The sequence below is a fragment of the Ornithodoros turicata genome, unplaced genomic scaffold (genome assembly GCF_037126465.1).
Source record: "Ornithodoros turicata isolate Travis unplaced genomic scaffold, ASM3712646v1 Chromosome140, whole genome shotgun sequence".
Lineage (NCBI taxonomy): Eukaryota > Metazoa > Arthropoda > Arachnida > Ixodida > Argasidae > Ornithodoros > Ornithodoros turicata.
In genome coordinates, this window is record NW_026999315.1 from 284,233 (window position 1) to 353,711 (window position 69,479).

The 69,479-nt window shown below is 46.2% G+C and overlaps 4 protein-coding genes and 1 pseudogene across 4 annotated transcripts; 1 reads left to right on the top strand and 4 right to left on the bottom strand.

Moving 5' to 3' along the window:
* Positions 1-11,872: 11,872 nt before the first annotated feature.
* Positions 11,873-15,889, bottom strand: LOC135372396 (uncharacterized protein K02A2.6-like). Its single transcript, XM_064606012.1, has 3 exons — positions 15,664-15,889; positions 12,316-12,525; positions 11,873-12,261 (listed from the first exon to the last, which is right to left on the bottom strand). The coding sequence occupies exons 1-3, from the start codon at positions 15,887-15,889 to the stop codon at positions 11,873-11,875; spliced, it is 825 nt and encodes a 274-aa protein (XP_064462082.1).
* A 21-nt stretch (positions 15,890-15,910) lies between these two features.
* On the bottom strand, positions 15,911-17,076 carry LOC135372397 (uncharacterized protein K02A2.6-like). The gene is made up of 2 exons (XM_064606013.1): positions 16,756-17,076; positions 15,911-16,597 (listed from the first exon to the last, which is right to left on the bottom strand). Exons 1-2 carry the CDS (start codon positions 17,074-17,076, stop codon positions 15,911-15,913), a joined length of 1,008 nt encoding a protein of 335 aa, XP_064462083.1.
* Positions 17,077-27,048: 9,972 nt separating this feature from the next.
* LOC135372398 (uncharacterized) lies at positions 27,049-27,943 on the top strand (annotated as a pseudogene).
* Positions 27,944-38,870: 10,927 nt separating this feature from the next.
* On the bottom strand, positions 38,871-39,422 carry LOC135372399 (uncharacterized). Its single transcript, XM_064606014.1, has one exon. The coding sequence runs from the start codon at positions 39,420-39,422 to the stop codon at positions 38,871-38,873; it is 552 nt and encodes a 183-aa protein (XP_064462084.1).
* Positions 39,423-41,207: 1,785 nt separating this feature from the next.
* On the bottom strand, positions 41,208-41,711 carry LOC135372400 (uncharacterized protein K02A2.6-like). The gene has a single exon (XM_064606015.1). It carries the CDS (start codon positions 41,709-41,711, stop codon positions 41,208-41,210), a length of 504 nt encoding a protein of 167 aa, XP_064462085.1.
* Positions 41,712-69,479: the final 27,768 nt, after the last annotated feature.

The following is a 69,479-nucleotide window of genomic DNA, read 5'->3' on the forward strand; positions in this document are numbered from 1 at the left end:
GCGTCCACACTTGTGCACCGATGCCTGCCCTGTCACTACGAACACGCCCGAGCATTCGCGTTACGGTTACAGTTCAAGTCAAACACAAGGCGCCCAACCGCAGCCGTTCGAGAAACGTATCCGGATTTTTCACAGTGTACGGGATATTCCCAGCGCCCGAGACGCAAGCGCGACGCGGGCGTCGCGTGACCGCTTCGGCGCGTAGCTAGCATCGCGGAGCGCGGCACGTCCGGAGGGAAGTCGGAGGAGGGGAGAGGGAGGAAGTCGCGGCGGAAAGCGTCGTGGATAGGGAGTGTCCCGAGCACTGGGAATTTACTGTACGCCGTATAGTACGTGTATGCGTTTTCTGGAGAGGATTGGTTGGGGGCGATTGTTTCCTTTCACTTTACGTTGAATTAATGCAACTGTAACTGCCACGCGAACTCTCGCGCACGCTTCTTAGAGATAACGAGGGCAGCCATTTGTGTAACGGTAGTATCTTCGCGTGCTATAATTGACAAAAAATTCGGGGATAGGTAGTAGTCAGGCTACTACCGCTAAGATTTTTCATTACGTCTGAGAACGGCGTGCGCTGCACTTACTTAAAGCTCTTACACACTAGCTTGTGTAAGATTGGACGATGATAACCAAAGTAACTTATGTGATCATGCTGCTCACATTGAAATGCAAGTGTCAAATATATTTCGATGTAATGTAATTTCGATAATATGTATTTCGAAGCGTCGTTGGCAGGGACTCTGCGTGTCTCAAACCGTACTCTGCTTCAGCTACACCAACAGCGATGTACACTTGGATACATCGACGCTGAACTCAAGGATGAGCATGATGGCCATCGTGGTGTTGCGAATTGTGTTCGGTGTCAGCTTATGTACGAACTGGTACTACCCATAGAACGATGGGAAGACAAAGGTTTCCATATTCATCTTGTAGACTCCGGGATGGATTTAGACAGAGGCTAAAGAAAGGTAAACGGTCCAACGGAGAACTCAGCGAAGCTTATGTCGCCGATGTCGCATAGCTCGATCTGGTTGAGCGTGTGAACAATGAGCACGCATTAGATGGCGCTCTTGAAACTGCTGTAGATCGCTACAGCTCCAGCTCCGGAGGAGATAGACGGCTTGTTAGAGGAGATAGCGTTTCTCGACACTTGCAACTCGAAAACATCAAGCTCAATCGGGTAGTCGTGGAACATCCAATAATCGTTGCACATGAAGTACTCTGGTTTTCGGTGTATCACATATGTGCAGATGTACTACTAGACTCTGCACATTCATGCTTGGAACTATTATTCCCATTGTTGTTTCGTCGACCAGAGCGGCGTCACACAGGGACTCGTGTGTACTGGTTTGCATGGCCAACTTGTGATTCAGTAAACAGCATCTCATCGCGCGCCTGTTGTCGCGAGTCGTACTGCCGAGCCCGTGGTGGAATCTGAAGTCGCCCTTCTGGTTGGTGAGATACAGCCCGCCTATGCATGTCACTGGGGTTCAGGGGCACGTACAAGACTTGATTCCACTGAGGCTTGTGGTAACGTGCATGCACGATCTCATCAGAAGTGCCATCCTGCAACTTGTGTATCGTAATGGCATAAGCGGGACCAGATGAACTGTATTGGTCTGCACATGGCGTTACCGACCAACGGAGCCTTCGCAGTTCGCCTGTCGTTGGGCACGTTCTCTGGGAAGCACTGACTGGATCGGAAGCGCGACTCGATCGCACACATCTCCTATGGGGTTAAGCGATGCTCGGTGTCTATCATGGTGGAGTAGGTCGGAGAAGACTGTCTGTCTCATCACTTGACCGCTTGTTGGCAGTTCTCATGAGCTCAGTGTACTCTGGCTTGCATTAGCTGCTATTCCTGCGCACAAGTGATATGCTGCTCCTATCATCTGCCCTTCCTACTCATCCTATGCTCTGATTTAGAAGCCACCATTGTTTTAAGTCTTCCAGGACGGCATGATGACACGACAAGTCACCTCGGCACGTTTAGCGCAGGTGAACGAATGCTTGTGAACCTGATTTTTGAACAACTCGCTGAGCAGGTCGTCGCGGCTGACAGAGCACAGATCGTTGACTAAGCGCACAGTCGCAGGCCTGGTGTCTTGTCACCTTCTTGGGGTCTCCCTGGAGTGACAGCAGTATGTGAGCGTGCAGGCTACCGCGATGTTGGAACTCTATGCGTTGGGAGTAATCGACGACACTATGGCTCCCGCACGTGTTGTGTTTCGCCTTGCTCTGCAGCATATAGATGATCACATTGACCAGTTCGTTGAAGCACACGCAGGAAGTAAGCAGGGCCTCCTTGACCAAATGGTACCACATACTGCGCATCAGACCTCCCACCGCAGAAATTCCCTTTACTATATCACCCAACATGTGCGTATTGTGAGCACCTTGGTCCATCGTGTCCCCACTGGCGTTCAGCGTGAGCAACATTGTTGGTTTTCCCAACTACCGGATCACTGCGAAGAGGTATCGTTTCCTATCAGCACGGTAGTTGACTGAGTTGGTGAGGCATACATGGGAGGGTGTTGTAAATGCCGTCTACGACGCGCAGGCTAAGCATTTTCGTATCCATGTACAAATCATCCTGATGGTCACGCTTTCTACCATCACCGCTACACCGTGTGTTGCCGGTAGCCACCAGGAACAGCTAACTGTGACGTCCAGAGAGAAGCGTCTCGGCACACCATAGTAGGTGACCTGTAAGGAGAGCTCCGCGTGCACGTCGTTAATATGGGCCCATTATGTTTACCCGCATATGTCCAGACACTGCTCCTTGTCCCACAGCATGGTATGGCGGCGCACGTCCATCTCTTCCGGCTCGTATTCGCTCATCGCCTCCACGATACACGCGACGTCGTCTACATCCATCGGCTGCGCTCCGCTCCAACTTGCTCTCTCAAAAACACCACCGAATGCCGTAAAGTCCATATTTATGTATACCGTACTGGCTATACAGATGCTGATATATAAGGTACCTGAACTACTCATTGACAAAGGCCATCCTAAGCAATCCGCTCAGGTATGTGGACATCTTGATTCTTCTTGATATTAAAACTGTAGCAATAATGATCTTCAAGAATTAACGTTGATGGCACAATCACCTCCAAGCCTGCAGGGCAACTGCATGACCATCATCGCGCGGCCATGTTGTTCACATCGAGGTGCACGTGACGACTATAGCCTCACGATCGCATAGTTGACCTCGTGCTTCAGTCTCCGTATTTGAACGAACGGTAGCCGCGGTGTTATAAGTCATTCCGCGATCCAACCCAACGGTGGTAAGTGATCCGGCTTTGGTGGGTACTTGAACCAATTTGCCACCGACATAGCCGGTATCTTGCCACCTTCCAGTGACATCTTACAAGTTGCACACACTCTGAAGTATCCGTCACGTCATCCCCGGTGCGGGAAAACCCCTCAACACGTCGAACTGGCTTCGAACTGGCTTCATGTCGAATTGGAACCCGATGCCATCACACTCTACAAGCGTGCCAGAAGTCGTTGTGATTTAGAGTCCTCTCGAAGTACATGCATGCAGCTTGTCAACCGTCGATAGGTGTGGAACGGACAACGATGCTCGTTGGCGGAGCTTCTAGTTCCTTGGCAACGGCGCGTTCGTTGCATTATGTACGCATTGACTCCAAAATGGAAGCAGTCTGCAGTCGAGTTGTTTACTGGGCTTCTGCCTTGGCTCTTCTTTCTCGCGCAATAGAAACGAGAGCGCTCCGCATTCGTCATATGGACCGAACCATTCTATTTACTAAGGCGCGATGCCTTCCATTAGCCACGAACTAAGGAATTGCGAGCTGATTACCTTGACATCGCCAGAGATGAGTCTTGCACTTCACTACAGATCTCCTGAAATGTAGCCTATAGTGTTGTGGAGTTCTAGCGACGCAAAGAAGGCATCTGCGCTCAGGATGACGACCGAGCGAATCACCCTTTGAACAAAAACATCGAGGTCGAGGCCGGTCTTGTTAAGGATTTCAACCTTCCAGATTTTACAGATTAAAAGGTCAAGGGGAACTCAGGGGCCCTCTTCTCGTGAGCTCCTGTCCAGGTTGCCACTCCTTTGCCACTTCTTTTTCGTCTTCCTCCACTTTGGGATTTCCTCGCCGTTGTCAATGCTACGAGGGGCGGGGTCCGGTTTAGTGCCGTGTCCGTGGCTTGATTGACAGGTTGAGTCACAAAAATACCACCTTTCGAGTTGTTCGACATTCCAAGATGACACACTATTCCCGATTTTCAAGACGTATTCATGTCAAACGTCCTGTGTGTTGCAGATGTGATTTCTTTCTGTCCGCGGTGGGGTGCACTTAAAACATGAAGTTACTGTTTACATCTACGCGTTCTCACTGTTTCGGATACCACAACACTCTACAAACTGAAGTTCACCGCATAGCATGCTCTCCGTCAACCATTGCCAAGAATGATAGGGTTATTGCTTCTGATTCGAAGGCGCACGCCCCCCTCTCTCTCTTGGAATCAGAAGCGATAACCCTATCATACGCCAATGCTTGGCACAGAGCGCGCTATGCGGTGAAGTTCAGTTTTTAGATTGTACATGTGCATCATTTTTCGGGGGGTTGCGATAGCCGGAATCCTCGAATTGTGTTATCTACACTCTAAAATTAGAACTTCACCATATTGCACGCTGTGCTCCAACCATTGGCAAGAATGATAGGGTTATCGCTTCTGATTCGAAGAGACAGGGGCGTACGCTCTTTTGTGTCAATTTGGATATATGAGAATTGACACAAAAAGGTGTACGCACCTCACTCTCTCTTCGAATCAGAAACGATAAGACTATCATTCGTTGCAATGGTTGGCACAGAGCGCGCTGTGCGGGGAAGTTCAGTTTTTAGATTGTACATGTGCGTGGCTTCGCGGGGGGACCTCCCCACTCCTCCTCTCAAAATAAAGTTGTTGTTGTTGTCGGGGAGTTCCGATAGCCGGTATTCTCGAATTGTGTTATCTACACTCTAAAAACAGAACTTCACCGCATAGCACGCTGTGCTCCAGCCATTGCCAAGAATGATAGGGTTATCGCTTGTGATTCGAATAGAGAGAGGGGCGTACGTCTTTTTCTGTCAATTTGGATATATGATAATTGACACAAAAGGGTGTACGCCCCTCTCTCTGCGAATCAGAAACAATAAGCCTATTATTCCTTGCAACGGTTGGCACACAGTGCCCTATGCGGTGAAGTTCAGTTTTTAGAGTGTACATCTGCGTGATTTCTCGGGTGGTTGCGAGAGCCGTTGCGTTACCAACACTGTAAAAACAGAACTTCACCGCATAGCAAGCTGTGCTCCAACAGTTGCCAAGAGTGATAGGGCTATCGCTTCTGATTCGAAGAGAGAGAGGGGCATACTTTTTTGTGTCAATCAATTTGGATATATGATAATTGACACAAAAAGGCGTACGCCCCCTCTCTGCGAATCAGAAGCGGCAAACCTATCATTCGTTGCAATGGTTGGCGCAGAGCGCCCTATGCGGTGAAGTTCAGTTTTTAGATTATTCATGCGCATTATTGCATTGTGATGGCCGGTATTCTCGAATTGTGTTACCTACACTCTAAAGAGAGAGCTTCACCGCATAGCACGCTTTGCTCTAACTATTGTCAGGAATGATAGGGTTCCCGCTTCTGATTGGAAGAGAGAGAGAGAGTGGGGCGTAACCCTTTTGTGTCAATTTGGATATATTATAATTGACACAAAAGGGCGTACGCCCCTCTCTCTCTTTCTTCGAATCAGAAGCGATAACCCTATCATTCGTTGCAATGGTTGGCACAGAGCGTGCTATGCTGTGAAGTTCAGTTTTTAGAATGTACATGTGCGTGATTTCTCGGGAGTGTACGATAGCAGATCTTCTGGAATTGCGTTACCTACACTCTAAAAAGAGCGCTTCACAGCATAGCACGCTGTGCTCCAAACATTGCCAAAAATGATAGGGTTCTCGCTTCTGATTCCAAGAGAGAGAGAGAGAGAGAGGCGTACGCCTTTTTGTGTCAATTTGGATATATGATAATTTACATAAAAAGGCGTACGCCCCTCTCTCTCTTCGAATTAGAAGCGATAATCCTATAATTCGTTGCAATGGTTGGCACAGAGCGCGTTACGCGCTGAAGTTCAGGTTTTATAGTGTACATGTGCGTGATTTCTCGGGAGGTTACGATAGCCGGTATTCTGGAATTGTGTTAGCTACACTCTAAAGACAGAACTTCACCGCATAGCACGTTGTGCTCAACCATTGCCAAGAACGATAGGGTTATCGTTTGTGAATGATACATGGTATGCATGAAGTTCTGTTTTTAGGGTGTACGCGATCGGCGTAGATTGGCGGTGGTAATTTCCTGACTTATGCCACGGGCTGCCACGTGTTGATCACGTTACCGAGCGTGCTCGCAGGGGCGCGCTATAATTTCTTTGCGTGTTGGCATCCACAATGGAATCCTGTTTTTCTTCGTTCATGAAGGCGGCAATGGGTGTGCGCTAAAAAGTTGATAATGTCCGTGAAATCTTCGCGCAGCGTGTTTGCAATGTAACAAGCTTTGTGCATGTTGAGTCAGCGTATACAAGAATCCGCTGAATATTTACAGGTCGCTGCAGGCGTGATTGCAGTGACAGTATCCCTCGTTGCAACGGGTGGCTGTTGCAAAAGCGCCATATGTGAATAGAAGCGACGTTGGGGACATCGGCGACGTCTTTTCATTCAGGAATCACACACATAGAATTATTCGTCGAGTCCGATAGCAGGTTCCCCCCTACGAAACAAGTTCCCGCTTGTGTAAATAGATTTATATCATGGAGAAGAATGAACGCTGTAAACATCCGACGAGATTTACAATGCCGAAAACCAGAAGCTCAATAAAAGTTACGGCAGAAATCGCTGTAGAGGTAGTCATTGAAATGTAACAGTGTTTGAGAGTTTAGCGCCGGCATTCCCCGACGATGAGCAGTAGAGGCCTGTGGAGACCGATGTATCTGATGTACTTAGCAACCACTAGCTCGTCTTTTCCCTGACGAAGACACAATGAATAACTCTTCCCGCGCGGGTTATTGGAATTTTATCGTGACTGACTAGATGCTAATCATCTTTCATGAAGCCCTCGAACCAGTTGTTCTGGGGCTTATTTGTGTCTGTAGTGAAGTCTTCTCGTGCCAATCACGGACATGTTGTGTTCCTTCACGGTTTTTCCGAAGATGATGCTGGTAGAGTAATTGAACGGCTTGGCGAAAAGGGACCTCTTCATCGTGTCTTTAGAGGGCTCGAGTGCAACGTACTAGCACGGTGAGGATAGCGCCATAATTGCAGTCTACTTTAACAACGGATAGGTGGGGTAACTTCGCCAATCATCCTGGTGCTTACAATGGTACAGAGAAGATCCCAATGGAGGCTACTGAGGGATGCTCGTCTGTTTTCTGTGGTAGGCAATTCGCCACGTCTACCCGATTCCCAGAACACGATGGACTGTACACTCGTTCCTCTCCTGTGCCACAATCTTTCACCCTTCCATCTTCCCCCTCCCCTGGGTGCACTAAGCGCCATCTCCGAACAGGCTGACCGCACTTTTCCCAAACACCACTCTACCCCTCTATACGACGCATACATCGCTATCTTAGTCTGCAGGGGCAGAGGCGTGTTCTCCCTTGTCTATACTTTGACGGTGACTGTAGCGATCGCTGAGATAGTTGGCACTAGTGCGCACAAAGTACACTTGCACACACACACTCGTACGCAGATCGCATATAGTAGATGTTGGCACCGGCGCTTCGGCTGTCTTCTCTCTTCGTTGGCGACGAATCTCGAGAACTTAGCGGGTCCAGACCCTTACGTTACGTGGTTGTGGTGGGGGAGGGGGGCAGTTTCTGAAGAAGACGCAGATGATTCGTTCATAAATGCTGGCGCATGTCTGCATTCCTTTCAGTAAGCATCCCAGAACCATGAGCTGAGCACTCAGCGACTCACTCGCATTTGATCAGTAATTGAATTAAACTTTTAGATTTTCCCACTGCTAGTTCCTTTTCTTCAATGGCCGTTCTAGATTTCACTTCAGACACGTTCGGAACTCGACGATCGTTCGAACAGACACGTTCCAGACTCCTGAGCTAAAAATATTTCAGAAGAAAAAACGCGTCGTCGCGTGATGTTTTCGAGAAGGAATTGGTTTCGGCTTGGTTTCGGAGCAGCGCACCAATACTACCCTTCGCTCAGCTATCCGACTTCTACTTACGTGTTCAGCCCCCACTAGTACACAGCGTTCGCGGTACATTCGTTGTCATCAGGATGAAGGCACACTGTCTCATCCACTGAACGACAGCACGACGGGCGCTGTGTACCCATCGAGTAACGAAGGAGAAGGAATACCGAAGCTTCTCTTTCGGCTGTACCTTACCTTCCGTTACACCCGCGTATGAACCAGGGGCATGAAGACGTTACTGACAGCCAAGGAGGAAGAGTGCACTGGCACGCCGCTCCGCACGAGAAATATGCTAACCGAAACCAACTAATCACTCGAAAGGACTGAAGTATCGACGCGGTGTTTTGCTGAAATGTCGCTGAAACAAAGGATATGAAAACGTCTCACGTAAAATTTAAACGTTAGGAGTTCAATTAAGCGTGTGCCAATGAACGAATGAGTGGTCACTTTATGGCCAGCGCCCCAAGGATGCTAACTGAAAAGAAAGTTTCCCGACGAACTCGACCGTCTCCGAATAGACCATTTTAGAAAAGCAAGCGCCACCTGTGGTACGCAAGGGCTCATGGGAACTTAGAGCATTACGATACGGCCAGAGGCGGAGGCAGAAGAAGAACAAGAACATTCCCGGTGTGCGCAGCAACAGTGTCAGCCGATATGAAGCATATCCGAAGCAGACGACGGAGCAGTGTCCCTCAAAGTTCCCATGCTGCCTTGCGCCACGCGCTTGATGGCGCGCGCATCTTTTTAAAATCGTCCATTATCCTGCCGAAGGATTTTCATGAGGCACGCCGCACTACCTTATATGTTCAACAAGGTCCGATAGGGGTTATCCAGTCATTCTGGATTTAAAGCAGGTCATTAGGATCACATAGAAGAGGGTTCGAAATAAATATAACACCAAACGTTGTTGTTGCTGGAAAGCGCAATGCACAGCAATATTGTTCGCGAAGCGCGTCTAGATACCCTTGCATTCTGAGGTAGCTACAATGTCACAGTAACCAACATCAGTAAAAGTTTATCCAAATGTCCAGGAATGGCAACTAACGTGGAAAATCGGGGAGAGCAGTAGTCCTCTCCTGTGTGCTTTTCTGTGTCCGTGTTTTGTCTTCCTGGTTTTCCATATATCACCGTGTTAGTTAGCATAGGTGCCGACTGCTGGGAGAGTGGGCTTGGGGTCCTGAGCGCCCCAGAACTTTCCTGGGGGGTGGGGGGTGGCGCCCTCTCGTGGGTAGGAAAGTCTACTCAGCTGACACTTAAGGCGAACGTTTCGAGGGGTATCTTAAGAGCCGCGTTTCTAATGCTTGAAATCATGAACATCCAGTAAAAAAATTGCCTTACAACGCCACAACAAGGAATTCTCGAACTCTATGTATGAAGGGAAGGGGGGGGGGGGACGTTGTGGCGCGGCACTCTACGACGGATTGAAAACTCGCCTCTTCACTCTCAGCAGTCAGTTAGGGCCACCTTTCCACGTATACCAGTATTGGCCACAGGTGCAACCCACCGTTGTTTGACGCTGCCCCAGTACCACAGTCCAAAGTACCGCTGAGAAAGAATTGATACACTGCTTACCCAAACTTCTACGCGTAGCTCGATGACGTAGACACACGTAGCACAACACAGCACTATACACACGACACCAGATGTGTTCACTTATCCCTGGTGCACTTTGACCACATGCATTAAAGCAGGACAGCCAAAGATGTCCTATGGAAGTTTTAATGCCGAGGCTCATCTGAGGCTGAAAAAAAAAAACAAAGGAAACGCACGCTAAACCTCTCCGCAGCTTCTTGCTCATTTCTAGACGTCTAACCCAATCCTCTACCGCTGATTGTTTGCTGATGTCCGATACCCTTCGCTCATTGCACAGCTTATGCAACACTAATATGTATTTTCTGTGTCCCTTTGCACTATATTTGACCGCAGAAACACAATTTCCGCAACTTCCGCAACGTCATAGCAAACACAGCTTCTTGATTGACGAAACAAAAAAACAGAGCTAGAAATAGCGCTGAAAAGGTGACAGGAGCTCAACATTGGTAAGCATTGTCTTCCATCACTTCTTAGTAGTGCGAGGAAGAAAAAACAGCACTGTTTACCAGCGCTACAAAGCAAAGTGTTGCGAAAGTGCCACTCCCTGAACAGAAGTGGTGATGGGGACGTCGGTAACGCCTGCTCATTCGGGAATTTCACTCATAAAACTAGTCCTCAAGTCCGATCGCAGTTTCCCCACTTTGAAACAAGTCACCGGGAACTGAGCTTTACCATGTAGTATCAAAGGGATCAGTCGTAGAGACAGCTGTGGGTTTTCTCCAACATGTGCTTGCTTAATAAACGTTTCGATCCATCTCTCGTGCTTTATATTTCATTGGCAGGCGTCAAAGGGAAGGGAGCGTACCTTCTCGCTGAAAGCCTAGTACCAAAGAAGGTAAAATCCCCCACGGAAGATAGAAACCGAAGCAGGCAAACGTGGAATCGCCTAGGATAAAAAGGATACCCATGAAGTTCAATGTTGACGTGGTATTATCAATCCCGGAAAAACAGTCTAGGCTGTGGGCAAAAATTGGTAAAGCAAAAACCAGTTGGTCTAGGAATGGCGGATATGGGAAAAAGAACGTCACCAGCTTCGTTTCCTCGTTGCCACGGTAGTAGTGTTCCGAGCGCAGCTAAGCTGTGGTCGTGTATACATTGGCCAAGCGAGATGTTTCCTTAACGATTGGCTCAGAGAGCATGCTGCCTTTCTGAAATCTATGCATCGCGGGCACAGTAGCAGTTCACTGCAGGGGCTGCAGGTAGCGCCCTATGCTAGAGAAAACAGTTGTTGTGGGGAGAAGCTTTGACTTGAAGGTACGTGAGATTTGGGACGTGCCTGGTATTATGATAATAATAATGATTGGGGTTTATGTCGCGAGACAACTGAGATCATGAGCGACGCCACCGCGGTTGGTCTGTGGATTGCTTTTGCCCATCTCGGGGTTCTTTAACGTGCGATGAAACTCGCCCCACGGCACCCCGTATTTAACGTCCCTCGTGGAAGACTGGGTGTTCAAGCAACTTGTGCCCTGCCACCAAATTACTGGCGTCCTTGGGTGGGTTCGAACCCACAATCTCGGCATCAGAAGGCGAACACGGTACCGACTGCCTATATTATGAGTCCAGAGTAGACACCTGTGTAAAGATACTACGGTCTTATCTGTAGTAGTCTATACCTAGACTCGTGAGAGCTAAAGCCACAGAGAACATGAACGTTTATTTCTCGTCCCACGTTCGTCTTCACCATCTTCATCAGCTTCATTATCTTGCTCGTGCTCAGTCCACTACGTTCCTCCCTTCAAGATGGGACGCATCCCGACAGAGGTTTGCGGTTTCTTTTAGGGTACCGCGGCGGTCTGGGAAGGTCCTGTTCTTGGGCTGGCTTCTCTGACATCGTTGTCGTTGTGTCCGTTTCTGACCAGTGCAATGGTTGAATCGACTTAGAGGATGCTGAGGTTAATCTGAGTTTCAGGTGGTCAGCATGTACTCTGCGTTGCCTGCCATCGGTTAGCTGTACTTCGTACATGGGTCATTGTGGTAACTGTTGCTTTTGTCCAGTGGCGTTTGTCCGACGGAGCGGCAGTCCAGACAGCATCCCTAACACTGAAATCTCGTGCTTGTGATTTACGGTCATAATTTCCCTTCTGTCGGTTTCTTGCTCCCAGGAAACGTTGTTCCAAGCCAGACCGGATGAGGTCGAGGGCGGAGCGTAGTTGTCTTCCCATGAGGAGCATGGATGGTGTTTGCCCTGTAGTTGGCGTGCGGTGTAATGCCATACTGCACGACAAACGACTGGATGGCCTCTTCCTTAGTTCCTCCTCTCCGTAAAGCAGTCTTGAATGTCCGCACGAAATTTTCCGCTTGACCATTAGATTTAGGATGGTACGGCGCAGTCAAGGTATGCTGAATACCATGCTGCTCTATAAATTCTTTGAGTGTTGAACTCATGAACGTGGGCCCGTTATCGATGACGATTTGCTCGGGAAATCCTTGCTGAACAAATATTTCTTGCAGCGTTGCTATCGTTGCAGAGGCAGATGTTAACGGCATATACGCAACCTCTGGTCATTTACTGTAGGCGTCAATGGCAATGAGGAAGTGGTGGCCTTGGACTCTGCAAAATCGCAGTGAAAATGCAGTGAAAATCGGCATGGGCAGCTTCTGCTCGCTGAATTCTGCACACTGTTCACAGCCACGGGAGAGTGTCTCGATGTCCTTATCTACTTTAGGCCACGACACGTAGGATCTAGCCAGCATGTTCATCTTGGTTTGTCCTGTGTGACCTGAATGTAAGACATCAAGATGATGGGCCGAAATTTGTGAGGAACTAACGTTCGCAAGTCCCAAACGATACAGCCGTTCAGCACCGTAAGTTATGTTTGGTGGGCTGCGAAAGGTTCAGCATCCGATGGAACACGTGGGGGTCATACTTCCACAATGTAGCGGTATACCCGTGAAGACAGGGGGTTTCTGGCTGTCTCTTTTGCAATGTCATCGGCGGAAACTGGGAAACTGATGGTGTTAAGATGTACCGCCACGATATCAACCAGATTGACGTCATCTTGTATGGACTTTTCAAACTGAAGGTCTAGTCGCATTGGTAGACGTGACAAACCATCAGCATTTCCAATTGCAGTCGAAGACTTGTACACAATGTTGTAGGAATAGTTTATTTATTTATTTATTGTATGTACGTCAAAGGTCGGAAGAGCGGGTACAACATAACGGAGTGGAGCATAGCAGAACAAATGAACATAGAGAAAGTCAAGCACGTGATACATCCCATAGGATACAATGGGCAAGAATGTATGTACAAGGTCACACGGCACAAACAGAGAAGCACCAAAAGTTAGATGACACGCTGAGTAAGGAGCGGATTAACTAGCGCGAGCAGAATAAATCGTGGATTGCTTGCTTAAAAGTCAAATGATCACTAATTGTAGCAATGTGATGAGGAAGATCGTTCCATCAGACTCGGAAAAACGCCCGAGTATTACTTCGGTATTCTCTAACCTTAACGCATGATCCACACGGTGAGATATATGTTCGATCCACCCGCTGTGGTTGGGATCATCGAGGGGCTTAAGCTACGCTTCAGCTCTGGGGTCGCCAATATTAACAGCAAATTTGTCAAAAGCACAAAGTTCTACTCATCCGTGAAACTGACAAAATTGTTCGTGCAGTCCCTGGAGTTTGGAACGTTGCCCCATGCCTGGAAGACCGGAATTGTTATACCAGTCCACAAATCGGGTAGCGTGATCCAAGCAGCCAACTTTCGCCCCATATCACTAACCAGTGTACCATGCAAGATCATGGAACACGTTTATATACTCCCATCTAATCAGTCTCCTTGAGTCGAACGCCGTTTTTCACCCATATCAGCACGGTTTTCGCAAGCAGTTTTCCTGCGAAACGCAGTTAGCAGCCTTCTCTCATGACATCATCCGCTATATTTGAGATAGCCGTGGGTGTGTAACCGTTTAATGACGGTGACATGAGATGCAGGGAATAAACTTGCTGTGATCAGTACGCAGCCAAGTCCAGAATGAGAACATGAAGTACGCCCTCTCGCGCTTCTTCGTTAGCCACCAGTGGCGCCACCACAATACCTCCCCCTTTAGATCGAGCCGTAGCGGTCGACAGGATGACGATTCCGTAAGGGGTAGCCGCGTACACTGCTTTCCGGTCCCGTTGCTTCGTTTCCTGGTGCGACATTGGCCTGCGAACGGGCATTGCGAACGGGAGACGGTTCAGTTGATGTCTGGTTGTCGCCAGAGGAGGTGAAGGTGTCATCGACTTCTTGGAATGGCAAGAGGCAGTTTGGTGAGAGACAAGAGGCAGGCGATGCCCTAGGAAGTTCGTCCTCCCAGGATTGAAGACTCCCCCTTTCAGATAATCTTTATGTACGCGATGCATCTTACCATCAGGGTAATATAATAATCAGGGCACTCGGAATATAACCTCCCCTCCTGGCCCACAATGGTCGCACTACTCCAGTGTCCCTTTTTGTGTGGGTCATGCATCCAGACACACGTGTTGGACCCAAAAGATCTGTCTCGTGCTCGTTTGTCGTGACATCGCTTCTGACGTTCCTTAGCGGCGACATCTCTTGCAGGAGGAGATTAAGATGGAGCAGCGGGCAGTACAAGATCCAGCACGGACCGATAATGCCGATTGTTGAGTAACTCACATGGTGGACGGCCGGTCGACGCATGTGGGGTTACCCGGTATTTGAAAACGAAACTTCTCAAAAACCTCCCTGTCCTCCACGCTTGAACGGGACAGCGCAGCTTTTAGAGTTCGGACAAAGTTCTCTGCTTGTCCATTCGACTTGGGATGATATGGAGGTGTCCGAACATGATGAATCCCTTGTTCCGACAAGAAACGTTCGAAAAGTTGACGGGTGAAAGGAGGGCCATTGTCCGACACCAGTACCTCGGGAAAACCATTGTGAAGAAAGATGTCTTTCAACACCCTCAATAGTCTTGATTGCTGTGGTAGACACCATGCGCACAACTTCTGGCCACTTGCTGAAAGCGTCTACTAAGACAAAATAATGATTCCCTTGCAGCTCTGCAAAATCAGCATGTAGTCGACACCAGGGCTTCTCTGGTGACTCCCACTGATGAAGTGGCACCGGAGATTCTTGTGCCGCGACGGATGCACATTGATCGCAACGTCGCACCCTTGCTTCAATATCTCTGTCAAGACCTGGCCACCACAAGTATAAGCGGGCGAGCATTTTCATTTTGGTCTGTCCAACATGACAATCATGTAGAGTGTCCAGCAAATTCGCTCGATACTTCTCCGGAATCACGGTGCGTAGTCCCCAAAGGACACATCCTCTGTGAGATGTCAGCTCAGTTCGCTTCTGAAAATATATGGCAAACTGTGGCTCCGGATTCTTTGGCCAGCCATTGACAATAAACCCCAAGACTTGCGCCAAGCAGTGATCTCTCTGAGTGGCGTCTGCGATATGCTTAGCGGTGACTGGCAGAGTAGACATATGAAAGTCGTGTACCGCGTTAATCTCTTCGTCCTCGACGTTGAAAATTCATCGCTGCATTTGCTCATCAAACGTCAAATCGGGGCCCTTTGGAAGCCTGGATAGTCCATCAGCATTGGCGATGTTGTTCGTAGACTTGAATTGTATATCAAACGAATAGCTCATGAGGATGATTGCCCACCGCTGTAGACGACTTGCTGTAGTAACGGGAATGCCATTTTTAGACCGAAAATCACTGTTAAAGGCTTGTGGTCTGCCAAAAAGCGTAAACCCTTCGCCCCCACAAATATTGGTGAAACTTCTTGTCCCCAAAGATAATGGCGAGTCGCTTCCCGCTCTATCTGAGCGTTTTTGGTCTCAGCTGGTGTCGATGTCTTTGATGCATGTGCAATCGGTAGATCTTGGCCGTTCATACGATGGTAGATGACTGCACCAAGCCCCTTCGAAGAAGCATCCACGGCCAGGAAGATCTCCTTGCGCGGATCGTAGTGTGTGAGAATTTGAGCAGAAGTGAGCATCTTCTTGATTGCCTCAAACGCATCCACGGAAGACGCCGACCACATACTTTGCAAATACTTTGCGTAGTGCTGAATCATGCCGAGAAACGCCCGTAACTCTGACACTTGCGTGGGAGGAGGCATGTTCAAAATTGCCGACACCTTTTAGGCAGATGGTCGAAATCCCTCCGCTGTAACACCATGTCCCAAGTATTCCACCTGGTGCTGCATGAAGGCACACTTCTCCTTCTTTAGTGTGAAACCAAACTGTCGAAGGGGCTCTAAGACTTGCTCCAAGTTCTTGAGATGCTCCGTGCCGTTCTTGCCAGTGACAATTATGTCGTCCAGATAGCAAGCGACAGACGGCATCACTTGCTCCATTGTGCGCGGAAACACCGCAGGGGCAGATGCGATGCCAAACGGCAATCGATTAAACCGATATAAGCCTTTGTGCGTCTTGACTACCAATATCCTCTTGGCTTCGTCATCCAGCTCCATCTGGAGGTACGCCTCAGACAAGTCCAATTTGGTGAACTTCTGGCCTCCACTTAGCACTGCCAACAGCTCTTCCGTTCGAGGCAAAGGATACTGCGCGATCTCAATCTGGGGATTCACTGTGACGCTGAAATCACCGCAGACTCGAACAGCTCCATTCGGCTTCGGAACAACCACAATGGGGGTAGCCCATTCCGACACCTCGACTGGTTCCAGCACGCCATTCTTTACCTGACGTTGAAGGTCAGCTTGTACTGCCTCACGAGCCGCAAAAGGATTCGGTCGTGGCTTGAAAAACTTTGGCTGAGCGTCGTTTTCGAGATGGAGATGAACCAAGGTCTTGGTACATCTACCGAGCTGATTGCGAAAAATATCTTCGTACGCTCCCAGAATCTCGTCCAACGCAGAGACTTAGCTAATGGAACCAACAAACAGCTCGTTGAGATTGATGCCTATAGCTTGCGTATCCACTTTCGCCCAAGGAGATTAGTGTGCTCCATCTTGGTGAAGATAACTGGTAGGGTTTCTTCTCTTCCATCGATGAAGACATGAAGGTCTGCCGCCCCACGAAGCGGAATTTCATTCTTGTTGAAGGCGCGTAGACGGACTGGAGAGGGATGTAGCCTTGGCTCGCCCAGTGTCTTGTACGTACGATCATCCAGAAGCGTAGTACGGGAACCAGTATCCACTTGTAAAACGACCTGTTTGTCCTGGATCTTGCAAGTAAGGAACTTCCCGTCCTCTTCATCGGCAATGAACACGTCCGTCACAAGCTTCACCTTGCGGACCCTCTTGCCTTTCTTGTGTTTTGCCTGTGCCTGAGATGTACGGCACATCTTTGCAATATGGCCAATCTTCCCACAAGCGTGACACTCTTCGTTACGAAATCTGCAAGATTCCTGGAGGTGGTTGGAATTTCCACACCTGCAACAAGATTCCTTGCTGGCATTACTGGATGTCACCTTGTGCACGTACGTCCCCGCATGCAACTGCTTCGATTCAGCCTCTGCGGCCAAAGAGCTTTCAGCCAGCCGAATCGCTGTGTCCAAAGACTCTTCTCGAGGATGAGCCGGGCGCGAATGCGTTGATCACGGAGACCCACGATAAAGGCAGTTAGTAAGGAACAGGCTCTGACATCTGTTTCAGTTTCGTATTCGCAACGGGAAATTATTGCAGACAAGCGCCTGAACGAAGTCTTTGACGGGTTCGCCTTCTTGCTGACGTGCGGAGAAGAGCTTGGACCTCTCAAATTCCCTGAAGCACTTTGGCGTGAAATGTTCAGATAACACGGCCGTAATGTCTTTGAAAGGTACCTCTGTGACGGTCCGAGGCTGCAGCAAGTTGTAGAGTCGTTTAAAAAGGTCCGGACTGAGTGACGAAGTCAAAAGTCCACATTTGTCCGCGTCGTTGATGACCCTTGCTACTTGAAGCCCTGCCTGGAACCGAATCTCATAGAGCTTCCAGTCCTCCTTCTCCGGATCGAACGTGCCGGGACTTCGAAACCGTCGTACTGCATCATCAGAGGCTGCTCCCGACGTTGGCGTCGTTGCCCATTCGTCCCCTTGCATTTCAGTCAGAGACCCGCTCGTCGCCAGTTGAGATAACCGTGGGTGTGTAACCGTTTAATGACGGTGACATGAGATGCAGGGAATAAACATGCTGTGATCAGTACGCAGCCAAGTCCAGAATGAGAACATGCAGTACGCGCTCTCGCGCTTCTTCGTTAGCCACCAGTGGAGCCACCATAATATTGACATTGGATTAGAAGTCGGCTGTATATATCTCGACTTCAGTAAAGCTTTCGACAAGGTACCCCATAGCCATTTACTTGCGAAACTTTCCCACCTTAATATCGACACTCAAATCATGGCCTGCATACAGGTGTTTCTGATTGATCGCTCGCAATTTGTGCACGTGAACAATGCCAATTCTTCATTCGCACCTGTAGTATCAGGAGTTCCCCACGGCTCCGTCCTAGGTCCACTACTTTTCCTTATCTTCGTCAATGACTTGCCGACCCTCGTTTCCTCCACTATGCGACTCTATGCGATGACAGTGTCATATACACTCCTACTGCCAACAATCTCGATACTAACCTGCTACAGTCCAACCTGGCCTCTATTGCGACCTGGTGTTCCACTTGGTCCATGGAGTTGAACATCAGTAAGTGCAAGCATCTGGGAATCTCTCGATCCGCAACCCCCCTAGTCGATTACAACATTAGTGGTGTGATCCTTGAAAGAGTGTCCACGGACAAGTACCTAGGTCTCCACACATCGTATAACCTGTCATAGAAAACCCACATAGCCCATATATGCGGGCATGCAAACACAGCTTGATTCTGGGTTCAGCTGGGTTTCATTCGCCGCTCGTTTCATCAAGCTCCTACCAATGTGAAGCTTCATCTGTATAAATCACTCGTTCGACCCAAACTCGAATATGCGGCGTCGGTGAGGACCCGATTACTGATAACCTAGTGAAAATGATCGAATCAGTACAAAATCGAGCTGCGCGTTTTATCCTATCAAATTACAACCGCACATCTAGCGTAACACACATGAAACAGCTTTTACATTTATCACCTCTCACGCAAAATGGAAAAAACGCCGTAAAATGGCCCGTCTCATCCTATTCCAAAAAGTATACTACCACGATGACCACGTTCTTTCGTCTTACCTATCGGCTCCACTATACATTTCAAAACGCATCGATCACGAACGGAAGGTCTTCGTGCACCCTTGCAACACCAATTCTTTCTCTGACTCATTTTCATCCGCCACGTCTCGTGAATGGAATTGTCTACCGCGTAACGTTGCTAATACCCGGGACTCATCTACCTTTAAAGACACACTCGAAGACTTACTTCAGCACCCTAGCCACTAACATCACGCAGTGAGTGTGTCCTTTGTAGTTGTAACTACATTTACATGCATTGCTAATTGCTTTTTTTGTGTGTGTTACATTTTGTATCTACAGAGCTTTATTCTTTGTCATATGCCTATTTGCTTGCCCCTCCCCTTTGCAATGCCTCACAGCCTGAGGGTACTATAAATAACTAAATAAATATGGCTAGGGGGCAGTAGTATAGAGGAGTAGAGGAAGCTATTGTGGAATATTTTGTGGAAAAGTAGCGGGGCAGAAATCCTACGACGAAGGATCAATGTGGTTAAACCGAGCTTCAATTTTATCGCAGAGACGCTGCTGTCGGGACGATAGTCACAGGCTATGAACCAGGCGGCACGGTTTTCAAGCTTCCCCAAAGAGTCTATGAGGTACGCCTCATGAGGGTCCCATATCGCCGCGGCATATTGAAGCTTTGGCCTCACGAATGTCGTATAAGCTAACTTTTTCACCGACACTGGGGCCAGTCTCAGATTCCGCCGAAGGAATCCCAAGGCTTGATTAGCAGCAGCTATAGTCTGAGAGATGTGATGAGACCAAGAAAGGTTGCTGTTTCGATTAATCCCGAGGTACTTGTATGAAGAAACGTGTTCAAGCAGAGAGAGAATATTGAAATATTGTGGGGGTGGACCGCGTGAACGACATTGATTTACATTTATCGGCGTTAAGGTAACTGCATGCCATGAGAAGCACAAGGAAGCGATCTTATGAAGGTCGTCAGGAAGTGAAATTTCTTCTGACGAGCTTGATACATGACAATAAATGACGCAATCATCAGTAAATAGGCGAATACGAGATGTCAATTCAGATGGAAGGTCATTAATGTAAATCAGAAATAACAGGGGGCCAATGACCGAACCCTGAAAGATTCCGGAAGTTACTCGGTCTAATGCGGATGCGGAATTGTTAACCAACACGAATTGCTTTCTGTTACTTAAAAAGTTCCGTATCCATGTAAGGATGAGCGGGTCGGTGTTCAATCCGGAAAGCTTTGATATTAAGCGAGCGTGTGGGACCCTGTCGAATGCTTTAGCAAACCCAAGCAGCACACAGATGTCAGGCCGACATCGGCCTGATGTGCTCCTGCCGACATCCCAGACATCGGCCCAATATACACCTTGCAACACCGCCCGGAGTTGGGCCGATATCCTGTTCCGACATGCAGCCAACACAATTTGCAGACAATCCCGACGTCGGCCCAATATCTTTTTTGCAACATCCCCGGAGTTGGGCCGCTGTCCTGTTTCGACACAACTTGCAGACACACCCGACGTCGCCCCAACATCTTTTTTGCAACATCCCCAGAGTTGGGCCGATGTCCTGTTTCAACACAACTTTCCGCATTGTATCCGTTGTCAGGCCAACATTATTTCCTATTTTGTGTTTTGCATGCATACTTCGGAAATGTCGAATGTGGCACTGTTTGAACAAGATAGGCCATTTACAAATGCATGCAGACAGACACGACAGGCAAGTTACGTGAACGAATTTTTTTTTATTTGATCACTTCAGTCCTTTCAGTGCGCTCTTTCCTGCCGCCCTCACGGTCCCCGGAACAAGTCAAATACCGCCCCACTCGAGCGGTTATATCTTTATCTGTCACTGGCAGCCTGAGGGCATCCATACGTTTGTGGACTGCGGCTTTAGAAACAAAAAAAGAAGCCATTAGTGCCCATAATATACATATGTGATGTATTGAGCAGGGCAGAGAAGAAATGCACAGACAGGGGCTAGCTGCTACTTCACAGAACACAAGTACTACAGAACCTCTATAAACAAACAATGTGGAATGCACTAATTAAGAAGTTAATGAATGCATTTAAGTTCATTAATAATTTGTCAGTTAACTAATGCCTCACTCAAATGCTGCCGAGACATAACGGTAAAGATGGTACGCATGGAGCTCCAATTTCTTAGCCATAAAGATCCTGTAATGTTGAAGGAAAGTCCGCCCTGAATGAACACATTTATGTGGTAGAGCCTTACTGTAAAAAGCTCCAAAATGTCAGCAACACGTATGATCACTTACAGCTACAACCTTCACAATTTTCCTCCATTAGTCAGTGCCCTTAATTCTTAGTAAGTGTCACAAGGAAGACTCCATAGTAAGCTTCGAAAACGTTACTTACCCAGGACACAAGAAAAAAGTCTTGTCCCCTTGAAAGCGTTTTTGCCATTGCGGCCCTCAACAGTCAACTGTTGCTGCAGCTTCTTTCTTGTGCACGTTTCCATGACCAGTCTCACAACATCGCTTAGCGTCCTGCCCCCAACGACAGCTAGGCGGTCAACCTTACATGAATGAAAATGTTTATAAGTACTTTCCTGAATTCGACAGAAGGTTTCTAAGGGTGCAAATCAATCTGATACAAATCTGCTAACACAGCAAAACACAATGTGCACTCTAAGACAAACTAACTCTATGAATGATGAGTCACAAGCTGGACTACATTTGCCAAACTAGACTGTTCTGTTGGTGTGTTATTCAAATGGGTGTTACGAAACAGCTGGTACTTGTTACTCATGCAAGGAATGCCATTCAAGAAGGGCATTTAGTTTCTGTTCCAGTGCACTTATGTGTTCTTACAAGTGCTTTCCTCGTGGTACTGTCCTGAAGCCTCTCTTCCAGGACTTCCCACTCCTCAAGAGTGAGAAGTGGCTCCTGGAGGACCTCCTCCAGGACATGAGTAACGTCGCTTTGTGTCGCAGTTCCTCCTCCTGTCCTTTCTTCTAAGGCAGCAACTCTATGGGACAGGTCTCGAAGTGATGTTTTGATCTCTAACAGCACCTTCAGGGATTTCTTCGGGTATGCTAAAAGGATCGCAATGAATTCAGTCACTTTTCAAATATTTACCATAGCAAAAAGGATTAAACTAACACTAATATGCTTGGATAGCCACTTCTTACATGACTGTGATGAAGGTGCACGAATTGTGGTTGTTTCTGCACTATGCATACAGCAGCAGTGCATCCTACATCCTAATGTGCAGCTAATGAACTGAAACCACAAAATGAGCGACCGGTGTTCGCATTAGACGGGCACATGTTTTGCAGCGACGGAGATGACTGGAGTAAGCACTGACTTGATGGCCAGATGGACCACCTTCCAGGGCAAACAAGCCAAGGTCATGTAATTTATGTGCTTGCAAAGGGTGTAATTCTGGTTTCAGCTCATTTGCAAAGAAAATCTAGGCCATATACAGGCCCATGAGAACTGTGGTGTGACTTACCACTCAGGACAGCTCCTTCAGAATTTTCTCCTGCCTGACTGCTACTCCGACTTACAGTGGCACTTCCCCCAGATGAGAAGCCTAATGTACATAATTAGAAAACAGAACATTAAATATATATCATATTGTAGCTCAGCACTGAGGAGACTTTGTAAACTTTCAGACTTGCAGTGCCTGTCTGCTTGAGGCCCACTGAGAACTGTGACGTGACTTACCACTCAGTAATCCATCAGGATCCATCCATCCATCTGTGCTGGGATTTGTATCTGTGTACGGGTTGCACCCTCTAGACGTGAGGCCTGGTGTGCATGATACAAAAGTCAAAGCATATATAATACAGGTCCCCTTCAAGCTTGCCGATGAGGCAACCTCATAAAATTGCAGACTCACAGGGTCCAGGAGATGATGCATCACGGTTGGCCCGTACACAGATGCTTGGTGGTGGCGACGGCGTTGCGGACGCTAGAATTTGAATTGTTGCAGGTCAACAACGACTGCACAATTTCAAAGAACGAGCTTGATTCGTGACAATTTATAACTTCGGTCATAAATAGAGAGCGAACTCTCAGGCACATGCCCTTTCCTCGGGAAACGTTCTAAAGTGACCTTTCAGTGTTCCAAGCACGTATCAGGTCGAATGGGCCCCGTTAGTGCCTTTTTATGGTTAATGCCGATAAGTGCATCAACAGGAACTGTACTTGCTACTTTGTGACCCCATGTACAACTTCGGAACACAATGCATTAAACGTAGCACTCGTTGAAAACAAACTTCTGAAACAACCAACATACTCACTCCATAAATTGTTTTTTGACAGCAGGACACTTTATAAGTTCCCATTAGAATCACTCAGCAACGTTCCGTCCCAGGCCACGTTTTTTTTTTAGTGCCTTAAAATCCGCTTTCCAATCAAGCTCTGTGTGATGATTTAGCTTTGTCGGGTATGATCTTAGGAATCGTTCAATTTCAAACTTGACAGCAGAGCAACATATTGAAAAAGAAAAAAAAATACTCACCAGAATTGCTGGCCAGGCTGCCAATAATATGCGCTGTGCAAATAAAAGGTAAAGAATCAGCTAACATTTCAAGGAGCGAAGAACATTCAATTTAGAAAATGTTATATACGGCTTACGAGGTGATGGAAGCTGCATCCTTCTCTTGGCTGGTGGAATAATGGCAACTATGGAACACAATTATATCGCATATAGTATCACTCTGACACCAACGCACAGTACCCAAGGTCTCAGGCATATAATTACCGGTGCCAGTATCCTCTTCAGCACTGGACTCAGATTCCAGATGGGACGTATATTCGGCTTCCCTGGCATTCTTCTTTGCTGTCTTGTAGCTGTCTATTGTATAGAAATGCAAGGACTCAGCACAACAACATGCCATGTTGCTTTTGTCACCTCTAGCAATTTTGTTGCAAGCACAAAAGATGTGTCGTAGAAGTATTTAGGCAACTGCTAAACTTACTGAACGACGCCATGCATACGCAGGGGCACAGGTCCCAATCTTCTTCTGGGTCTTGTCGATTTCTGATCACTTCAGCAATTTTTGAATTTTGTTTTTTGCCTGGCCAAAGGCATATTTTGCCACCCGCAATCCATTTCGTTGGTACCAGTTCCACCGTGTCGTTAGCAAACTTGACAACAGTGTACAGTTTGCTGAAGTGCATAAAGAATACATCATTAGACCCCTTGTGAGTGACTTTTCACTCCAAGAATCAGCACTGATAAAATTTTCGCTGCAAAAACACATTTACACTGTGGAAATACACTTAGAATAATATTGCACGCGTTTTTGCGATTGAAAATCACTCGAAAACTGCTGGAATTTTCAAGGAGACCCTGGTTGACCGAAGGTATTCACATAGTTGACAGGTGCACGTTTCACGATAATTTCATACGTCTTATATAGCTTTATGACAGCTGCTATTGCAAATTAACGCAACCCGCGTACATATTCATTCTGAAAGACAGCTGTGTCTCACGAATGCGCGTACAAAGTGATCAGAGGCGTAACGTTCACGAAAGCTTACCTTGGTCTGTCTGCCTCCTTTGACTTGGACGCGACAGGTGCCATGCTCAGTCCGGCGAAAGCTACCACACAATGTATAAAAACTACTTCGGCCAACAGACTACTCCAACAGAAAGGGCGAAAACACCGCGGGACAACAAAAACTACAAGCTACAACGCTGATACCATAGGATTCAAAATAAAACTATGTAATGCGACCCACAACCTCCACAACAAAGCAAAGCAGGAATCACGCGGAAGCAACCAGAAAGTGATGGATGGATGGATATGGATAGGATAGTACAGTAGGATAGTAGTGCGTAGTGCCCCCTGGGGGCCTCTTTGTACAGTCGACCCCCGTTTATTCGGACGGTGCCGTTCCCGGCGAAATCGTCCGGATACCGGGGCATCCGGATAAATGAAACGACCGAATAGAAACGTCCTACAGAGCAAGGTTTAATTAAAACACAGAAATCTCGTCAATGACAGCTGTTACATAGTAGTGTAGGCACTCGATTCCTGCAAACTTTTGCTAATTGCATGGAGTTGAGCCACGCTGTTGCGCTGCTCGAAGAATGTCAGTGCGGACGCAAAGTGTCAATGTCGGAGCCTTGTTTCTCACTGATGTCATCGGCACCGTCCTGCTGCACATCATCGGAGGCAATAGCAGCAATCACACCGTCATCAGTCATAGCTGCACACGCGTCATCATCCTTATCAACGTCAACATAGTCAGAAATCGCAGCATCATGTACGGCAGTCGCAGTGAGCCTCTGCATCAGGGATCGCAGCTCAGCTATGGGAATGTCTTCATCCGCCAACGGGCCGTAAGCAGCAGGCCCTCGGGTTGGAGTTTTCCCCTCTAGAACCGGACAGTTGCTCAAGATATTTCCAAATGACTGGACTGGTAAACGTGACCCAACGCACACAAAGAGAAAAGGGGGTCATCGTCCACAGTTGTCTCCCCTACGGAGGAATGTAGGTCCTTGACGTGTAACGGGAACAACCCCAACACAGCGAAAAGGGTGACGAAGCGGAATCAGCGTCTCCTCTTACTCACCGTAGTCCGGATAACTGAAGCTGGATTACAAGAATTTTCGACTTTCGTTCCCTGGAATTCTTGTCCGAGTCCGGAAGCTGAAGTCCGGATAAACGAGAACAAAATACATGGAGGAAAATCCGTTCCCGTGCCTTTTGTCCGGATACCGCGGGATCCGGATAAATAAAGTCCAGATAAACGGGGGTCGACTGTATTAAGGGTCCAGCACAGGAAAATTATGATGGTGACAAACCCTTCGATGTGCTGTCAGTTTGAAACCCATCTGAAAATGCTGGAATATAAAAACAAGAGGAAAGTACAAATGCTGTTTTAATATTTATTTGTCGAATTGTGAAGAGCAACAGGAGGACCAACGAGAGAACTTCCGGAATCATTGTTCTTTCCTGTTTTTCGTTATTGCCTTTGCGGTGCACTTTACGAATTTCGCTACTCTGTGCTTTTCACTGTGATCGTTTCTGTGCTTTCTGACAGTGATTGTTTCAACTTTTTTGTGTGTGTGACACACTGCGTGTGTTCTTATTTGTCGTACTTTTGTTGTACTATGTTGTGCTTTGTGTTATTTTGAGCTATTGCGTTTCTAGTTTGTGCCAACCGCGTCATGTCGCGGTGGACACGGTATCGCGCAGTGCGAAGGGAGTTTGAAGAAACTGTTACTGAAATTGTGAACAGTGAGGCAACGGAGGTACGTGCACAGTTCGTTCGACTGCAGTCGGAAGACGACATCAATGAACTGTTCGAACCAACAGAGGAAGGCACTGTTCCACACAGTGCTACGGAAGAAACAGACTCTGATGTGTCGTGGGACGAACTGTGTGATGAAGCGGCAGTGCAGGAAGAAGTTTCTGCAGTCTGTGAGGAGAACCGAGATATTAGTGAGGAGGACTTAGTAATGAGGTTAGCCAAGCTTTCCCTAAAGCATAACCTCACACATGCCTGTATCAACGATATTGCGGTACTCCTGAGGTCTTGTGGCTTCGAGCTTCCTGCGGACGCCAGGACCATTCTAGGGACGCAAAGAAAAGCCCATGTGGACCAGAACGGTACTTTTGTCCACTTTGGATTGGAATCGGGACTTTTAGAGTGCATTCAATGAGGGATTCTGCCTGCTCAACTCATACTGCAAGCAAACATCGATGGCCTCCCTTTACATAAAAGCTCTTCGACGTGCTTCTGGCCCATTCTATGTATGGTAACGAACCACGGCAAACAACAGCCATTCTTGGTCAGTGTTTACTGCGGCCCAGGAAAACCGCCGAACCTGAAAGCATTTTTGACGCCATTCCTTAAGGAGGTTGAACATCTTGCTACAAATGGGATACAGTTTAAAGGGAAGCATGTGAAAGTTAAGCTTGATGCTATAATATGTGATGACGTTGCACGCAGCTTTCTCAAGTGCATCAAAAGCCACAATGGCTACCATGGTTGCGAACGGTGTGTACAGAAGGGTGTGCACAAGGAAAGTAGATTACTTTTCATAGAACTGGATGCTGCTCTGCACACAAATGCAAGCTTCCGTGAGCAAAGGTGCCAAGGCCATCACACAGGAGAAACACCATTTCTAGATTTGGACATGGACATTATCTCAATGTTCCCCCTCGACTACATGCATTTGCTGTGCTTAGGAGTGATGCGGAGACTCCTACACATCTGGACGGGTGGGAAGTATGGCCGAGGAAGGTTGACCACGGAGCAGCAGAACGTCATAAGTGGGAGGCTCAATTCCTACCGGAAAGACTTTCCCCATATATTTCAAAGAAAGCCCAGGGGAGTCGAGGAACTAGAGAGGTGGAAGGCCACGGAATTCCGCACCTTCTTATTATACACAGGACCAGTGGCACTGAGGAAACTGTTAACTGACGTGCTGTACGACCACTTCATCCTGCTTCATGTAGCGGCAAGGATCCTTGCTACCCCCTCCTTGTACAGAACACATAACGCCTACGCTGACAAGCTGCTTAAGTATTTCGTCCAAGAAATGGGAGAACTCTACGGTGTAACACAACTCGTGTACAACGTCCATTCTCTTGCGCACCTTGCAGGAGACTGTTTACAGCATGGTCCCCTTGACTCGTTCAGTGCCTTTCCCTTCGAGTCATACTTGGGTAAACTGAAACAGATGCTGCGAACTACAAACAGGCCTCTTGCACAGCTAAACCGCCGAATTTCCGAAATGAAGAACACTGCAACATCTGTCCCCAGCAAAAAGGGTGTGCCAGAATGTCAAGCCAGGTTTCTGCTACCTCCTAGACTGCGGTGGTGTTGCGCGTGTCCAGGAGGTGCGTGCATCACAAGTCCGAGCAACCGTGTTCTCCAGCAAGACAGACTTTTTTGAGAAACCTTTAACATCATCCTTCTTGGGCATCTTCTGGGTGAACAGCTGCAGCGGCCACTCTGAACGCACTTTGCCACTTAATGTTTTTGGTCAAGAAAAGCAGTGCCTACTGCTTAACTACAAATCAGAATATGTTGTCATGCCACTTCTACACCACGTCCAGTAGTTTAGCTCTGGTGCTTCCAATAGTCTCGCTTTGCTAATGCCCCAAGACCTTCTGAACCATGCAAAAGGCCCTTCTCAGGGCCAAACCACGTGATTTCTACAAAGGCTTGCATCTGCATTAGAGAAAACACCCAGAGAAGATCAATAAAATTGTTTCTGTCGTTTCACAAATTTTGTTGTGTGGCCTTCAAGGTTCAACGTTGGAGAATGAAAATTGTTACCGACTTAACGCAACGGGAAATTTATTTAGACGTTTCGTCTCCTATGTGGCAGACATCATCAGTGCAAGGCTAGGGACAGGAATGAGGAGAACCAGTGACCAAGTTGGTGACAATTTTCATTCTCCAGTTATGACGCCCAGCTTTTGGAATGTCTTCGCTTAAGTTCAACGATGTTTGCAGCATTTTTATGTGTAACCTTTCTTTAAAAGCCGTGTATCATTTCTTTGTTTTCTTTTTCAAATTCACCATGGATTTTTAAAAGGCTGCGAAGAACGCGCACAATGAGCTGTGAATGTGCTCCTACGTTTACGTGGCGTAACATTCAAAGATCACGATGCCTGTTGTTCATTTTAAAATTAATATAATGTGTAGTTTCTTGCATATTTATTCGCTACTCTTATGAAGTACTCCGGTCGTTTGTGAAAAAATATTTATGTGACACTTCTACTCGTAAACGGATAAATTACTCTTTTTTACATCTCGAGCGACATGGCCACACGTATAAAAGTGCTCTCTGCATCTGTGCAAATTCACCAGGGATTTTGAAAAGGCTGCGAAGAACGCGCACAATGAGTTGTGAATATGCTCCTACGTTTACGTGGCGTACCATACAAAGATCACGATGCCTGTTGTTCATTTTAAAATTAATATAATGTGTTGTTTCTTGCATAATTATTCGCTACTCTTATGAAGTACTCCGGTCGTTTGTGAAAAAATATTTCTGTGACACTTCTACACGTAAACGGATAAATTACTCTTTTTAACGTCTCATACGTACATATGTATAAGGAAGTCAATCATTTTAGGAGCCATATGACACAATCTTAGGGTGCCGGTTTGCATAATACATATATCATACATCTGTGAAGCATCATAAGAAATTGCAAAGGACCAGAAACGTTGTCTTTTTAAATATCATCCCGTAGTCTGGAGCATCTAGTTGTTTGAGCTCGATACATGAATAGCTTGATATAACTTTTTGGTCAACATCAAGCCAACATTGCTAATTTCTGTGGAATGGCGGTCGCAAGTTGCAATCTTGATGGTTCTGGTGATATTGAGCTGACACTGCAGGGATTTTTCCCAAGCTGCGAAGGACTAAGGACACTAATTTGTGAATGTCCTCCTACGTTTACGTGATGTACAATGCAAAATTAAGGAAGCATGTTTTTCATTTTCAGTCAGTATAATGTGCTATTAATTGCATATTTAATTACCGCTTCTATGAAGCGCACCAGACATTTGTGAAAACATATTTCGTTGCAACTTTTGCCCGCAAACAACACGGCACGGCAGAACACGACTGACATTGCCAACTTCAGCAGGATATTCGTTGCAAGTTGGCATTCTCGGCTGCATGTCGCTGGTTTCGATCAACATCAAGCCGACATTGCCAACTTCCAGTAGATATCTCCTGGAAGTTTGCAATGTCGGCTCGATGTTGATCGAAGTCAGCGACATGTAGCCGACATTGCCAACTTCGGGATGATATCTCTTGCAAGTTGGCATTGTCGGCTGCATGTCACTGGTTTCAATCAACATCGAGCTGACATTGCCAACTTCCAGTTGATATCTCCTGGAAGTTGGCAATGTCGGTTCGATGTTGATCGAAATCAGCGACATGTAGCCGACATTGCCAACTTCGGGATGATATCTCTTGCAAGTTGGCATTGTCGGCTACATGTCGCTGATTTTGATCAACATCGAGCCGACGTTGCCAACTTCAGGGGGATATCTGCTGGAAGTTGGCATTGTCGGCGCCATTACGTTTTTCTTGTGTCAACATTGAGCCGACATTGCCAACTTCTGTTGTATATCGGCCACAAGTTGGCAGTGTCAGAGATATATCGGGCCAACATGCCCAACTTGCTACAGACATCGGCCCGATGTCGTGTGCTGCCTTGGAAGTCAGTAAATATTGCATCGCCCTGGTATCCGCCATCCATGCTGCTCAATAGGTCATGTGTTAGACCAAGGAGTTGGGATTCGCATGAGTAGCCACGCCGGAACCCATGTTGGAAAGAGTAGAAGAACTAATTTGTTTCTAGGAACGTCATTAATTGAGACACTATTATATGCTCTAAAAAGTTACTAGTTCATGAGGATTAGGGCCCACCTCTGTAACCGATTTGCGGAGGTTACCCGAATACCTTTATACTAGGCATGTGCCAACCTATTCCGCGAATCCTCGAATCCTAGGCAGGGATTCGAGATTCGCGAATCCGAATCTCATTGCTCAAAACAGCGAATCGAATCTTTCGAATCCACCGACCACGTTTCTTTTTAAAATCGGAGCCTCCAAGCCTCCTTGGCTGGCATCCCCCGGGGCTCGCAAAAACCACAACATAAAGCTCCCATTTTCAAGGTTTATTAGTTTCATGGAGGGAATTCAAACTCCCGAGCTTATGTATTTCCTGTAGTCGATAAACAACATGTTAAGTAGGTTACACTTGGGAAGAAGTATATGCCCAGACAGCACAAGATATTGCAAATGTATTTCAAATGGGTTAGCTGCTGCCTCAGCGGCGAAACGTCCCACTACATCATCATTACTTATTGTTGTTGTTGAAAACGTTTTACATCAATGTTACCTCAAAGTGCAACTGTTGCAGCGATGTTTCATGCCGGCATTCGTCGTTGTAGCAATATACTTGTTTCAATGTTCATGCTATGTCTCAAAGTTTGCGTAAAGTTATCATTGCGGTGATGTTACTGAAGCACTGTTGAATATGTGAGAATGTGGCGTTTACATTGTTGATGCAATGTTTTTGCCAGCAATGCAATGCTGTGTTGCTAAGCACATACTATGCTTATTTCACTCACAATAGATAGCAGAAAAGAACGTCCGAACAGTATGCTCGAACATGGAGTAATACGCGTGAGCTTTGAAGACAAAGTAAATGCGTGACTAATGTGCTGGCGCCACCAAATCTACACAGTAAGCTTTTTTACACTTTTTGGTGTAAATGGCTTGTCCCATGGCGCACACCTTTTTGGTGTTGCCTTTACACTCAAATGATGTTAAGTGTATTCCTAATAAAACACTGTTATAAAACACCCTTAAAATGGGAGTATTCTATTGAAGACACCTTTTATGATGAAATTATTTGCTAGCAAATGGGCGATTCCACGCGAAATCATCCAGCGGACCCGCTCGGCCCTCACAAAACTATCGCGAATTTTTACGAAAATTTTTTTAGCAGTCCCTACACTGTGAGAAAAAAAGGAGTCGAACGAGAGTATTAGGCAATTTTACACCCCTTAATGCAGTTTAACTCTCACCAAACACCATTGCAACTCCCTGTTTCTGCGTTTCTATGTTTTCATGCTCTAATAACTCCATTCAACCAGCGCTTTACTCCGTGGTAAGAGTTGAGCGCGAGGCGTCTTCATATTCTTGGACCGTTTTCGTTGTTTTCATTGCGTAGTCTAGCAACACTGACATCGCGCGGTCGTTTGGCGGTTGGCTGTTGTCGTGCGGGAACTTGAAACTGTATGTATTGACGATGTTCTCAAAGATGAATAAGATTATCTTCGAAGAACAACGTCGGCGTGCTGAAGTGCAATGAATCCAACAACTACAAATCATGTGTCTGAGTGTCGTCCTGTATGTACTTCAGGTAAGTATGCGTCCTGTGTTACGTACACGAATTATGAAAATGTCGTAGCTGTTCACAGTTATGCTTCTTCAAGAGAGTTTCTTTTCGTAAGTGGACCTTTGTATCCTAAGAAGTCTAACTTATTTGAAGAACAGGAACTTCAAATTGACGATAAGTGAAATCGTGTTTTGGATAGGACGCTTTGTTAATTAATGTTAACAGCATTGCAGAATAGTCTGGCTTTGATGGAACGCACTGCAGATGACGAAGGTGGCAAGTTACCTAAAGGCTAGCATCACTCGGCATGGCTCTGGAATGAGAAGTCAACTGTGCAAGTTGTGGTAAGGAGGTACCTTGCACTGGTAAGCTCAAATGGGGTAGGTATTACCGCCGTTCTGTATTATCATTCACGTGTATCCTGCCGACGACAAGTGTTGTCAGTGCAGGGGAGGATCCAGTCCGTGTCGCTCTTGTTGTTGCTTGGGGGGCGGTTTGTTTGTCGAAGCCCCTAAGTACGTGGGGGGGGGACACCGCTGCCAAATTTACTGTTTTGAGCGGGGGGGGGGGGGGCGATCGCCCAACCGTCCCTCCCCCCGAATCCGCCACTGCATCAGTGTTGAGTTCTAATGCTGTTGTTACTGTTTCAGATTTACGAGTCGTTTGCACGGCACATTGGGCAGACAGATAAAGAAAAAAAACTCCACAAAGGATGGATGCACATTGCAAGGAAGAGAAAGGGACTAGTTAGAGTAATCATCAGCTCGTAAATGAGAATATTATTGATGAACAAGATAATAAGTAACCGACATAGCACCAATCACTTTTTGCACGCATAGATATGATTCAAACCATTCATTTTCCTAGCATAGTTTGTTTGGCACAAGAAATTGTTAGTTATGAAAGTATTTGACTTATGATAACGTAACATATCGCCACTGCTCGGACTCCATTACCTATATTTATGTTGCAGATTATTACCCAGCATGAGTAATTCATGCCCTTGCTCATCTGCTGAAGGAGGTGCATCTGACCTTTTCACTTGTGTAAGTGCTCATCTTATTACAGGTGTTTTACAATAGATATATTGGGAAGTGTATACACACATCTATTTTACTCAAGATATTCTTGTAGACTCCAAATTGTGAACTACATATGACAGCAGTTTCTCATATAAGGCAACTACCTTCTGCCAAGAAAAAAAGAAAAATCTAAAGTACATGTACTGCACTTTATGCCTCAGCCAGATGCACTTCAAAAGGCGCGTCTCCCCCTGCTTTCTCATGAAAAAGCAGAAAAGTGGGTGCCGATATGCCAAATTCCTATTCCCATATCATCGTCATCATGTATTTCTCTCTCTCTCTCTCTCCTATGCACTGATATGTTAATGTATAGTGACAGATGAACTTCGAATAACTGTTTTGTTTCCTGTTTGTAGGAGTTGGAAGTATATGCCAGGTGATAGTTGCATTGGGTGTGTGGCAACCTTATGGTGCAAGAATGTACTTCTACCTGTGGCATCTTACCAGTTGTTTTCATAGGATCATATTAAGCACTGAAAGCTTCCTTTTTCTGTTCTTGCCAATTTGTATCAGAGACACAATAAATGTTTCTTATTTAGATATACTGTTTTGCAACACTTATTTGCATGATCTTCAAGGTGAGGAGACGACTGGAGTAATGTGCACTCCAGGTGAAGGGCATAACTTTTATGCCTTATGTAGCATTGCAAGAACTCCCCAGTGGAGTTACGCTAGCCTCATGAACGGAGTTACTTTTACACCCAATATGCTGGAGTAAATAGGGAGCTGTATGGGAGTAACTTTTACTCTGTACCATAGGAGTAAACTTTACTCTGTAGTTCCCGGAGTTGCAGATACTCTTCAAAAGGGGTGTTATTTTGCACCCCGGAGTTAAGACGTTTTACCCCCGTAAAGGAGTCGGTACGACTCCTTTTTTTTTCAGAGTGTAATAGTGCAAAACGACACACCACGAAACATTTCTTCCCAAATATCAATGTGGCGGGTGCTACACACGAGCAAAGTTCGCAGCACTGGCGAAAACCGTGCCTGGCGTGAACGGCAGCTGCGGCTCATAGAAAGCACCTAGAACTGTGCGGTTTTCTTTTGCGTATAGAGGAAACCATGCTTTACACGGCGCTCAAATCCAGGTTGTCGTGCTGTAATCGGTGCTGGTATACAAAGGCCGGAAGTTTCGCAATTTTCCTCCTACTTCGCGATTTTTTTGTGGAAAATCAAACGATTAAATTTTAATGAATATTTTTTCCCTGACAAGGTCTCGCGAAATACTTCAACAGGAAAAATCGCAAGACACGTAATTATTCTAGTCATTGCAGGAAAAAAAGAGGAAGTATGCGATTTTTCCAAAATTCGCTACAATCGAGCGTAAAACACGCAATGAAGAGGTCGGAAGAGACGCATGAAACCAACGCAGTTTTATAGAATGAGCCTTCCTCTACAACATATTAAAAAATCTCGAGGGTGTTTTTTCGTATACTCTAGAAAATAATTTTTTTGTAGTAGAGGGTATTACGGCCACTGACCCACATTGCATGTATCCGGCGGGGTGCTATATTTGTTTCTTGGGCTCCCGTTTTAATTATTCGTATTTCCGATTTTTTTTCTGGTTGGTTTTCAATATGACAGCCACCCGGACCAAAGGAACATGGCTCCAGTTGAGCGCTGTGGAGTTCCAATTCACCAGTATGAATATTATAGGCGCGTAGATGCAGGTTCAGTTGATGAAAGTTTCCTTTAACTGAATGCTGAACAATTCAGCAAAAATATTAACCACGAAAAGTAACAAATTATAACGCTAGAGGAAAAGACGAACGTGCAAAAAAGTCATTTACATGGCAGTACTGGAAACGACGAAATCTCGTGGTGGTGGTTCATCGTCCATGCTGTCCTAGGCTCACAGCTATATAAAGCCTCGCACCACTCGTGTATGGAAGCGTATACCCGCGGATATCCGCAAGAAACTTTTGGGTTCGGATGAAATATGGACGCTTGTTGTGATCTGCGAATCGGACGTGGATGGCGCCGGATCAGGAGCGGGTCAGACTCGGATAAACCGCGAGATTGCGCCATCAGTTTGCTTCACACTAGGTACAGAAGATAGAGTACAAGGTGTACGAAAGCAGCTCGCGCATCTGAGAGATATCTCTGGCTCTGGCGTCTCGAGTCGAGGTGCGCGTTCGGCGCCGATCTTGCGTTTCACTTGCAATAAACTCTACTTATCTCGTTTGGTGAAAAATGTGTTGCTGTGCTTTGTGCCGTATAATCTTTCGTGGAAGCTAAATCTGTACTTGCTGTCGTGTATCCTTTGGTAGCATCATGGACGCTCAGGACCTGTCCTCGCTAAAAAGCTATGCCGCTCCGGGGTTTTCACTGTCGGAACGAGAGAGAGGAAGTCGCCCGTGTGGATGAAGTTTGGTGACAGCTTTTTTTGTTTCTTTTTTTTTTCTGCTTTGTGCTGACGGGAACGTTTATTTCCTGGAAAATTGGCCTGATATACCGAGCATAGAAACTGAACTATTGCTGCGTGCCGTGGGAGACGCGTATTTTTCGGATAGGCTGCGGATGTGAAAAAGCTCATCCCCGCAGGGATTTAGCTCACACGACAAAAAGTATTACTTAGACCTGCCCATCACCGCTAATCCCCAATCTCCATTGCCGGCACCGTGCACACCGGAAACAATGCCATAAACTTAACCACCCAGGATTGCAATACGCGTGTTATGCTACTGAAGCAAAGGCTATGGTAACCTTGCAGAAGTCTGTACCACAGCATATTGCTTGCTCATTAAAACCCAACCAGACCAGAGAAAAAGTGAAAATCAAAAGAATTAAAACAGGAGCCCAAGAAACAAGTATAGCACCCCACTGGACCATGCAACGTGGGTCACTGTGGTCGTAATACCCTCTACTACAAAAAAATTATTTTCTCCTGTATACGAAAAAACACCCTCGAGATTTTTTAATATGTTGTAGAGGAAGGCTCGTTCTATAAAACTGTTTTGGTTTCAGGCGTCTCTTCCGACCTCTTCATTGCGTGTTTTACGCTCGATTGTAGCGAATTTTTGAAAAATCGCATACTTCCTCTTTTTTTCCTGCAATGACTATGAAAGTTACGTGTCTGGCGATTTTTCCTGTTGAAGTGTTCCTTAGGGCCTTGACAGGAAAAAATATTCATTAAAATTTAATGGTTTGATTTTCCACAAAAAAATCGCGAAGTAGGAGGAAAATTGCGAAACTTCCGGCCTTTGTATACCAGCACCGATTACAGCACGACAACCTGGATTTGAGCGCCGTGTAAAGCATGGTTTCCTCTATACGCAAAAAAAAAAAAACGCACAGTTCTAGGTGCTTTCTATGAGCCGCAGCTGCCGTTCACGCCAGGCACGGTTTTCGCCAGTGCTGCGAACTTTGCTCGTGTGTAGCACCCGCCACATTGAGATTTGGGAAGAAATGTTTCGTGGTGTGTCGTTTTGCACTATTATGGACTGCTAAAAAAAATTTCGTAAAAATTCGCAATAGTTTTGTGAGGGCCGAGCAGGTCCGCTGGATGATTTCGCGTGGAATCGCCCAAATATTACCTCGAAAATAGCGTAATAGGAGCTTCCGCGGTAGCATACCGACACCACTGGCCGAGACATACAGTTCCACGTTCTTGCTTCTATGGCAAGCAGCACCGCGAACGCGGTAGACTTCCAGCCGTGGTTCCATCGTAGAACCTAAACCGGAGTGCAATGCGTCGCAGGCACGCCTCGTTAGCTTGTTAACACTGTGGGACCAACGTGAGTGCAGAGGCATAGAGAGACTTGGGGCACCCCCAGTAGCCTATATTGGCGTGTCGGATGTATCATATACTGAAATAAAATTTGTTGGGGCACGTTCATTACATGTGGTGGGGCGGGAAACGTTTGTAACGGTGGCGGGAATGTGTTTTTGCAATTAACACCCACGCTTGCAACGAGTCAAAGGTATAAGCTAAATTTCTAACATCCCTCCCTGTCAAATACTGTGTTTCTAACTCAGGTTATCGTCTATAATGTGATTACTTGCTGAGCGGAGCTGTGAAACCAGCATAATTTTTCTCCCACGAAATGAAACACCATTTTTAACACCATACTCCCAATTCAAATGGGTGTAAAAAAGGTGCATTCGACGGAAAACACCTGTTTCAACACCAAACTTTACACCCTTAATGATCCACATTGGATAAGACGTGGTGTATGTCGATATTACGCCTTTAGTAATGCACTTTATGCACTCTTTGTGGAATAGAAAAGGGTGTTTTTATAAGAATACACTTTGTTGCAGCAAATAAAGGTGTAAAATGATTTACTGTGTACCAAATACTACCATAATGCTTGTACCAAAATACTAAAAATGAAGTTGAAGTTGAATACAACAAACAATGCACAAGACAACGAACAAGACAGAACACTCCTCCCCTGGCTATGTATTTAAACGAGTTCAATCATATGTCCGAAAACTTCAGTCACTCTTCCGACGACAACAGAACTAGATCGGAGACTGGCCGCTCGAAGGTTTTCTTTCCGTCTTGGGCCGTCTGCACCTTGCCATCTTTTCTAGGGTACGCAGCGTTGATTCTTCCCATGTGCCACTCATGGCGTCTGCTTGCCGCGTCCTTCAATAGGACAATGTCGCCGACCGTAAAATTACGTTGGTCGGTTAGCCATTTGCGACGACTTTGGAGGCTGGGCAGGTACTCATTCCTCCATCGGTGCCAGAACGTGTTTGCCTGAGCCTGTACTTCTGTCCACTGCTTGACGTGGAGACTTTTGAACTCTCCTGCTGGTGCCGTTGGCGGTGACGGATTCTGTGTCAAAATCATTGCCGGGGTGAGAACTGAGGGACATTCGGGGTCCGAAGATACAGGGGCTAAGGGTCTGCAGTTTATGATGGCGGTTACTTCTGCTAAGAATGTCGTCAAGACTTCAGAGAACGGTGCAACGGCCTCCTTGAGGAGCATCGCATCCAAGGTTCGGCGAGCCATACCTGTCATTCGCTCCCACGCACCGCCCACGTGCGAAGAGTGCGGTGTGTTGAATATCCAAGTGCAGTCTTGCTCGTTTAAGAAAGTTTCTACCTTGCGGGATTCGAAGCGAACCGATGATAGCTTTAGTTCAGAGCAAGCACTAACGAAGTTTGTTCCTCGGTCCGAACGGAACTGCTTAACTGGACCGCTACGTGCGATGATCCTTCGCAGGGCTTTAATAAAGCTGGAAGTGTCCATAGATCCTGTCACTTGTATGTGCACAGCACGGACGGCTAAGCACGTAAAGAGGACTGCCCAGCTCTTGTTGTAAGCTAAACCACCTGTTGTGCGTCGTGAGGCGACCACCCAGGGGCCAAAAACGTCCAGTCCCACGAAAGTGTACGGGGGGGTCTCTGTTTAGACGGTCTTCAGGTAGATCTGCCATTTTTTGCTGCTCACACTTGCGTCGAAGCTTACGGCATGGGACATAGCGATCGATCATGGCGCTTATGCATCTTTTTCCGCCGATAATACAGAAGCCAGCGGCTCTAACAGCCCCATCCGTGAAGTGCCTTCCCTGATGCATGACGACCTTTTCATGACTGTGCTGAAGCAGTAGTAAACCCACGTGGTGCCGACCGGGAACAATGAGCGGGTGTTTTTCTTTCTCGTTCAAGTTTGCATTCCGCAAGCGCCCGCCAACTCTTAACACGTCGTCGTTGTCGATGTAAGGATCGAGCTTCCACAGAGAGCGTTTGGTCGAGAAGTGTTTTCGTTGAGGTACGTCCGTGCGAAGCCGAACGATGATCTCTGCGAATTCCTCGTGTTGGACACAGCGCAGGATGACCTTTTTAGCAAACGCTAGTTCTTCCGCAGTCCGAGGTTTGTTGGAATGGTGCCATCGGTGACAAGTGGGTGATGGGTTGAGAAGCGATCGAGCGATGTATAGGAGACTCGCTAAGGCCCTTACAAGTGACGTTCATGACGAAAAGCGCTTGAAGCGGTGGGCACCCAGTTGTTGGTTCAATATGAAAGTCGCAGAGACGGAGACTTGTGGCCGTAGATGTGGTCCGCAGGGTTCTGGTCAGTCGGGACGTAGTGCCACTGTTCGGGTTTCGTGGATCTCCTTATTTTGTTGACGCGTTTGCTGACAGACGTAGAAGCGCCTCGACTGGTTCCAGATGTACCCAAGCGCGACCTTGCTGTCTGTATAGTACCTGACGTCTTCGATGCGAACATCGATTTCGTTGACCACCAGCTCAGCGATTTCGATGGCAAGCACAGCGGAACATAGCTCCAGCCTCGGGATGGTTTGTTCAGGCCGCGGTGCCAGCTTGGCTTTGCCGAACACAAACCCCACGTGAGGCGTCCCCTTGGAATCTGTAACCCTGATGTAGGCCACAGCGGCTATTATCTTCTCTGAAGCGTCGGAGGACACACAAATCTCTCGTCGACGATCATTGGTGACGGATTCAGCAACGTACCGGCGTGGTATCTCGAGTCGCTGAAGGGCGCGCAGCGAGTCCTTCCATGTTTGCCATTCGTCGCCCAGTACGAGAGGGGCATCACAATCTATAGCGCATGAAGTTAGCTCCCTAAGCAGGAGTCTGCCCTGTACGGTTACCGGACCTGTCATTCCCAAAGGGCCGTAAAGGCTGTTCACGGTCGACAGCACGCACCGCCTTGTGCTCGGAGTGTCCCTTGCAGGCACTCTGAAGGTGAATGTATCGGCCCTCAAATTCTAGCTTAGACCGAGACTCCGCTGCATGGGTAATTTCCCGCCGCTTAGGTCCAAGTTTTTTAGGTCGTTTGCGTAGTCTTCCGATGGGAAGGCATCCATTACGCCAACCGAATTTGCAGCAATCTTATGGAGGCGTAAGTTGGCACCCATCAACATCTTTTGCGTCGTTTTCAGGGGTTCGATGGCTTCGTTTTCGGTTGACAGAGATATGAGGCCGTTGTCCACGTAAAAGTCTCTTTCGACAAAGCGCCGGACGTCGGCTCCGAATTCCGGCTCTTCTTCTTGTGCGGTTCGTCTCAAACCGTATGTCGCAATGGCTGGGGAACACGTGTTTCCGAAGACGTGCAAGCACATTCTGTACTCGATAACTTCGCTGCTGGTATCGTTATCACGGAACCAAAGAAACCGCACGTAGTCCCTGTCCTCTTCACGTTCATGCACAAATGGAATGTTATGCCTCTAGTTCAATGTTGGTGCAGCAGTTTGAGACGATGCATTTTAGAAACGTTACGATTATGTTGCTCAGGCAATGTTTCACGTGCTGCAGTGAGGGAACGTTGCAGTTAGTGTGACCATTATGGAGAGAATTAACTCAGTCTGTGAGAGACATATTCTGGCAAAGCACTGCGGACGCACTATGGGAGATGGCAATGAACAAAAGGATCGAGACGAGAACAACATAATCTCAAAGAAAATTAATCTGACCGAGAACTTGAAATTAATTACAATCCATTCTCACGCATATGTGAATGCGCGCTGACCCTGGACATGGCGTTCTTCCGTGGCGTCAGTACGACCACAGCCCACAGCCTCGCGTGGCGTATAGTGGTTCGAATGATCGCCTACCGTGTAAAGACTGGGTGGTAACAGGGGTTCGAATCCTGACTGTGCTGTCAGCGGTTTCCCCAGGGCTTCCCGGTAGGCTTTCCAGACGAATGTCTGTACCATTCCCCTGAAGTCTGCTCAGGAGCAGGACGATCACTGAATATGTAAAGCACACTCTGCTCACTTGCACATATATGAGAATATTGAGAACATGAGAATATAGTCACCAAGACTATATTCTCCTCCGGTGTTGCTTTTGTAACGTCGCTACACTGTACAATAACTGGTCATTGGCAATGTTGCATCAACATTGCAATATCACATTTTTCTAATGTCATTTCAATAGCATTGATGCAGCATAACGAAAGCTGCCATTAGCAACAAAACCTCAATATTGCATGGCAATACTGGTGTGATATCACTGCAAAAAGTTGTGCTGACTGGGTGGGTATGTCTTCTCCCAAAATTTGTTTTTTATTAAGCAAAGATATCACATTCTGCTTCAAAACATTTTTCAGTAGAATAGTTTTTTTCCTGGCTTTTTAAACTTTTTTTTAAAGAAAGGATTCCTAAGATTCGGGCGGTCCTTTCAATCGATGTTGTGAAAAATGACTGCTCCCAGTCCCTCCGAAGATACGTCAGTTGCGAGAAACAGTGACTTCGACAGGTCGTAGTGGGCGAGTGACTCACGCGCAGGAAGTTTACATTTGACGATCTCCGACACATTCGCAAGGCTTCGACACATTCAGGTGACCATTTCCAGCGAGTATCCTTCCGGAGAAGCTCGTGAAACGGAGTAAAGATATGTGCGAGCCAAGGTATGTACCGGTTGTAGTGCCGTATCATGCCCAACAATCATCGGAGTTCTGGCACGTTAGTTGGTTCGGGCATATCCAGTATGGCAGATTTTTCTTCTGGTGAGGGTCGAACACCTCCCTTCGAGACGATCTGTCCCAAGTACTCGACCTCGGTCCCGAAAAACGCACACTTTTCTTTGTTTAGTGTGAAACCAAAGTCACTGAGGCCCTGGAACACGTTCTCCAGGTTGGACAGATGATGTCCAAACGTAGTGCCGGTAACGACGATGTCGTCCAAATAGCATGCTACGTAGTCCAACCCAGCAGTCACTTGCTCCATTACTCTTTTGAAAATAGTGGGTGCCGACGCTATACTAAAAGACATCCTATGGAACTGGGATAGACCCTTGAGCGTGTTGATGACGAGCACTTCCTTTGCATTATCGTCCAGCTCCATCTGCAGATAAGCTTCGGATAGATCAAGCTTTGATAAAATAACTCCTCCATTTAGTTTGACAAACAACTCCTCTTGACGAAGAAGAGTATATTGAGCGATGTCCATCTGGGGATTCACTGTCACGCTGAAATCTTCACAAACTCGTAGAGAGCCATTTGGTTTGTGTAGGACGACGATGAGTGCAGCCCAAGCGGAAGCTTCAACGGGCGAACTCCATTATTGACTTTGCGCTCCAAATCTTGCTTCACGGCAGTACGGGTGACGAGGGGTTAGGCCGTGAATTGAAGAACTTGGGGTGACTATCCGGCTTGACTGAAGATGAACCTTCGTCTTAGTGCGCCTCCCAAGACCATCTCGAAACACGCCTGGATGCTTCTGGAGCAATGTTTCAGGAGTTTTCCAGGTCTGGAACACTGTTGGTGACACCCACGAACATCTTGTTCAGATCCATCGCCAGGGCAGAAATCCACGTTCTCCCTAATATGTTGACAGTGGGCGCTTCCGTGAAGATGGCTTCCAACGAAAATCGATGATCCCTCCAACGGACATATAGAAAACTCCTTCCAAGAACTTTGATTGGGTTCTGGTTGAAACAGTGTAGACTATAAGGTACGGGATCAAGTTGTGGACTACCAAGCATTTCCCACGTGGACCGGTTCAGCAACGTTGCTGTGATCCCGTGTCGACTTGTAGGGTAACCTTGGTGCCAAGTATCTCACAGGAGACGAACTTCTCGTCACCATTATCCACGGAGAAAACATTCGATATGGTAACAGTCTGCACTTTTCTTCTTGACGACTTGTTGTTGGACTTTTGCGAAGTGCGTCCTGTGTGCGTACACATGCTGGCAATGTGTCCTCGCTCGCCACAGTCGTGATACGATTCCTGGCGAAAACGAAAGTTTGCCTCATCGTTGTTGAAATTCCCACAGCGAAAACATTTTCCTGTAGTTCTAGTTGACTGGGAGGCCTTTGCCACCACAAGGGAGTCCATATCACGGGATCCAGCTTCAGCTGCTAGCGAGCTTCCGGCAAGCCGTAAAGCAATCTCATTGGTGATATTCTTCTCGAGTACAAGCTTCGCTCGAATACGCTGATCTTGTATGCCGACTACGAAGGCTGTGAGCAATGAACAGGCACGTATGTCTGCTTCGGTCTCGTATTCAAAAGTCAGAAGTATGGCTCGTAGGTGGTTCAGAAAATCCTTCACGGGCTCGTTTTCTTCCCGTCGAGTCGAGAATAGCTTTGCCCTTTCGAACCTCTTCGGGGCAAAGTGTTCATCTAGTGTCTTGACCACGTCTTCGAATGAAACGTCTGTGACGTCCCTCGGATGCAGGAGATGGTACAACCGCTTGAAAACGGCCGCATTCAAGGACGAAATGAGTAGGCCTCTCTTGTACATAACAGCAGTTACTCCCGCAACTAGCAAAGAAGGCTCTGAATTGTATGCGATAAAGCTTTCACTCGTCCCTTTCCGGATCGAAAATTCCAGGCCTCTCAAAACGAAGTACCGTAGAATGCTGATCGGGCTGATCCTGGTGACCTCCGGCATTTGAACCGGTGGCCATTCTCAGACTCGGCAGAAGAAGCCCGTCGCCAATTTGTAGTAGTCTACCTAGACTCGCAGAGAGCTAGAGCCACAGAGAACATAACCGTTTATTTCTCGTCCCACGTACGTCTTCATCAGCTTGCTCGTGCTCAGTCCACTACATTATCTACAGAAGATAACCGCCTTCTGGCACGAGTATTCATTTCGGAGGCCGGGACTGGTGGCACCCTGTGCCAGTTCGCTGCTCAGTAAACCTTTAGTTGAAAGTCAACGCCTGTACAGTGTGTCTCTGGTTGTCTTCGTCGTGTTTGTGCGTTTTTCTCACTCATTAATAATTCTCAAGTAACCCAACAGCCCTCGCTTCTAGGTCTATGGTAACCTGTAACCTGGCCTTGTAGCGGCTTAGAACTAACGGTAGAAAGGCGTCACCAATGACTTGGAAGAGACTAGCGATGCCCTAGCCTTCATTCTGTAGACACATAGTGATACCTTGCTAGTAGACCAAGTGCTCCTCACGGCTCCCTACAAGCTCCTAAGGTGTAAGGCCACTGCACCGGAGGGACAAGTGTAGCAAAAAGTGTGCAAAGAAGCACAGGGGTCCATTTGTGCAGTGCATTAACAATGTTGTATATTGTTTCCCCTTTCGTGTGGCAAAAGTTATGCTGGCCAGACGGGGAGATGTTTGAACGATAGGCTCAGGGAACGTAACAATAACGTTAGAAACGGGAAGGAAGGATGGCACGCTCTTCACTGTAAGTCATGCGGCTGCAAACCAACACTTCAACAAAGCAAGGTGCTAGCAAGATCTATCAACAAGACCACTCGTGAGATTATCGAGGCAGAAAGATTAGATAAACTCAGCAAGTTGTGTATCAGTACCCCATCAGTGACGCTCTGTCTCATATAGAACTAGGTTTTGTTAGATTTTCTTAGATTTCTCGCCTCTTCGCCGTAAATGTATACAAGACGGTGCTTTCTTTAATAAACCTTGTTCGAAGTAGAGCATTGTTTGTCTCATTGTTTGTCCTTGTCCTTTTAGCGCTTTTAACTACCCAGTCAACCACGAAATGTAGAATCAACGTTGAAATAACATTGCAAATCTACAACATCGTCGTAGAATCTGCGATAGCGTGCAGCGTAGATTCTACGTAGAAAATGTCCGGTCAAAAACACGTAGAATCTACTATAATTTTATAACGCTATTTCTACGTTGAGTGTTGTCTTTTCTACGTTGATAGAACGTTCACAAAATGTTGTGAATTGCTGTTTATTTACGTTGTCTATTGCTACCTCTTCCTACTATGATACCTTAAATTTCCACTTCTGCTTCCAAAAGCGCAGGTATCCCCAAACCCAACTGTGTCCAAATACAATAGTACAAATGTGTATTAGTGAATATTCAATAAGACAATGAGGGGCATGACCGTTTATGTGCTTTATTAAAGTCTTAAATCAATTAATGAAACATGTACAAAAAGATAATCAGTGGTAATGCTCATAATAATGATAATCACATGGATGGTCGCTACGCCTCTTCACAAAGGTCATCCCTGAAAGATAATCAATAACATAGCTCATTCCATCTAGTGGGATAGCAGCTCAAACACTACCATAAATAGACGTCAAAAACAGACACTCTACAACCACTGGGAACACATGCATGACACTTACGGCAGCATCTTTCGGAGTATAGATGGTGTGATGCGGAAGCAGCTCACTGGCATGTCCAAGCGATGTCTTCGTCTTCTGGTTTATGCCCTGCTCTTCATTGTTGTAGAGAAACACCAGGTCCTTTACACATGCTTGAGGTTGTCTATCGATGTGACGAAATCACACGCAGTTCAAGCTTTCCGACAACTGTAACTGAAGCTATTAGTTCATAAAAGACTACAAACAGCGACACTAGCTCACGCAACAACCAGATTAGCGGTTATACAAAAAACAAGGAACCTTGGAGAACAGCATAGGAAAGGTAACTCATTTCCTTTACAGCCAAGCTTATCTGTACTATCAGACTGCTCAGAGAATAGGCCACCGCTGCTTTCACCACTCCGAGTTCGAGATATCACGAGCACCTATAAAATAGTGTATGAGTCAAAGAGATATGAACATTTTACAACTTCTAACATCTGAAATAACTGCTCTACGTACTGCTTGAACGTGCGACTTCAACAATGGGGTAAAGCTCCGTTGCAAACTGATGTTGACACTGGGAAGGGATTTACAGCAGCCATAAACCAGACAGCATTAAACCTTACCCCAGTAGGATCTCATCAGAACATATTTAATAAACATTCGGATACACCAAACTACATATCACACACGCACACCACACGCAGTCCCACAGTTCGCATAAACTTGTCAGTGATACGCAACCTGATCCTGCAGGTACAGAAAATGACACAAAGCTGTTTACTTCGGATACTAAACTGCTATGCACCACACTTCTAGCACATGTGATCGTTGAGAAAACAAGAACGCACATATCTTAAGTCAGGCAAAATGAAGAAAGAAAACTCACCTGTGAAACGTGAAGGGTGGAGTACAACGAACGCTGCCTCTCGTACACTACGGCATTCGCTGTTACGTTCAACATAGTTGTTCACCGCATTGGCCAGTACTGCCTCGATGTTCCAGAGATTGCAGTACAAAATACGCATGATGCTGACGTTCCCAAGACCTTCCCGTGTGACAAATTGAATGTCCATCCTACCGAACTGCCACGACGACGCGCCTCGCCGCTCGCCAGTCTCGACTATTTGAAACCAGGCTCCAACAGCTCCCCATAGAGCCCATAGTTTGAGATAATTCACACAACACTGGGCACACGACCAATGAAATTGCGACGTGGTGGATATTATGCACAACCAGCCGGCCAATCAGGAGCCCCCATGTCTGGCTGGCTTTTTGGTCGGTCCTGGCTGGCTACCATCGACTTCGACTGGATTTCAGGCCTGCCGCCGTTACTCGGTATTCAAAATAACTAAAGCGATTTTGGGGTAAAATAAAGATTTATTTCATACAAAGCACTGATTGAAAGATCTGATACATGGGTGCACTGTGGGTACAAAGCCCACTGCGTTGCTGACACACCCTGACAAAGTTCGAACTTGAAGCAGAACCAACACACCGTTCACCTCCTAATACCGAACCAGTCTCATGAGTGCGTACCATTTCATGATGAGCATCTTCTTCCGCTGCCTGCGGTGCATCCATTGTAGCGAAGCGAAAAGGGCTTGTGTGGCACGCAATCCTGTCTTTGTTGACAGTCCTCGAAATCCAACGGCGCCCGAACTTTTCCTTCACGCTCATGAAGCATTCCGGTACCGCAGTTGAGAAATTGTTCGTGGGGTAATAGTTGGGTCCAGGAACAGCACAGCACGCGCAGACTCACAATAACGCACGAATAAATCCACGAACGTATTTCTGCAAACTGTTCTGTCGATTGACACCACCGAACACAGGAGGACGACATGCCGGCCATGCTATTTCGAAACTATGCTGAAACGGCGCCGAGACGCTGTACGCACATGCGCGCGTACAAAATGCGATTTCAAAACGTTCTCGACCAATCGGAGCGCGCGCACAGTCTAGGCCAATGGGCTTGCAACATGGTGTATGGGCGCAGTGGTACATACTCTACAGCCGCGTCCGCGGGTACCTGAGGAGGACTGTTTGAAACGGCGGTTGGAGAATGTCGATGGCGATGAAGCAGACGTAGTTCCGCTCGGCGCGCGCTTCTTGGGAAATCGATTTCTTGTTGTATCCCTCAACCTCCGTGACCGATCATTATGATGGCGTGGAAAAAGAAAAATATGTTGTTGTTTTTGTCTTTACAATGTGTAAAATGCTATGAGGGTATAAAATAAATAAATATTATTAGTAACGGCAGCATGAGTGATATAAATACCACGTCATACAGGCCTTACTCTACACGCGAACGGCACAATGGAATGTAAAAAATAAAATACAGTGCGAAACAATTGGGTGCGCAGTGAAGAAGCAACGGGTTTCCATTCGTGATAAAGGTTGACAGTATGTAGAAGGTGCAATGTAGAACCAGCGCAACTATTTGCTGCGTATAACTACAGTTGATTCTCTCATGAAAAATCAACGTTTTTCTTTATGTTCACAATCCACCATTGACTAGGAACAGTTGAAACAGCGTTGGTTCAGCGTTATCATTCTACATTCAACATTGTTCAACATTAGTCAACATTAGACAACGTAGATTCTACGTCCTACCAACAGTCGGTGTTGACTGGGTAGTTTGTATCTTTCGTACAAATCCATGAAAAGGCTAGGCCCGCGGCAGAAGCATTCATTTTGTGCACACATAATGCGGTACTGACATTGCCTGTTACGTCGCCTTATCAGTTCAGCACCATTCGACGACCATTCCAACCATTGACAAGCTGCCTAACCATTCCGGATGTAAAGTAGAACGTCAGGATCGCATACATGGTGGTTCAAGTAGATGTAACAACAGTCGTCATTGTTGGGAAGCGCAATGCACAGCAATACGACAAATTATGGTCTCCAAATTCATTGCCTTAACTCCCCCACCGTCCCTGATAACCTGGGTCGAACATTTCTTGTCTAACCGTAAACAAGCAACAACAATAAACAGCACATTAGCGAGTTCATTCGTACGTTCGGTTCGTTCTGCCCCGTTACCTTTGGGATACCCCAGGACTCAGTGCTTGTGCCACTACTCTTTACCATTTACATTAATGATCTTCCATCATGCGTTCACTCCAAATTTCGCCTTTTCGGCGGTGGCTGTGTTGTTATTCGCACAATTATATCTTCGTCCGACCTCATTACAGTACAACCTTGATTCTATAGGCGAATAGTGCGGAGTGCTGCGAGTGCTGCGAATAGTGCTGTTTAACGGAGCTCAATCTCATTGAATGTGCATTTGTTTGAATGTGTTTCTCGTGATCCCTTTTGTGGTGTCGCGCAGAGTCGATAGCGCGCGAGTGTAAGAAGCACCATGATGGTGGCTAGCAATAAAGGATTCTGGAATGGGATGTTTGGCTGAGCGGACACAACACCTTTCTCCTGTTTTAGCAAAGTATTCGATATCTGGTTATACCACCATCCATTCTACATGACATCAATGTTTCGTGCTATATCTAACATCCAAATTATCTTCTAAGGAGCAAGGATCTTATCTATCACTCATCTATCAGGCAAGCTAATAGCTCACTCACATTTCTTCGCCGCAACTTGGTTTAGCACCTACTAATATCAAACTTGTTGCATACTTACCTACTCTACCGCATTCGACCAAAACTAAAATACGCATAATCAGTATATGGGACCCTCATCAGACATACTTCACATGCCTCATCGAATCAGTACAAAACATATGTGTCCGTTTCATCCTGTCAGATTATTCGATTCCCTCAACTGTCACCCTCACAAAACACAACTTAGGTATCTCAAAGTTGTGTGACAGAATATTTTTTTTAGATTGTGCCTCTATCACCTTTCCCAGCACGTAGTTCCACATCGTTACGTTTCATATCTCCGCGCATAGACCATACCTTCAAGGTATCTGTAGCTCAGACCGAAAGGCATTCTTTCCGTTAGCCGAAGTTGAGTGGAACGCCCTTCTCTATAGTCCTTTGTTGATATTGTAATACTGATCCTGTCACTTTCTGCAGGCCTTTTCATATTCACATACTCTATCAATACGCAACTTCCTTAACCCTTATTTAACTTTGTATTGTATTTTGTACGAACACCAGCTCCAGTGTCGTAGTGGTTTGGATGACCGCTTTCCACGCCGAGACTGGGAGGTGACAAGAGTTCGAATATTATCACCGGCTGTACTGTCTGAGGTTTTCCCTGGGGTTGCCGAAGACTTTCCAGACGAATGTCGGCACAGTTCCTCCTGAAGTCGGCCCTGGACGCATACTAACCCCCCCTGTCCCCCACTCCTTCCTGCTGTCCTCTCTCGATCTGTCCACGTCTGTACGCGCTCATAGCCACAGTTGCTTCGCGGCGTTAACACGGAATTTAAAAATAAAATATTTTGTATGAATGTTTCTCTAATGCACGAGGTTATCTCTCATGTTATATTGTTTACTCAGTCTGAATTATGGTGTATTGATTTGTACACATCCATGTAATGACGACTATGGTCATTTGGGTTTACGAACAATAAAAAAGTATCGTTCACGAAAAGCGATCAGATACTCTTGAATTCGCAAGGCAGCGCCACAGAAAGAATTTGTAGACCACTTACCCGAAGTTATATGCGTATAGCTCGATGTCATGAGTGCAGCACAACACCAGACATAATCCCATGTCTTAAGTGTCTTGCCAAGGTGTCTTCTGCGGGTTGTGATCTTCAGGCTTATCATGCCAGAATTCTGAAAAAAGCCACACAGGAAACATTCAACGTCAGTACTCTTGAATGACCGTGAAAGTGAGGCTAAAATAAAGAAAACAAATATGTAGCCTTGATGCCCTTCTGTTTGGCAATTCCTTAGCGGTTCGCTGGTTCTTGTAGCTTTCTATGTACTATGAAGAAACGCCACGATAAACGCGACTTCCATGTAAAAGGTGAGTTAGATAGAAAATCGGACAAAACATCGCATATCTGTTAACTGAAAAGGGCGCTGACAATCTTCGTCAGAATGAAATTTGTCGCTTATGTTCGCGCATGTTCCAGGGACACTGCACCACACTATCACCCTATGTATACATCCGCTTTAACTTAACGAAGAAATAAAAATAACTGTAGTCGAAGGGAAATCAAATAAAAATAGAAATGCTACTAATTATAGTGAACCGCTAACGCAATGCAATGGAAGAGTGAAAAAGACAAACGAAACGACAACCGCCAAATCAACAGGTCACGAGAAAGCCTGCGAAATGCTCGCAGCCCTAACTGACCTCAAATGTTTTTTTTTTAAATTATCAAACGCAAACAAAGAAACAAATTCTATATTCACAATGTACAATGCCCGCAGTGGAGCTACGTTTTACAAACAGACAGGTTTCTCTTCTTTTTTTAAAGAGGAGAACGGGCATGAGACATGCTTTGAATATACAGGGTGTCCCAGCTAACTGCAAACATATTTAAAAAAATACATATAACACTTTTTCCAAGATGAAATCAATTGCAATATAGCATATGCTGAAGGGCACTCCCTAGGAGGACATTAGCAAAGTCCAAAGGCAATGTCTTAATTAACTTTTTAATTATAAAAGCTACAAAGTTGTCCCAATGAGAACATCTGTTCCTTTGGGTCACCTGATATCGTAGCCGTTTTCAGAGCAAACATCCGTTCGATAGATCGCCCGCAAAAAAATAGTGAAGGAACGCCATTTTATTCTTTATTTTGTTTATTGCGCATCTTCGCAGACGCGTATTTCCTTCATCCCCAACGTGAGAGGGGAAAGGAGTACAGTGCCACCTCATGCGTCGAAGATGAGCTTTGATTTGCGGAAACAAAACAAAAGCAAATGTATCGGGTGACTCTACCGGAACTGGCCTTATCTTGGGTTGCATTTTCTGTTTCCTTTTGATCTTTTTCCAGGACGCGAGAGGCGATACTGTGCTCTTTCTCCCTCTCACATTGGGGGTGAAGGAAAGACGCTTCTTCTAAGAAGCGCAATGAACAAAATAAAGAAAAAAATGGCGTTCCGTCACGAATTTTTTGAGGGCGACCTATCGAACGGATTTTTGTTCTGAAAACGGCTACGATATCAGGTGACCGAAAAGAACAGATGTTCTCATTGGGACAACTTTGTACTTTTATAATTAAAAAGTTAATGAAAGTTAATTAAGATATTGCCTTTGGACTTCGCTAATGCCCTCCTAGGGAATGCCCTTCAGCATATGCTATATTGGAATTGATTTCATCTTGGAAAAAGTGTTATATATATTTTAAAAAAATATATTTGCAGTTAGCTGGGACACCCTGTATAGAATGTGTAACAAAACAGGATATATTGAATCTGGAATATTGGGAGGCGCAGACGACAAAGTACAGAGACGAACACACTAGAGGCCCCACTAGAAACATTCCCTCCTAAGTGCTGTCCGTTCCTCTTTTGTGTTGTCCGTATGTGCCAACGGACACCAACAGACAGATATCGCCAGCTCATTTAGCCCCGTCCATAAGCTCGCGACGAACGCAACGTTCCTCTGCGAAGTCAAGACAAGTAACAGTGAGTCGCCGAATGTCTCAATGACTGCTAAACCTGGACAAGAAATTCATGCTCTCTCAACAAGGCATTCGTAATAGAAAACGCGAAAAACTTTAATGCTGTTATAATACTGGCAACGAGGGAAGTACGGACTTCACGGACACTACAAGATGAATCAGGCAAGGCTTCCTGAATTCGTCCCAGGCTCCAGTTGGACCTCGTGGCGTGAACGCCTAGAATTTCTCTTCGAGGCGAATGATGTGCAGGACGCGGCTAAGAAAAGGGCTCTGTTGCTCACTTTTTGCGGCGAAGAGACCTACGACAAGGTGCGAGACTTACTGCATCCGCTCCTTCCGGCTAAAGTTCCGTATGACGACATAATCGAACGCCTGAGCAGCCATTTTGAGACAGATACTTCTGAACTGCTAGGTCGCTGGCGCTTTCACAAAAGGGTTCAACTTCCTCAAGAGACAATCTCTGAATATGTCGACGCTTTGAGAGCTCTAGCTAAGGAGTACAATTTCGGCAATGTTTTCGTTCCATTATCACCTCCATTTGCCCCACCCACAGGATCGCCTGCCACGGCGACGGTGATTCCCCAGCGACCCAAACTGCAACAATGACCTCAGCGATAGCTTCACCGGCACACGCGACGGTCTCCCCGGCTCCGACGACCGCATAGATCCCGGCTTCCCGGCTTTGTATCCCGGCTTCAGCGAAAACAATTTTGCCCTTGGAAGTGATGCTACGGGAGAGGTTGATCTGTGGTCCATGGGAGGTGCAACTGCAGCAGCGTCTACTCTCTGAAAGGAATATCACATTCAAAAAGGCGGTTGACATCGCGAAAGCCATGTAATCCACGGTTTCACAACAGGTAAGCATAGGCAGCAGGGAAGAAAACAAAGTGCTTCACACACCAGCAACCAGAAGCCAAAAGAAGAACAAGACCCCTAAGCCGTCCAAAAACTGTTACTGCTGTGACGGTGAGCACAACCAAAAAAACTGCCCTCACCGAAATGCCACGTGTCACTTCTGCAAGAAATTGGGGCATATTGAAAAAGCATTATTACCGGTATTATAACTTCCCGGTTATTAATTTAAAGACAAAACTTAGTACAGCGTAGTAAACCAGCCACATGCTTCAGCCAAACTTCGCATCGAACACAACACTGCGCGAGCGCAATCACTTCGTTGTCCTCCTCCTTGTGCACGTATATCTCAGTCTCTAACAAATTCAGTTTCGGAATTCTTTAAAAGAATAATGCGAACCACGTCAAGCATTTCCCACAAAAAACGTGCAATAAAGGCGCTAATAAGCTGGAAAAAGTATTACCTTCGATGAACGGTGCACAGCCATCCGCACTGCACGTAAGGGCCCACGTGCCCGCATCACAAAAATTTGTAGCCACTCCAACCCACCTAGTGGTCAAGTGTTGCAACCTAGAAACAGATATTGAAGTTAGTATCTACTGCTAATAACACCTCTGGCGATAACTAAATCATTAGTAACAGCACAACAAAGCTTGCCTTTCGCTAGGTAGCATAAGAGCAGTTTTATTTTTCAGGGCTGTCTGTACAATGTGAGGATGACCCACAGACCCCACTAGAGTAGAGGAGAAGGGGAAGAGACCACAGTAACAAAGATAATCGTCACGACGTCAAACGATGATGCGAGAAGAGGCTAAACATGTCCATAAACTTTATGTTGTGGATACCCCAGAAAACGCGAAGTTGCCCATGGATGAACGTGGCAGTAGCGCTTTTGTGATGCATGTTTTTCTTGTGTGTGCCCGTCAAAAGTGAGCTGAACGCCGTTAATAACTCACACTAGAACCACACATATACTACTCATCAAAGTCGAAAATATTGTAAGAACTGCTGTCAAACGCTCTGCTGACTCGCCGTATTCGACGGACCCTGTACCAGTGCGCGCGTCGCTTGAAACCGAGGCCTCGGACCCTTACACTAAAGACTGTCGAACTCGGAGTAGCTAATGATGAGTTTCTAATAGGTTGTCGCACATTCTTATACAGGGTGTCCCAGAAAACGTGTCATTGAATTATAATAAAAAAACTACACCAACTAGTGTCATGCGGTCAATGGCATTTGTTCTTACTGGGTTTTTGCCACCTCCTCATATGAATGTCGTGTAACGTAAGTTTAATTATGTAAATTTTTGCGAGCTTAAGTCGGAAATTTGCCTAGTAAAGGTAACTTTGTAACCCCGCCAATGTGCAGAGCGTGTCTAATTTAGTCAAATTAATGATAATTGACAGGGATATTCAGGAGCTATCCCATCGGAGAAAATAGCCGAACATCATACTCTACGGAGGTCGCACAGAATAGCGCACGATGAATTTTTCAGCGCAATCTTTGTCAGTCCGACGAAAGGAGGTTGGAAACCCAGCCCTCCCCGACATCGCAGAAGCAGATAAAACAGGCACGGCTTATCATGTCCGACTTTCGCTGGGATTTTGCTTTCCCTCTCCCAATTTTAGGAACTGTTACTTTTTCTACTAGCACTCTGTGGGCTGGCTTCGGAACCTCCTTTCGTCGCACTGAGAGCGATTGCGCTCAAAACGTCATCGCGCGCTATTGTCCGGTGCTCCGAAAAGCATGATATTCGGCTATTTTTTCCGATGGAATAGCTCGTGAATATCACTGTGAATTATCATGAATTTGAGTGTATTCGGCGCGCTCTTCATATTGGTGGGGTAAAAAAGTGACCTTTACTTGGCAAATTTCCGAGTTCAGTTCGCAAATATTTACATAATTAAACTTGGAGTAATGACATTCACATTAGGAGGTGGCAAAAACTAATAAGAACAAATGCTGTTGACCGCATGATTCTAGGTGGCGTAGTTTTTTTATTATAATTCAATGACACGTTTTCTGGGACGCCCTGTATAAGTGCTACGGGTGCACGCGTAATATGAAACATGTTGCAGGTGCACATGCGGTCGGTGCATCCCGCAGGTGCCCGCAGGTGCCACTCCGAGTTCCCGCATGAGCCGTCTTTTCGTGTCGACCATTCCTGGCTCAAAATGATGAGAACATATCGTGGTCGAGCTGGTCTTCCTCCACTTGATTTTGCGCAGCGCCATTTCCCACTCCAAACGACGTTGTTTGGCCGTCGGAAACTCGAAATATGCTACGTCTGTTGTTGTATCCGACCTGTTGCCACAACTGATTATACAGCATGTCTTACCGGCCATCGTGGTGGGTGTAAGATCAGTGTGCGACGTAACGAACACAATTCCTACGGAAAATTTCCTTCGTCAAAACTGCCAAAACACACAGCAAAGCAAGGCGGACGGCGCGGGATATCTCGCGACTTACATCACGCTCGGTGTTGCTTGCAGAAAAGCGCTCGTGGCTCGCACTACCCTGTCACCGAGCGCGTCATAGAAGAAAATCATTTTTATGAAGTTTGATTCAGTTTTCGAAGGAGATATTTTACAGGCATGGTCGTTGATGGCTAAAGGTGACGAATATTCGAAAATTTTCGGAAGGGACCTTATGCGGATTCTCCCTTTAAGAATGCCTTGTGCCTCAAGAGACGTATGTGAAATGCATGAGGTAAAAAAGAAGACGAAGGTGGTTAAAATGTGTATGGATGCGGATAATTAAACAAATCGAGGCCGCCTTGGCACACAAGGATTTCTTCGTGAAGGATTCCTTGAAGTAGTCCTTCAGATTAGTATCTGAATTCGGCGGTGACACCTGATGTACTCGTATGTGGAAGGCACGTACATGCTAGAGGTCACGTGAAAAGAGAAACATTTTATTTCAGAATCGATACATTGCGAGGTAACATAGCATGTGCGCGGCAAGCACGGAGTTCAAGACCCTCCTGGTTGCTTGATTCCGTAGAACCCCGACTAAGATGGCAATCGTTGCTGGAACTGCATCTCGAAATACGGGGGTGTCCTGAAGGGAAGCATGGTAACTGAATAATTAGCAAAAGAGCTTCATTTGCGCTTGCGTTGGTGACTCACACGCTATTCTGAAATGTCCTAATAGGGATTCTGCTGGTCATAAATATAAGTGGTCAGTTTAGATCACGACACGTTAAAAAAGATAAGTGAAGACAAACGAAATCCAGAACGTAATCGGAAGAAACAGCGCAATGAAGTAAGAAAAAAAACAGGCCGCAAAGCCTCCATTTTCGGGAGCTACTCAAAAACCTTTGAATTTCTCTCCATCGCTGAAACTTGCGATTACGGATGTCAAAGAATTATGGCGCAAAGATGCACTGGTGAAGGACGCTCATTACGCGAATACGCGTCGTGCTCGTGGTGCAGACGCGCGGATGTGATTGTGTGCTTGGTAACAATTTCACATGCATAAAGTCAAGTATTTCCTAATGCTTTAGGCAAAGCATGGTGGTTTCCGAAAGTGTGCTCGCGTTCGACAGAGGGGCAGAGACACAGAGACAATGCGGCACACTTTGCTCCAATTTATCCTACAGCCTCCCTGTATTCACATGCTTTCACTGCGTTCGTCTTTCCGAAAAGAAAACAAGCGCCAAGGAACTTACCGATACGTCCGTGCTTCACTGAAGGGTGCTCTTACATGATGCACCAATCCTGCCGTGGACACGGATGTGAACGGTGTGACCTCATATATGACAGGCACTAGCATAGGTAATACGCACAGATTCCTCGAGATGTTCCAGTAACATCAACGTCTGAGTCGTCAGAGTATTCCCGAAAGCGAGTTAATTAAGCCACTTTAGCAGAAACAAACCGGACGCGAGAAACCTCGTGCGCGTCCTCGCTTGAACTGGCCAAAGACTTGCCCATTGTTGGTATCTGAATGAGAAAACATAGAGATTCGACGCATTCAAACAGTGAAAATATCAAGCAATGTGTCACGGGCAACGGCCGCAGCTGTGGCAAGTGCCACAACTCCACTGTTCAAACGCCCTCCCATAGGCTTCAGTAATCGTCTACTACACCTCAGCCACTTCGGTGGCAACAAAAACGCGTTTCCAGTAACTGTATATGGACAAAGTTCGCTCTGTGACACATTCCAAATCCAAGTTTGGGCTCGCCCCAAAGTGTCACACCAATTTCACGTGTCACTAAAGTGTCACCGTTTTTAGAGTGTGGGGAGGGGACTCCGGCTGTGAGAGGGCCCGGGTGTTGGCGCTACTGCGGCACACTTTGTATGCTGTGCAGGGAACGGGAACGGATCTGTGTCTCGGCCCCTCCCCGTCCAGCGTGTGTGTGTGTGGGGGGGGGGGGTTCATCGCCAGTTACATGGACCTTGGTGTGGGTTCCAGTTTAGCGGTCGACCTGAGACACAATGAAAACATTGGTGCCCTGCTGCCTTGGTGGTGGGGTCTGAAGTAGGAAAACTGTAGGCCTCTGGCGGTTTATCGACATGTCATCTGTTAACGATATTTATGTGTTCCAGAGACACAGTTTCTTGTCTTGTTGTGTTGATTGAGACTAGGTTTTTGTTTGTCGACTGTTGGGATGGCCTGCGGCCCCGGGTCCGGGTCGGGTGCCCCCAGTTTGGGGGCTGTGTGTGGGGTGGGCTGCCGCATGCCGAGCCCATGGTGGTCAGGTTGTCGGACACAGCTTCGAGTGGGGGTTTTGTGGTCGCCTTGGTTGCCTCATGTTTGTGTTGAAGGTATACGCTACCTTTGCATAAGTTGTCTGATCTCTTGGCCTGGGTTGTCACTGATGGTATTGATGGGTTGTTTGAGCCGGAGCATTGCAGGGGGTTGAGAGGTGCCTACTAGGTTAGCGGATGTTTTTTTTTCCTCCTCTTAAACCTTCATTTTTAGCCGTCTGTTAGTGGTGGTGGTGGTTCTATCACGTGTTTTTTTTTGCCCTTGGGATTGGGCGTGGTGAGGTTGTGGTCACCGGTGTGGCTTGACGTCTTTATGTGTTTTTTTTTTTTGTTTTCTGTGGGGTGTGTGGGGCATGGGGTAGTACCCGTCTGGCCTGATCATAAAGTTTTACAGAGGATTATTGGCAACTCCCTCGCCTTGGGTCAGTGTCAGAATCCTGTTTGGTAGGGTACAGGCGAACCTTTCGCCGAGGGCACCACCAAAGTCTTTGACAGATGAGGATTGGCGACTACCTCACCCGGTGGTGTCCCATAGCTACTACTCCCCCCGCGGGAACCTGTTTTGATTTTTTTTATTATCCGTTTTCTATATTATCCCTTTTTTGTATATCTGGTCTGTCGTCAATTAGTGAAATCCCTGTTGGGGGTGGGGGGGTTGATATCCTGTGTGGCCTGAAAAGCACTACGAACTGGGTACAGCTGTACGATGCACGGGCGCGGCTCAGGGTCGTCATGGGGATCGCCTGCCTACACACCCTCTGGGGTTGGGGTTGTTTTTCCCTGACTTGGGGGGTTGCCCTCTCAGTACCTTGTAGCAGGAGTGGTTCAGTAGGTGAATGATGCAGTAGTGTTAACGGCACTGGGTGGCGTGATGGGGTACTATATTGGTGCGCGGTGCTAGGCTGTTGCTCTGGGTGAGGATAATAATTTGGATAGTGGCTGGCTCGAGCGGGTTTGAGGCCCCTCTTGGTTGGGTTTGTTGTTGGCATGGAAATCATGTAGAGTGCGTGGCCTCTGGTGTCCCATTGGGCTGCTAAGTTGCGTGAGGTCAGAGGGGGCCTCTCGCTTGGTTGGGTTTGGGGTATGGGGGACTCTGCGGGGCGGGTGGCATGCCGGCCCTACGGGTGGTTACTCGTAAGCTGCAGCCCGGAGGGCGGGCATGTGACTGGCCTCGTCAATGGGGACTGGCTGTCACTGGGGAGCTCTGTTTGGGAAACGAGTTTAGTCCGTGGGATGTGGTTGGCGTCGGGTCATGGGGATCTTCAATTAGGTCGTTTGGTGGGCAGTTGAACGTGGTAAACCGTAGGTTGCCGTTGTGTGTCGTGGTGGTACAGCGCCTACTCTGGGTTTGGGGTTGTTTCTTGTTTGTTTTATTTCTGTTTTTTGTGGATGGGGTTTCCAATTTCTCCTTTTTTCTATTGGTATATTACTCCGAACTAGTTGCCTAGCCTGTGCTTGGACTTGTGGTGTGGGGGGTTTGGTGACGTGGTGTGCACGGTTTCGGGGGTACTTCGGTAAGGTGTTTAACAGTTTTTGGTGATGCATTTCAGGTGCCTTGCATGGGTTCCTGTAGGCCTGTCATGTTTGGGGTTGAACTAGTTCATTTTAGGGCTTTTTCTTTTTTTTCTTCTCTCTCTCATATGCAATATGCAATTATATTGCATATTAACCTAATTTTTCGTTTTTTCTTTTCTTATTGTTTTTGCGCAGTTGGGCTTTAGGGGGGTGTATGGGTGGGAGTTTCCAGGTTTATTTTCCTCTTTTTTTTTAAAGTGGGAAACCCAGGGTGACTTTCTTGTTGTAATGTGGGTGTTTGTGGTGTTCGTTTGGTTTTGTATTATTTTCCTGTATATTGGTTGTTATGGGGTGGCTGGTGGTTATCATCCTATCATGAAGCTCGTGCAGGTGTATGGAGCATGCAAAAGGCGAAGTCGTCTTGCCTCGGGGATGCTTGCCTGGTCTCTGTATATGAAAAGACATGGGATCCCTGGAGGAGTCCGTCTTGGAAGAATTTTGAGCTGGTACTCGCCTTGACGTGTGCCCAGTTTTTGTATTTTGTGTTTTAGGTGTTTGTATCCATCTGCGTAATAAATGCTGTTCTGTTGGTTTGTTGGGCCCGCTGTCTCGGATGTGGTTTCGCTAGGCATCTCTATCTCTATCACTGTTTCTGTTTTCTTTTCTGTTCTTCTGGCTCGGGGGGGGAGGGGTTGCTGTCACGCTTTATCTTTTCTTATCTGTGAATTATTTCTTTACTTTCCAGCTCTCCTTTATTTAGCTAGCTTTCCGATACTTGTGTGGTGCGGAGCGCGTAATCTTTCTTCTTTTTTAATTCTCTATTTTCTGATTTCTCTTTAATTATAACGTAGTGGCCTCGGTCCCGCTCGTATGTCGAGCGCTCGATGACATATGCAACATTGGACCGTTTATGGGGGCGCGGGTTCTGGGTAAGGACGTTGCAGCTTTGGTGGACACTGGAGCGGCGGTATCCCTGATATGTGACGCCATCCACGATTGGTGCCGGGAACGAAACATTTCCGTACGGACAACCTATCGAAAATGTGTTTCAGAGACCTCTCAAAATTTCCTGAGATGTCTGACAGGACCTTTCAAGAAATGGTAGATCTGGTAGGTCCCTTTACACTTTCGAAGGGTCTGAGAGGACCTTTCAAGAAATCTTGAACGGTCTGGTGGGACCTTTCAGGCAACACAGAGGGGTCTGAGAGGACCTTTTAGAGAAAATCTGGAAGACGTTGTAGAATCATTCATCTAGCCCTGAGGGTTTTGGGGGGACCTCTCAGACAGCTTTGCGACAGTGCGTCGTGCAACACGTCTCAGAGCAAGTTGCTACATGTTTTCCGCGCCGCGGGACATGCTACCTCGTCCGCTTTGGAAAATAATTCGCAAGATTTCACATATTTGTGCATTATTCCTCCAAGGAACACGTGCCGTGATAACCTTGTATTGTCGTTCCCCCTTGAAGCTAATGTTCTTGCAATCCGTGCATTATTGCACTGCACGTAAGTTGAAGCGTTTCGGCCAGTCGCCAGCGGATCAATCAGCCTGTTTTGAAACGTTGAAGTGTGAGGACGTCGGCCGCGGATCTCAAGTAATTTGCGTTTTGCCTTCGGGATTTTAACTGTTTTGAGGTATGTAGACGATGCGTCAAATGTGCTTTTGTGAGTGACAGGCATTCCTGTTCCTTTACGCTTTTACCACTGTTCGCAGACACGCATTATGTGCGCCGATAGGAAGATTGCCAACGGCGCTTTGTGCCAAACGGTATGTTATATATTTCGATGCCTACACAGTGACTTACACTGACATTTTTAAATTGTATTTCTTACAGATGAATCTCGTACGAAGCGACAGGTGGTGAGAACCCAAGGTGGTGAGAACCCAACCTCGCCGGTTAGTTGGCGTCTTACGCAAGCAAGGGAAACTAGACGGTGCATCGCGAGTCCCCAAGTATACGTAAAACAGACGAACTTGATCACCGAGAGTCAGAGTTCCTCAATAATATATTTTTCATCGCCGCTGTACGGACATTGCGAATATGTGTCCCATGAGTTCACGCTTTGTGGAATACGACAGTATGTGTTGATGATGACTGTATGCGTTCGTAGACATGTAAGTGCTAAATCTAGTTTCTGTTGCTGCTATTTACCGTTTCGTGTAGTTTCTTGCGAGCGATCCTTCAACAAATATTAGATATTTGACATTAAACATTTGAAATAACTGTTAGATAATCTGATAACAGTGTGCATGCCTTGAGTGTATCTGTACAATCGAAGGAACTCGATATATGTGGAGTTTTGTGACATGTACTTGTCTGTATCTATCTCTGGTGTATCATAGCACTGTATCATTGTACCGCTCCGACGACAGGTGCAGCGTAAACGGCGAAATTGAACATTGATGTTCCGATGTCAGATCTGGGCATTAACTTCTGGTAGGTCCTGGGAGGGCTAGTCAATCTGAGAGGTCCTCTCAGTCCCATAACACATTAGACCTGAGGGGTCTTTTCACTAGGGCAGGACCTGGCTAAGGCTTGCATCAGATGCAGTGGTATCAGCCGGAGGAGCAGTACGTCTCACCTTGACCGTCGATGGACAATGTCAGACACCGCTTCATCTACCTGCCCGGATTGGCGGGACATATGATCCTGGGACGCGACTTGATTATCTCGATGGGACTCGTCCTGGACTTACGTCGCGGAGGCTACCAGCATGCAAGCGGTACTACCTTCTACCGCTTCATGGAGTGGACGACGCCGGAAACGGGGCAGGATCGGACTGGTGGGGAGACCCAGGATTCCGGAACTGGACAATCGATGCCCGTCGAGCTATTTTCCGTAGCAGAATACCTAACGTGGAGTGCTGATTAAAGAATAAGTTTCTTGAATTGGGTCTGCGTCTCTCGGTGCAGTGGTTGGGACAGAAGACTGGTTGGGCTCTACCCCGAGTGGGATTAAGAGGGCGGAAGCCCATAATCGATAACTGAAGCAAAACCATGGACAACACCAAGCAACTGAGTGATTGGAGAAAACCCTTTACGAAAACGGTGTTGCCATAATGACAAGACGCTGTTTTCGTCGAGAAAATTAACAATGAAATTTGCTAACACGTGTTCTAAAACTTTGCAAGAACTACATGTCAACGGGATTTGGCGATAGTTGTCTACCGACATAGGGTCCCCTTTTTTGAAGGCAGGCACAACGTGCGCAGCGACCCATTCCTGTGGTACTGCTCCGGTGCTAATTGAACGGGAAAAAATTGTGCACAGGAAACGCGCTAACGATTAAGCATATCTTCTGAGGAAGATATTTGGGATATTGTCAGGCCCACGGTATGTCTTAGTTTTAATATTAAGGAGAAGTGAAACAACTCCCTCGTACGACGTGGTATCAGAGCAGTATCAACAGGAAAGACCAGGGAACATGTGCCCGGTTGTAAGGGAGAGAAGACGGTTTGAAAGTAGCCTAGTAGTTATTAAAGTAGTTATTAAACACAATTAGTATTGAGCCGTTGGCACACCGTCGGAAATTGAATAGAGTGAAGATGTTTTTTCAGATTTTAGCTGGCGAATTGAAAATCGATTATCGAAATTTGTTTTCGCTGAGTTCCACTGAACAGAGCAGAATTCGCCATTGCCGGCATGTAGACACTTTTCGACCGAGGGTGAATTGTTATCAGTATTCTTTCGTTCACCGCACCGCTATTGAATGGAATGCTCTTCCAAACAGTGTTGTATGTGCCCAGTCGTCGCAGTCTTTTTGTGATAGATTAGATGCTACATATACGACTTAGTGAAATGTTGTTGTACGTTGAATGATGTTGTATGTACATTCATGCCTTGGCCGACCTCAGTTGGCTGCCATTATAGTGAAATAAATAAAAATGTATCGAAAGATAGTATCAAAGATACATGTATCTTCGATACTGCCCATGACTGATTTATAGGTATTTAAGAGAAGAAACTCCTTTTGGGGTTACGGCCGTCACTCAGCAGCAGAACTTTGTGAAGACTGGATTTTTACTCTCCTGTTCGAATTCTCGTCCCATACATACATATCATCGTTGATCCACAGTCTATCGTTACCGAGACGAACTTTATGACCGTTTTCTCTGTTCTCCCTAGCACTGTCCCAAAGCATCTTCCGCTTCCTCAGTGTATACCTAGAGTAGTCGATCTCTATATAGATATTCGTACATTTTTTTAACATAGCCTGTTTCTCATTGAAGTCTTGGAAATATAGTATAACCGGTCTGTTTCTTCCATGTCTACCTAGACGGTGTATGTTTGCTAGAGAAGTACGGCGCGCAGAGCTTCCTTTAGAAAATATCAGTGATCACCTTATCTTTCAGCTATTCAGTAGACTCATGTTCTGTTTGTGTAATTCCGTAGATATCCAAGTCTGAACGCCTACTTCTATCTTCGAGATCGGCGATCTTTTGTTGTTGTGCATCAACAATTTTCTCTAAAAAAAAACAACTGCTGTCTCCAGTTTATCTATATTTCCGACCTTTTCATTAAAGTCGCCAAGACGCTCATCAAGGGACTGTAGCTTCAGGGTTAGACTATGAATATTCTGGTCTGTACTTTGTTGCTTCACCTTTAAATCCGCAATTTGTGTGATTATCTCTTTTTGACCGCTAACAAGGGATTGCAACAGCTCCTGAGTAGATGGTCCAGGATTGGATTCAACATATCCACAGAGGATGAGCTTATTGAAAACTATATCATCTAACATGCACACGTAAAAATGGCTGTAGGGCTCGGCCAAACGATAAGAAGCCTGTCGCTAGACGGACAATAGAGGCGCATTAACCAACCTGAATGTCGAAAAGGCAACGAGTAGCACGGTTTCACCGAGCCCCATGTCTGTACATGATCATATCTGAGTCAATGTCTCAGTCATGATCTGAATGGAGGACCGAACCGAAAGTAGACGCGCGCGTCCATCGTGTACTTCTTGAAGAAAACGAAAAGTGTTTATACTATTTGTCATCCGCGATGATGGGCGTTCGCTGTGATGGTACGATCTAAACTGGCGGTGTGGACGCCAGGCAAGGCCAGTGTGTTTTCATTTATTAGCATGCGTTGCAACGGACGTCTGGCCGGCCAACGAAGTGATTCGCGGTGATTGGAAGGCGATCCACATCGAGTTTGACACATACGCGTTGTTTGAACCGAGCTACTCTGCATGGCTGATGTTTATGTAGTAAAAAGCTATTTTTGTCCCATCACATCGTCATGACATGTGAAAAAGTCGATGCCAAGCTGCAGCATTAGTTCCATCAAACTGTTGAGTACAGATGTATTGGAACAATTTCAGAGAATCCCAGCTCACTTATCCGTCAGATTTCCAAGTTTGGGTCTGAAGTTCCAGACATCATTGAACCGGTCACCGGCGACGAACAACAACCTGAAGTAGGTCCTTTGAACATAGTAGGAGGAGGCAAGATAGTTGGTGCAAAGTCGAACAGGGCAACATCCTTCAGCTTGAGGAAAGCACGGGAAGCACAAACAACAAACATGCTTTTGTGAGCCTGTTTGTGCCTTGTCTCTCTTTTCCATATGCTGTCGTCAATCTCAAGGATGTTGCACGGCTGCATGTTTTTGTCGGTTCGATCTTATTTGTGACAGTAACCATTTAGCAAAAATTTCCGACTCTCGACTCTAGTTAAAGCGCTACTAAAAATTGTTTTCAAATACATAAGTGCACGAGGGTTACAAGTGGCATATCGATAAAAGGGTCATTCCATGCAAAACGTCTCGGACATTGCATTTGACCGTCTCCAGTTATTTTCTCACAAAATCTTGGTTGATCCAATTGTTCAAACTTCTGCAGTAAACTAATTTTCCTTTGATGAGTTTTTCTCTGGTCAGAGCACTTGTTTGAAGTCTGCAATAAGGCGACAAACATGCAGTGTCAAATGCCACAGCACAGCCAAGTGTCGTGTGGTGAGGCAGAAGTGCACATCAACATTTGCATTGCGCAATTACAACAATTTTCTGGCTGAAATCAAAAGGCATTCCAATAAAGACTTCAGAAGTACATGCCCTTGATCCATACTATCAAATAGAGCACGTTAGATATCACAATAGCCCCCCAGCAAACCATCAATATCCCACAGACCTCCCAAATTGGTCTCACACGCGTATCCTCACAACGTCCGCTGTATATCCACCATGAGACGTCACAAATATCCCCCAGTGAATATTCTGTGGATATACTACGAATATCACAACAATGACATTTCTTTACCTTACAAGGATTTGTTGTGTCGATAACAGCCATTTCCAGCATTCTCAGACGTGGCAATTTCTCACTTTTTCCTCATAATAACAATATTGATTTTATACCCTGATATCCATAACTTTTCTAATCATATTTGTAACGACTCATCACGTATCGCACCATAGTCAATAAACAAAAGAGAGAGAGAAAAAACATATTTTACCTTTTTCACGGGAATTATAATGATCGGTCACGTATGTTGAGGGATATAACAAGAATGAAGTTCCCAACAAGCGCGAGCCGAAGCGTAACGACGTCTGCCTCATCGCCATCGACATCCCCAACCGCCGTTTCAAACAGGCGAGGCGCGTCGTCGTAGCGGTTCGGTAGGATATGACATGTTACACGGAAGGGTCGTGGGAACCTCAGCATCATGCGTATTTTGTACTGGAATCTCGGGAGCATCGAGGCAGTACTGGCCAGTACGTAGAACAACTACGTTGTGCATAACAACGATTGTCGTGGTGTGCGAGAGCTAGCGTTCCTTTGTTCTCCGGCTTTGCAGTTAAGGTGAGTTCGTTCTTTCTTTTGCCTCACTTAAGATTTGTGCGTTTTTTTTTTCAACAATCACATGTTGTAGATGTGTGGAGCAATGACAGCTTTGTATCTGAGTAAACAGCTGTAGTTTGCTTTACCTGCAGAGTCTGGTGCGTATCACTGACGAACTCATGCAAACGGCAGAACTTAGTGAGATTGTGTGTGTACAGCTACAAAGTGCAAGTCCAATTCTTCACATCTCTTTGATTCAGGATTTGATTGGGAATGATCAAAGCAATGGTGAAGCAAATTCTATTAACTATGCGCAGCCTGCTAGTAGATAAGCTTGGCTCAGCTACAGTTGTCTTTCATATAAGGGATAGCAGTTATGTTTTCACGTTCGACTGCACTGTTTTTCAAAGTTCCTTGTTTTTGCATGATCGCTTATCTTTCTTAAATGTCACATGGACGCGATGTGACTCTAGATTAATAAAACATGACTGTTTTACAGTATCCACACACAACCATGGATAGCCTCACACATGTGTAAAGTTACTGGTGTCTCTACAACACTGAAGAGCCAGGCATAAACCGGAAGACGTCGCTTGGGTCTGCCAGTGATTAGGCTGCTTCCGCATGTAACCATCTGTACTGCAAGAGAAACTGCGGTAAGTCACTGTCTTGCATTTGTTTCCACTTTTTGCAGAGTGTCTGTTCTTTACGCCTATTTATGGCAGTGTTTGAGCTGCTATCCCAATAGATGGAATTAACTATGTTATTGATTATCTTTCAGGGATGACGGTTGCGAAGTGGCGTAGCAATCACGTGATTATTATTATTATGACCATTATTGTCTTATTATGCGTCTTATCCGTGTCACCCTATATTGTTAATAATTAGCCTATTTATGTTGTAATATCATATTTTGTACTATTAGAAAGAGCGTTTCTTACAGTGAATGTAACATCACTGTACTTGGTTTGTGTTCAATAAACAAGAGTTCGTTGGTACGATGTTCTCTGTTGCAGAGTAGTATTTTCCGTAGAATAAGTTAAAATTGCAAAAAAAACCTACAAAATACAATAATAATAATACGTCCTGTATATGTCCTCTATATGTCCAAATATCCCTGACAGACATTCCTGGAACCTTCCCTGGATCAGCAAATGTGGAAGAAATACGGGTCCTCTGTCTGTCCCAGAGACGTCAACGGGCTATTCAGCCTAGTCCCTGGGATATCCCAAAATCCCAAGTGGGATATCGTGTGGACGTTTCTGAGACATATATTGTTTACTGGGATCAGTATGCAGATAGTCGCTAAACATGGGCTTAGAAGTGATATTCTAGCAGGGTCTGGACCTGAAACGATATCGGTTACAGTTCAGCGTTGAACTCTGAAGGTGGTTATAGTTACAGGATTCACCGCTTTAAAATTTGTGTCTACCGGTGACCAAACACTTGAACCATTCCTTCTTTTTTTGTCGTTGTTTAATCTGAGATGCATCTGCAGGCCACGTGGAAGTAACAAAATGATCTACAAAGTGCAAACGTGTAAAAATAAACATATTTATCTGTTGCGCTCCGAAAGGGTGGTGCAGTGCCATGTGCAAGGTCGAAGAGATGGTGAACTCTTTCTTCGACGCATTTGAGCCGTTTCCGACGTTCCCGGTAATATCATTTGTTGCGCGGTCTCATTATATTGTGCGCATTCTTTTCGCTTGTGCGATAACAAGCTACAAGGGAAGAAAACTGTGTGCATTCAGCGGTTTAGCAGGGGGATGTGGGACGAAACAATGTCGAATGCTTTGTATTACAATAATACAGTTCATAATTCATAAGGCACGTATGTGATACATGTGATACCACGAGTAAGATGGTACGTTGTCTACACAACTGAGACATGTGTCGAAACAATCTCCTTTAACAGAAGCAGATACTACGACACTAGCCAGACTTGTAAAGCGATACAAATATTGCATCCAAAGTTGTTCGCGGTCACGCTTGAACCGATTCCTATGAACCAGTAACCGAATCACATTTTTAAAACGCCCGGATTTGCAAGTATTTCGCTATGTGTAAACTAGCAGAGAAAGGGTCGAACACACGTTAAATGGCTACTTGTAAAAGTGGCATCCCAACAACCATTAATATCCCTAGGATATCCTTACAAGATCGTGAACGTCCCGAATATCTGGACATCCATTCGATATATGTGGGATATCCCAAAAAAGCATTCGAGTTTGTTTTACTTAGTCAATAACTGATGTCCCAGGGACGTCTGTAGGATATTGCACTTTGCATGTTTGAAAAGCCTGCATCCCCGAGGTATATCCATGCAAGATCTAGTATATCCCAGATTTTGAGCACTGATTGAACCATTGAACATCAGTGGGATCTCGCCAGGACGTCGCCTGGAGATATACGGATAAATATGTTTCACATATTATTTGGACAGCAACTTTTTTCTTGCGCTGAGAGCAAGCAAAAACTTCTTTGAACCTTAACTAGATAAGGGGGAACAAGTAAAACCGTTATATATCTTTATCGTTCGCGTGCTGCTGGCCATGCAGCGTATTTATCTGTGCGTGACACTAGCCGAGCAACAGAATTCGATCACTTTTACAGCTCCGCTCAGCAGTTCCTCACATTATAGAGAATAGCCTGAGTTAAAAACACCATATTAGACAGGAAGGAAAGTCAGAAAATTTATTGGTTATACCTTGAATCTGCACATACATGAATTAACTGCAAAGACGCATCCCCTCACCGTTAGAAATGTGCTAGGCCGCAATACTCTTATAATGAAGGTGCCCCTACAACTTGTATTTCAGTATATGCTCCAGCCACTTCGGCAACAGACGCTATTGTGGATGCTGTGGTCTCCCTCCGCGTACGCGGTGGGGTGGAGGGGGGCGCACATTGAGGGACTGCTCTTATTTTTAGGATGAGAGCACCTTTAAACACGTTTACGTTCATTAATTAACATACTATATGTAGGTTACTTTCCTTAATAAAACACCGGGCGTCGTCACTTCTGATGCATCAAGTAAAATAAACGCACATTATATTGAATTTGAACAGCCAACAGTAACAGTTCATAAACGTCTCACATTTGTCCCATTATCCCGAGGTGACATCGCAGGGATATATCTCCGACGTCCAAACAGTGCCCATATCCTAGTCTCCTGTATGTCGCGTGGATATCTATGGGATACTCAGACTGCTCCCAGGGATATCCCATTGTCCAAGATGGGATATCTTACAGACGTTATCAGGACGTCTGTTGTTTGTTGGGTAGGGATATTCATCATTTCTAATGCAAGGACTCACGTGTAGTTCTTTCATGCAGCGTTCACAGGGTTTATAGCTTTCCATGTTAGTTTTCAGTTGTTTTTATGTGTGAAATGCTCATGATGCACTAGATGCTATGCTCATTGATGTGACATTTTTCAAACCCATACAAAGCATAACGCGACTTGGTACTTAACTCGTGCGAATCAGTAAATACGTAAGGATTCTGGTTTTATGTTATGTACTTCAGATTGTAATTGTCATTTGTGTAAGTGGGTTAAATGGCTTGGTGAATTGGCAAGCTGTGCAAGCTCCCATCGTCACATTACAAGTTTTCACTTTAAGTAAGGATGCTTTATTGGTGCTTCTAGTCATATTGCGTATGTTACATACTACATCTGTTATTTGCAATAAAGAAGTCATGACAATTTGAATTAAGCAATCGTCTTGCGTGGTAACGTCTCATTTCCCACAATCAGGAAACGATGTAGGCATGCTTCAATGCCAAGATGTTGAAGGGTGCTGAACACCTGCGGTATAGTGCGCATATCCCGACAGGTCCATATCATGTCCGTGACACGTCCCACACGAAGTCCATAGTACTGCCGTGGACGTCTTCTGGTAGTCATCGGGATGTCCCATGGATCTCCGGTCCCAGGACATGGTGGGATATCATCTGGATATCCCACATTTCCTGCGTGGATGTCCATTGGACATCCACTGGCCGTCACTGTGTTGTCTGGGATACCGCGTTCCCAACAATGTAGCTGTGCCGCTCGTCCTTTCGAAAATGCGGCCCAAAGATTTTGCTGAAGACTTGAGTGAACAAGATGTCCACCTGGAACTATGTCAAGTCGGCCCTTCGACGTCGCTATCACCTCGATAAACCAGCAGAAGCGGCGCAGAGGATGTTTTTCCGAGGCCAGCGTCCAGGAGAATCCTGTGTAGACTACGCCATACAGAAGCTGGATCTTATGGGTGAATGCGGTTACTCAGGAAGTTAA

Excerpts from the sequence above, each read along its gene's own strand:
- LOC135372400 (XM_064606015.1), bottom strand. The coding sequence starts at position 41,711 with ATGGACATCGCTCAATATACTCTTCTTCGTCAAGAGGAGTTGTTTGTC.
- LOC135372397 (XM_064606013.1), bottom strand. The coding sequence starts at position 17,076 with ATGTGCCGTACATCTCAGGCACAGGCAAAACACAAGAAAGGCAAGAGG. Across the intron at positions 16,598-16,755 it reads GAAGAGAAGAAACCCTACCA|CTCGGTAGATGTACCAAGAC; the intron begins GTTATCTTCACC and ends TTTCGCAATCAG.
- LOC135372396 (XM_064606012.1), bottom strand. The coding sequence starts at position 15,889 with ATGCCTCCTCCCACGCAAGTGTCAGAGTTACGGGCGTTTCTCGGCATG. Across the intron at positions 12,526-15,663 it reads TGGTGCAGTCATCTACCATC|GTCACACAGGACAAACCAAG; the intron begins GTATGAACGGCC and ends TCTTACATTCAG. Across the intron at positions 12,262-12,315 it reads CATTGCCATTGACGCCTACA|CAACGCTGCAAGAAATATTT; the intron begins GTAAATGACCAG and ends CTGCAACGATAG.
- LOC135372399 (XM_064606014.1), bottom strand. The coding sequence starts at position 39,422 with ATGACAGGTCCGGTAACCGTACAGGGCAGACTCCTGCTTAGGGAGCTA.